We start from the raw sequence: 72,089 nt of genomic DNA, 5'->3' as shown, positions 1-72,089 counted from the left end.
GAGGGAGGTGTTGCCTACCCTCACCACCTGGGGTCACCTGGGGTCAGCCTGTCAGGAAGTCCAGGATCTAGTTGGAGAGGGAGGTGTTCAAACCAAGACTCATAAGCTTGTTGACAAGGGGACAATAGTGTTGAACACTGAGCTGTAGTCAATGAACAGCATTCTCACATAGGTATTCCTCTTATCTGGGTGGGTGAGGGCAGTGTGGAGTGCAATTGAGATTGCATCATCTATGGATCTGTTAGGGCGGTATACACATTGGAGTGGGCCTAGGGTGTCTGGGATGGTAGAGTTAATGTGTGCCAAAACAACCTCTCAAAGTAGGGATGCACCGATATGACATTTTTTGCCGATACCGATATCCGATATTTCCCTTGCCAAAAAACCTGATACTGGCCTCCCGAGTGGTGCAGTGGTCTCAGGCACTGCATCGCAGTGCTAGCTGTGCCACTAGAGAACCTGGTTTGAGTCCAGGCACAATTGGCCCAGCGTCGTCCTGGTTAAGGGAGGGTTTGGCCGGCAGTGATGTTCCTGTCCTATCGCGCACTAGCGACTCCTGTGGCGGGCAGGGCGCAATGCACGCTGACACGGTCGCCAAGGGTACGGTGCTTCCTCCGACACATTAGTGCGTCTGGCTTCCGGGTTAAGCGGCCGTTGTGTCAAGAAGCAATGCGGCTTGGCTGGGTTGTGTTTTGGAGGACGAAAGGCGAGTACCGAGTACGTACGGGAGTTGCAGCGATGGGACATGACTGTAACTACCAATTGGATACCACGGAAAAGGGGTAAAAATAATAATAATAAAAAATATAAAAACACATTTAAATACCTGATCCCGATAACCGATATTACACATTTTAGCGGGCCTTTTAAGCATTCTAGTACAGTTAAATAGTTGAAACACACACAAACACACACTGACCAAAAAGTTATTTTGTTGGCATTTATGTATGTCCCCATTACCAGTAAAACATCATCAAAACCTATTTCTTTCACTTACTTGCTGTTTCGTTCATTTGTTCAGTCGTTTCTTTCTCAGCCAGGATTTCATCATACATGAAACCAGCAAAGTTTCAGCTCTGTCTGTTCGTGGCCTCTCTTCCTCGGTGCGCAATGTCACTGTGTCCGTTTTAATCTTGTTTAGCTGTGTCTGTAACATTTCATGTAACCCCTGTTTCTTGTCTGCATAAAAGTAGTGTTTTCCTTGTACCTAGCATCGAGCATGGTGGCGACACAGTAAAGAGGCTCAGAGAGAATGCCTGTTAAAGAAGTAGCGTTTTCCTTGTACCTAGCATCGAGCATGGTGGCGACACAGTAAAGAGGCTCAGAGAGAATGCCTGTTAAAGAAGTAGCGTTTTCCTTGTACCTAGCATCGAGCATGGTGGCGACACAGTAAAGAGGCTCAAAGAGAATGCCTGTTAAAGAAGTAGCGTTTTCCTTGTACCTAGCATCGAGCATGGTGGCGACACAGTAAAGAGGCTCAGAGAAAATGCCACCGAATCGCTTGTTCACAGACTCTAGTAGAGTACTTTGTAAGTTTTAACCTCATGGTCTGTGTGGGCAGTTTTGTTGAGCAGGCGTTTCAATGCCATGACAGAGGGTATCACGTCTGCTGCAGACGCAGTTGATGAGTTTATTTCTTGAGTCAGTTGTTCGAATGGAGCTAGGAGTGTGTTCATGATTTCAATGAGAGTCCACTGGTTTGCACTGATTGTTGCAGGTAACTCATAGTCGGCTGCGTACACGCCAAGCACTTGTTTTTGTTCCAGCAGGCTCTCCATCATGTAAAAAGTACTGTTCCATCTGGTGGAAACATCTTGCTTAAGCCTTTTCCTTTTCCTTCCAAGCTGCTCCTGTATTGCTTGCAGGCTGTATGCGAGCTGTGAGCGTTTAAAATGACCCACTGTCTTCCTACCTGTTGCCACTGTGTCAGATATGCTGCGTTGGGCCAAAACACCTTCGTTCACAGCCAGTTGCAGCTTGCGTGCCATGCATGGCAAACTGGCAACTCCGCATTCTTCCAAAGCTTTTGTCATGTTACGTGCATTATCACATAGCACAATGTCTACTTTGTTCTTGGGGATTTTCCTAGTTTCAAACATATTCTCAAATGCCATTAAAATGGCAGCAGCGGTATGAGACCCAGCACATTCTTGAGCAATACGGCTTTCCTCAGTACAAAATCCTCATCGACCCGCAGTGCTGTCAGACTCAGCATGCTCATGGGGCTGACGTCGCTGGACCAAATGTCATTTGTGAAGTTAATAGCAGTGACACCCGTAGCAAGTAGCTCATGGATGTGTGTTTCAATAATACTGTGTAACTCCGGTAGGGCAACATCTTAAAAATAGTGACTACTTGGTAGTGTGTAACGGGGCTCGAGGTGCTCGACCAGTCAGCAAAAGCCAACATCATCCACGACAGGGAACGGTTGACTGTCACTGTTGACTGTCACTGTTGATTGTCAAGGGCAATGAATTCCATTATCTTGGCGTTAATAGATTTCGCCTTTGAGTCATCTGGCTGAAATGTTCTTACACTTTCAAATGACTGCTCGACTTGAACTTGTTCAGTTGTTGGAAGTGTAGCGCTTATTTTTTTCTGCTTTTGTTCTAAGTAGTCACTGAATGTCTAGGGCTGTTGCACTTTCAAATGAGCCAGTAGGTTTGTGGTACCGAAAGATTTCACTTTCTCCCCTCCTCTGGAAATAACAGCTGCACAAACGCTGCGTATGTTATCTTCCATTGAAACTTCAAAATTGATCCACACAGCAGACATTTTAGGAATGCTGTGTTGCACGTGTAGTGCTGTATTTTTCGTGGCGTCATTACATCACCCACCTACATTATACAGGTATGCACGTCACCTACCTACATTATACAGGTATGCACGTCACCTACCTACATTATACAGGTATGCACGTCACCTACCTACATTATACAGGTATACACGTCACCTACCTACATTATACAGGTATGCACGTCACCTACCTACATTATACAGGTATGCACGTCATCTACCTACATTATACAGGTATGCACGTCATCTACCTACATTATACAGGTATTCACGTCATCTACCTACATTATACAGGTATGCACGTCATCTACCTACATTATACAGGTATGCACGTCATCTACCTACATTATACAGGTATGCACGTCATCTACCTACATTATACAGGTATGCACGTCAGCTTTGACATCGGTTTTGCACATCGGCGTCAAACTATACATAGAGCCGATGCCGATGTTGGCATTTTCTGCGAATATGGGCGGATTCCGATATGCTTACCGATATATCGTGCATCCCTATCTCAAAGCACTTCATGATTACAGATGTGAGTGCTACAGGTTAGTAGTCAATGTGGCATGAATCCTTAGAGTTCTTGAGGACAGGAATGATGGTGGACATCTTTAAAACATGTGGAGAAACTGGGACAAGGAGAGGTTGAACATTACTGTGAATATGCCTGCAAGCTGTTCTGCGCATGCTCTGAGAACGCACCCTGGAATACCGTCGGGCCCCGCGGCCTTGCGGGTGTTGACCTGATTAATGACCTTGCTCACGTCAACCTCGGAGAGCGAGGTTCACCCAATTCTTCTGGATCGCTGATGTCACGATGTTGTTGTTGTTGTCAAAGCGTGCATAAAATGCATTGAGTTTGTCTGGTAGACAATTTCCTGGAGAATATGTTTCACTGTAATAGTGAAGGTGTAAACTTAGCAGTAGAAAACCTAAACAGTATATTTGACCTCTCAGCTTCACTATCAAATCTAGAAAATGTCAAGCAGACAACCTAAGAAAAGTAACAATAATGACAAATGGTTTGATGAAGAATGCAAATACCTAAGAAAGAAATTGAGAAACCTATCCAACCAAAAACATAGAGACCCAGAAAACCTGAGTCTACGCCTTCACAATGGTGAAACAATACAGAAATACACTACGGAAAAAGAAGGAACAGCACGTCAGAAATCAACTCAATGTAATTGAAGAATCCATAGACTCTAACCACTTCTGGAAAAATTGGAAAACACTAAACAAATAACAACATGAAGAGTTATGTGACGACCCTCCACTCTGTCTGCCATATTCTATCTCTTTGCTCTGGTTTCCTTATTAGGATGCCGGTGGGCGGAGCCGGGAGGGTCGTCAGCGACATGGGAATCACCTGGGCCCGGGTGTGTCCCAGGATAAATAGACCTCTTCCACATTCATTGGGAGACTCTCCATGCAGACATACAACTAAACAATAGTGTATAGGTTACCTTAGTTAATAAATATATTTTGTTATTCCTTATCTCCACGTTGTCTCCCTTTTTGTTACGGGCTTGGAGCCGGTTCGTGACAGTTATCTATCCAAAACGAAGATGTATGGATAAACCACTTCTCCAATCTTTTTGGCTCTATAACAAAGAACAAACAGCAAAAACATGATCAAATACACATTTTAGGACCAACTATTAAAAGACTGCAAGAACCCACTGGATTCTCCAATTACATTGAATGAACTACCAGACAAAATACAAACCCTCCAACCCAAAAAGGGCCTTCTATGCCATCAAAGGGAATATAAAATTTGACATTCCAATTACGATCTTGCTAAAAATACTTGAATCAGTTACAGAACCCATTGCCTGTGATGGTTATGAGGTCTGGGGTCCGCTCACCAACCAAGAATTCACAAATGGGACACACTGTCACGTTGGTAACAATGATTCGGGAGACAGGGGCAGGAATGCGTAATCGTTTTTTAAAATTGTACCCAATTTACGGCGTGCTGTGTAAAAGGCACGGGGATGAAGACCAAACAAACACTACACAAAAAACACAGGGTTGAAACCCAAACAAAAGAGTGAGGAGTACCTCGAATAATTAAAACACGCGCACAATGATTAACACACGGGAGGAGACCTGTAATCATATGTGTAATCCACAATGGCATGAAAGCCAAAACACACAGCACAGGTACTCACACGCACCAACTGATATTGTAACAATAATGGACAGCACCATGGTGAACAAAGGACACACTTATACAAGAACTAATCAGTGGGAATAGGGGACAGGTGTGCGTGATGAAAGTTCCAGAGGGATCCGTGACAACACCAAATTGAGACTCTGCATGCAGAATTCTGCAAAAATATCCTCTGTGTACAATGTAAAACACCAAATAATGCACGCAGAGCTGAATTAGGCAGATACCCGCTAATTATCAACATCAACAAGCTGTTAAATTCTACAACCACCTAAAAGGAAGTGATTCCCAAACCCTCCATAACAAAGCCATCACCTTCAGAGAAATGAACTTGGAGAAGAGTCCCCTAAGCAAGCTGGTCCTGGGGCTCAGGAAACAAACACAAATAGACCCCATAGAGCCAAAGGACAGCAACACAATTAGAAATAACCAAATCATGAGAAATCATTGCAGAATACCTGACCACTGTGACTGACCCAAACTTAAGGAAATCTTTGACTATGTACAGACTCAGTGAGCATAGCCTTGCCATTGATAAAGGTTGCCGAAGGCAGACATGGCTCTCAAGAGAAGACAGGCTATGTGCACACTGCCCACAAAATTAGGTGGAAACTGAGCTGCACTTCCTAACCTCCTGCCAAATGTATGACCATAGAGACACATATTTCCCTCAGATTACACAGAAAGCAAATCCAATTTTGATAAATTCCCATATCTATTGGCTGAAATACCACAGTGTGCAATCATAGCAGCAAGATTTGTGACCTGTTGCCACAAGAAATGGGCAACCAGTGAAGAACAAACACCATTGTAAATAGAACCTATATTTATGTTTATTTATTTTACCTTTTGTTTATTAACTATTTAAAATCACTTTTGTTTATCTATTTCACTTGTTTTGGCAATGTAAACATATGTTTCCCTTGCCCTTAACATTGAAATGGAATAGTTGGGCAGCTCATGGCTGGGTCTTTCTTTGTAATCCGTAATGGACTGGAGCCCCTGCCACATACGGCGGGCGATGGAGCCTGTGTTATATGATTCCACCTTATTCCTATGTTGCCCTTTTGCTCGTTTGATGACTGCTGAGGTCGTAGTGGGACTCCTTGTACTTATTCCTGTCCTCAGCCATAGCCTCAGGGTTGTCTACAATAGCTCTGTGTACGGTAAACCCTGTCCTTTAGTTCAGTGTCAACCTCAATGTTAATCCAGGGCTTTTGATTTGGGAAGCAGCAAACCCTCACCGAGGAGACAACGTGGCCGATACATTTTCTAATGAAGCCGGTGACGGAGGTGGCTAACTTGTCAATGTTATCGGCAGAGTCTAGAAACATATTCCAATCAGCGCTAGCAAAGCAGTCCTGTAACATAATCTCTGATTCTGGTGACCACTTCTCAACGGAGCGAGTGATAGGTACTTCCGGTTTATATATTCTTATTCCAGTCCTTCACTTAGATTTGTGTGTGTCAGGTAGTTGTTGCGGAATTGTTAGATTACTTGTTAAATAATGCTGCACTGTCAGAACTAGAAGCACAACCATTTTGCTACACTCGCAATAACATCTGCTAACCATGTGTATGTGACCAATAAAATTTGATTTGATTTGAGTTTCTGCTTGTAAACACTCTTACTGACACGGTTGGCTGCTTCGCATCATTTTGGTACCATGTTTGTGCTGCTACCATGTTGTGTTGCTACTTTGTTGATGTCATGTTGTGTTGCTAACATGCTGTGTTGTTGTCTTAGGTCTCTCCTTATGTAGTGTTTTGGTGTCTCTTTTGTCGTGATGTGTTTTGTCCTACTTTTTAAAATTTTATCCCAGCCCCCGCAGGAGGCCTTTGGTCTCTTGGCAGGCCTTCATGTCCTGTCCCTATGCAGCTAGAGCAGAGCAGGCCACACTACCTATAGCTGGCAACTCTCACCAGATGAATGAGCCACACGCTGTATTATTCAATAGCTGTAATAATGTACAATTCAAAAATCAGACCATTTTAATATATAACAAACATGGATACATGTTAATGAGACATATTATTTCAATAAACAAATGACAACAATTATATAATTACAAAATATTATTTACAGTAGGCTAGTTTTGACATAGGCAGAGTGAGGTGGCATAAGCTTAGTGAGATGACGTAGGCCTAGTGAGGTGGCCTTATGTCAAACCTACACATCACGTCAATATTTCAATTGTTTAAAGTAAAAGCAGGAACCTTGTATTACCATATATACTGAGTATACTAAACATTAAGAGCAGCGGTTCTTTCCATGACACAGACTGATGAATAGACTGACCAGGTGAATCCAGGTGAAAGCTATGATCCCTTATTAATGCCACTTCAATCAGTGTAGATAAAGGGGAGGAGACAGGTTAAAGAATGATTTTTAAGCATTGAAACAATTGAGACATGGATTGTGTATGTGTGCCATTCAGAGGGTGAATGGGCAAGACAAAATATTTAAGTGCCTTTGAACAGGGTATGGTAGTAGGTGCCAGACGCACCAGTTTGTGTCAAGAACTGCAACGCTGCTGGGTTTTTCACTCTCAAACGTTTCCTGTGTGTATTTTTATTATTTAGCCTTTATTTATCTAGGCAAGTCAGTTAAGGACAAATTCTTATTTACAATGACGGCCTACCCCGGCCAAACCCTAACCCGGACAATGCTGGGCCAATTTTGCGCCGCCCTATGGGACTCCAAATCACGGCCGATTGTGATACAGCCTGGAACCGAACCAAGGTCGGTAGTGACACCTCTAGCACTGAGTTGAAATGTCTTAGACCGCTGTGCCACTCGGGAATCCCTGGTCCACCACCACCCAAAGGAAATCCAGCCAACTTGACACAACTGTGGGAAGCATTGGAGTCAATATGGGCTAGCATACCTGTGGAACACTTTTGACACATTGTAGAGTCCATGTCCAGATGAATTGAGGCTGTTCAACTCAATATTAGGAATGTGTTTCTAATGTTTGGTATAGTCAGTGTATTGTTGCCTAATGAATTGACTCTTATGAAGTCTTACTTATTAACGTTGTTTTGGTTGTCATGGTCAGGTGACCTGTCCTTGACCGCCATGTTGGACTAAGGAAATGGCACATGCTTGTCTCTCGTCTTTTTTAACAGCATCCAGTGTTGCAATATCTTTTTTAACTTCTTGATGCACCCATCTAGTTAGCGGGATCATTTACGTCAACATCAGCTCAATTGCAGCACGCCAAATTCAAATTAAATTACTAAAAATATGTCAAAAAACATCTTATCTAAAAACACATCTTAGCTTGTTGTTAATCCCACCTGGCGTGTCAGATTTCAATAAAGCTTTTTGGCGAAAGCGTTTATGTAAGAACATCTCTCTCAGTAGACAAAATATTACAAACAGCTAGCCGCCAAGTATATTGGTCACGAAAGTCAGAAAAGCAATAAATTAAATCGCTTACCTTTGATGATCTTCGAATGTTTGCACTCACGAGACTCCCAGTTACACAATAAATGTTCCTTTTGTTCCATAAAGATTATTTTTATATCCAAAATACCTCCACATTTTTGGCGCGTTATGTTCAGAAATCCACAGGCTCGAGCGGTCACGACATCGCAGAGACGAAAATTCCAAATAGTACCCGTAATGTTCACAGAAACATGTCAAACGTTTTTTATAATCAATCCTCAGGTTGTGTTTTCAATATATAATCGATAATATATCAACCGGGACTTTAGCTTTGTCAATAGCAGAGAGAGACACAATGGCTGCTCCAAACTGTTGCGCAAGCAAAACTCTGGGGACACCCAGCTATACACTGACATGATGTGATCTTTCTCGCTCATTTTTCAAAATAAAAGCCTGAAACTATGTCTAAAGACTGTTCACAACATGGGGAAGCCATATGAAAAGGGATTTGGTTGATATCCCCTTAAATGGAGCGAAGGCAGGCAATGGAACATGGAGCTTTCAAAATAGAGGCCACTTCCTGGTTGATTTTTCCTCAGGTTTTCACCTGCAATATCAGTTCTGTTATACTCACAGACAATATTTTGACAGTTTTGGAAACTTTAGAGTGTTTTCTATCCTAATCTGACAATTATATGCATATTCTAGATTCTGGGCCTGAGAAATAGGCCGTTAAATTTGGGTACGTTTTTCATCCAAAAATCTAAATACTGCCCCCTACACTCAACAGGTTTTTAACAGCATCCAGTGTTGCAGGCAGTTTATTGCCACCATAGTAGAGTTGCTACTCTGTTCAGCTTTGGCTGAGGGAGAAAGGTTCTATGTCCTGTCTTGAAAGTTCATACACCTTACACAAGCTGCTGCAGATACATTAATTATGTTAGCACACGTTCCAGCAGGTATATCTCACTGATCATCCCCAAAGCCAACATCTCATTTGGCCGCCTTTCCTTCCAGTTCTCTGCTGCCAGTGACTGGAACGAATTGCAAAAATCGCTGAAGTTGGAGACTTTTATTTCCCTCACCAACTTTAAACATCAACTATCTGAGCAGCTAACCGATCGCTGCAGCTGTACACAGTCCATCTGTAAATAGCCCACCCAATCTACCTACCTCATTCCCATACTGTTTTTATTTTATTTACTTTCCTGCTCTTTTGCACACCAATATCTCTACTTGCACATCATCATCTGCTCATTTATCACTCCAGTGTTAATCTGCTAAATTGTAATTATTCGCTCCTATGGCCTATTTATTGCCTACCTCCTCATGCCTTTTGCACACACTGTATATAGACTTTCTTTTTTCTACTGTGTCATTGACTTGTTTATTGTGTTATTGGCTTGTTTATTGTTTACTCCATGTGTAACTCTGCGTTGTCTGTGTCACACTGCTTTGCTTTATCTGGACCAGGTCGCAGTTGTAAATTAGAACTTGTTCTCAACTAGCCTACCTGGTTAAATAAAGGTGAAATAAAAAATAAAAAATGTAAACATAGGCCTAGAAATGAAACCTAGCCAATTCCACAGCGGAACTCCCGATTTCAATCTGACTATGGCTGTTTCGCCTAGAAAAAGAAACGGCAGAGAGCAGGGTGTTATGCTCTGTTCGTCCCAGTCAACCTCCAGCCTCTTCTCTATAAATACAAGTACGATGGTTCCCGAACTGACCTAACCTGCTTCTGGTTTCCCAGTACCCACAGAAAAGAGCGTACACATGCTATAACATTACATGACAGGTCCGTAGCCTACCTTCGGTGTGACAGCTGGAGGAGAGGATAGTGCTCGAGGGTCTGAAGAGGTAAGGTAGGTACCGGGAGAAGCATTTCATATTTTTGGTTGTTGTTGGCTGCGCATCACTATCAAGTTCACATCGTAGGCTACTCTACACAGACTGCATTGACAAGGCGGAAAGAAACTAATCGCTGGAGAGAGGTCATGGTCTTCGGCATGACTTTTTATCGCCTTATATAAACGGGAATCCTTCCTTCAGTGCTAACCTAGCAGGAAGAGAGGATAGGTCTCCGCGCGCTATGCTACTCTCATAAACCATGCTTCTTCCCCCTAGTCGCCAGCAGGACACGAGAATGTTATTTTTGCTGGAGTCGGCTGCTATGGAAGTAGGGGCAGACTGGGACGAGAATTCGGCCCAGGCATTTTATCCACACCAGCCCACTTCACCGTACCAGTGAAAGGCAATACATCGTACTCATCCTCTTTTTTAACCAGCTCATGTTTAAAACAAATGCAATATGTAAAAACACAAAACCAACACTGTTTAGGGCAACAGGTAGCTTAGTGGTTAAAAGTGTTGGGCCAGTAACCAAAAGTTTTCTGGTTTGTATCCCCGAGCTGACTAGAATCTGTCGGTATGCCCTTGAGCAAGGCACTTAAACCTTTCAAATGACTAAAATGGAAACTCTCCTCTATAACCGTGTCTCTGCTCTAGCCATTTGGTTTGCCTCCCTGTGGCGCTGTCTGTCTCAGCATCTTCTCTACTATCACTCTGTGCTTCTTCTTGTTCTCTGTCTGTCTGTCTATCTGTCTGTCTGTCTGTCTGTCTGTCTGTCTGTCTGTCTGTCTGTCTGTCTGTCTGCTTAATTCTTATACATTATAAACGACAAGCTAACGACTTCAGATATATGTTGCAAATTAGTAACTGTCATGTGTGTTCCCCTAAATCAACACCTATCCTAAGTGTTCATTACTTTTACAGGGCTCCAGACTAACATGTTCCCCTGAATCATCACCTACCCCCCCCCCCCCCCCCAATTACAACAATACTAAATGAACACTTATTTTGACTTAATATAATACATCAATAAAAATCTATTTAGCCTCAAATAAATAATGAAACATGTTCAATTTGGTTTAAATAATGCAAAAACAAAGTGTTGGAGAAGTAAAAGTGCAATATGTGCCATGTAAAAAAGCTAACGTTTGAGTTCCTTGCTCAGAACATGAGAACATATGAAAGTTGGTGGTTCCTTTTAACATGAGACTTCAATATTCCAAGGTAAGAGGTTTTAGGTTGTAGTTAATATAGTATTTATAGGACTATTTCTCTCTATACCATTTGTATTTCATATACCTTTGACTAGTGGATGTTCTTATAGGCACTATAGTATTTCCAGTGTAACAGTATAGCTTCCGTCCCTCTCTTCGCCCCTACCTGGGCTCGAACCAGGAACACATCGACAACAGGCACACTCAAAGCAGCGTTACTCATCGCTCAGCAAAAGCCGTGGCCCTTGCAGAGCAAGGGGAACAACCACTCCAAGTCTCAGAGCGAGTGGTGTTTGAAACGCTATTAGCGCGCACCCCGCTAACTAGCTAGCCATTTCACATCGGTTACACCAGCCATTAGGCTGATAGGCTTGAAGTCATAAACAGCGCTGTGCTTGCGAAGAGCTGCTGGCAGAACGCACGAAAGTGCTGTTTGAATGAATGCTTACGAGCCTGCTGCTGCCTACCATCGCTCAGTCAGACTGCTCTATCAAATCATAGACTTAATTATAACATAATAACACACAGAAATACGAGCCTTTGGTCATTAATATGGAATCCAGAAACTATCATTTTGAAAACAAAACGTTTATTATTTCAGTGAAATACGGAACCGTTCCGTTTTTTATCTAACGGGTGGCATCCATAAGTCTAAATATTATTGTTACATTGCACAACCTTCAATGTTGTCATAATTACATAAAATTTTGGCAAATTAGTTCGCAATGAGCCAGGCTGCCCAAAATGTTGCATATACCCTGACTCTGCGTGCAATGAACGCAAGAGAAGTGACACAATTTCATCTGGTTAACATTGCCTGCTAACCTGGATTTCTTTTAGATAAATATGCAGGTTTAAAAATATATACTTCTGTGTATTGATTTTAAGAAAGGCATTGGTGTTTATGGTTAGGTACAGTTGTCCAACGATTGTGCTTTTTTAGCAAATGCGCTTTTGTTAAATCATCCCCCAGCGTTGCATCGATTATATGCAACGCAGGACACACTAGATAAACTAGTAATATCATCAACCATGTGTAGTTATAACTAGTGATTATGATTGATAGATTTTTTTATAAGATAAGTTTAATGCTAGCTAGCAACTTACCTTGGCTTCTACTGCATTCGCGTAACAGGCAGTCTCCTTGTGGAGTGCAACGAGAGGCAGGTGGTTATAGCGTTGGACTAGTTAACTGTAAGGTTGCAAGATTAGATCCCCGAGCTGACTAGGCGAAAATCTGTCGTTCTGCCCCTGAATAAAGCAGTTAACCCACCGATCCTAGGCCGTCTTTGAAAATAAGAATGTGTTCTTAACTGACTTGCCTAGTTAAATAAAGGTATAAAAAATATATTATAATAAATAAATGAAAATAAATAAATAAAGAAGTCGGCGCCCAAAAATACAGATTTCCGATTGTTATGAAAACTTGAAATTAATCAGCCATTCCGATTAATCGGTCGACCTCTACTCCAGACTAACATGTTCCCCTGAATCATCACCTACCCGAAGTGTAAATTACGGGTTTGTGGCTGTCTACCTACCATGACAAAGACCAAAGCCGGCGGGAGTACCATTGAGGACATTGGTGTATCTCTATCACACGTGAAGGATCTTTAAAACAAACAAAAAGAGACCTACAAGCAGTTGTTACAACAACAAGAAAATAGCTTTTGTCCAAATACTTGTGGATTCTACTAATAAAAGCATGGTTGACCTGACCAGAGAGGTCCAGGACCTGTAGAACAGTTTGTAGTTCTCCCAGGGTCAGCATGATGAGTTGAAACAGGAGAACGGCAAGATGACAGGAGCCTGTAAGTCATTGAGAGAGGACATCAGTTCTGTGTGTGAATCCATGATAACAATGAGGGACAATCAAGGCGGAACAACATGGTTGTGGACGGAATTGCAGAATCTCCACATGAGAACTAGACGGAGTCTGAAGACAAAGTGAGGAAATTGAAGATGGACCACAGGAAGATTGAGGTGGAGCACGCCCACAGGTCTGGAAAACCCACCACTGGCCCAGGTGATAGGCCCAGGCCGATAGTGGTCAAGTTCCTGAGGTTCAAGCCCGCCCGCTTGACCACTCTGCCTGTCCCTGACCCTGCCTGCTGTCCTGTATCTTTGCCCCTGTTGCTGTAATAAACATTGTTTCTTCGACACGGTCTGCATCTGGGTCTTACCTTTATCCTGATAGTATAAACTGGCCATGACTGACCCAGTAGACCCAGGCCAGCTGCGCGACGCCATATCCTCCCAAGGAGCCACCATCGGGAGCCAGGAGGAACTGCTTCGTGGCTTTATGGAGGGGGTCCAAACGTTGGCTGAACGCCATGACCGGGCATTGAACAGTTTGCTGGAGCAATTCGCGGGTTTTCTGGGAGGTAGCCTACCAGGGTGGTGAAACCAGAGCCCCTCAGTAACCCAGCTGCTAACAGCTCCATCTCATCAGCCACTCCACCTTCTCGGGAACCCCGTAACGCTTCAATGGAGAGTCGAGCACCTGTCGGGCGTTTATAGCTCAGTGTGCCCTCATTTTCAAGCTTCAGCCCTTCTCCTTCCCCTCGGATCGCTCCAAGATAGCCTATCTCATCACACTGATGTCCGGGAGGGCTCTCACCTGGGCTACTTCTGTATGGGAACAGCAGCCGGCCATATTCGTTAGTCTGGAGGGGTTCGTGGGAGAGGTGAAGAAGGTTTTTTACGCCCTGTCCTCCAGGAAAGAAGCTGCCCGGGAGCTAATCCAGCTTCGGCAGGACTCCTGCAGTGTAGCAGACTATGCGGTGGATTTATGCACGTTGGCAGCGGAGAGTGCTTGTAACCAGCAAGCACTGTTCGATATGTTCCTGCACGGAGTCTCGGAGGAGGTCAAGGACGAGCTTCCTGCTTGGGAGTTACCTACGGATCTCGATTGCCTCATCGCTTTGACCATCCGAATCGATGGGCGACTTCGGGAACGACCGAGGGAGAGGAAATTTGACTTCGCTCGCCTGTCCATGGATTCAACCTTGCCTCCGAGTCATCCCGGAAATCCCCAACGATCCCATTGCCGAGAGAACCCGAGGCCTCCCGACCTTCCCCGAGAGTCGCCGGAGACGGCTGAGTCTATGCCTATGAAACAAGGTCAAGCTGGGCTATCGACAGCGGAACAGCAATACAGGATCAACACAAAAAGTTGTCTGTATTGCGGGACTCTTGGTAATTTTGTGTCCTCTTGTCCTTTAAAACCTCTCTGGGATAGGGGGCAGTATTTTCATATCCGGATGAAAAGCATGCCCAAAGTAAACTGCCTGCTACTCAGGCCCAGAAGTTAGGATATGCATATCATTAGTAGATTTGGATAGAAAACACTCTCAGGTTTCTAAAAATGTTTGAATAATGTCTGTGAGTATAACATAACTAATTTGGCAGACGAAACCCCTTAGCACAATCCATCCAGGGATAATTTTTTTTGAGGTCAATCTGTTTTCTATTAGTTTAGGCAAGCCCGTTTTAATATAAATATGCTTGCAGTTCCTATGGATTCCACTAGAAGTCTTTGGAAATTGGTTGATGTTTTTCCTTTGAGTAATGAAGAAGCAGCCCTTTCCTTTCTGGGAGTCAAGCCAAGTGGACTCCTGTGGCGCGCGACCTGGCGCTCGCTCCGCTTTCATTTTATTTATTGAACACAGTTTACCCCGTCTTAAATTTGATCGATTATTTACGTTTTAAAATACCTAAAGTTGGATTAGGAAAGTTGTTTGAAATGTTTGGACCAAGATTATAGGTAATTTATTAGATAATTTGTAGTCATGTTGGGCGAGTTGGAACCAGTGTTTTTCTGAATCAAACGTGCCAAATAAATTGACTTTTTGGGGATATAACAATGGAATTAATCGAACAAAAGAACCATTTGTGATGTTTATGGGACATATTGGAGTGCCAACAAAAGAAGATCTTCAAAGGTAAGGCATCAATTATTTCGTTATTTCTGAGTTTTGTGTCGCGCCTGGCGGGTTGAAATATGATTGTCATGTGTTTGTTTGATGGGGTGCTATCCTCAGATAATAGCATGGTTTGCTTTCGCCGTAAAGCCTTTTTGAAATTTGACACGGTGGCTGAATTAACAAGAAGTTAAGCTTTATTTTAGTGTATTGCACTTGTGGTTGTATGAAAGTTAAATATTTCGAATAATTTAATTTGAATTTGGCGCTCTGCCATTTCACCGGATGTTGTCAAATCGATCCCGTTAACGGGATTTGATCCCACTCACCCATTGTAAACAATGTTCTCGATGAGTATGATATTTTTTTTATAAGCTCTCAGCAAGCCTTTTTAATAATGTACATATAAAATTGTATTTTTAAGTGTATCTGAATGCTTTGGAATGTAGACTGCCTATATATGAGTGGGACATATGGAGAATTTTCCTTCTTCTTTCTCGCACCCCTGTTCATGCCATTCTGCTGTGGGGAAGCCCGTCTAAATCTATCCGGGTCTTCATTGACTCTGGGGCCAATGAGAGTTTTTTTGGACGCTACCCTGGCTTCCGAGCTGAACATCCACGCTCAGCCCCTCTCCACTCCCATGGATGTTAGAGCGCTGGATGGGCACTCTATAGGCTGGGTCACTCATATTACCACACCCATCAACCTACGGGTGTCAGGGAATCCCAGCGAGACTATTCAATTCCTGCTCATCAAGTCTCCTCAGATTCCTGTGGTATTTGGATTATCCTGGCTCCAGCGACACAAAATCCCCTCATCAACTGGTCTACTGGTGCCATCATGGGCTGGAGACCGTTCTGCCACATCCAGTGTCTGAAATCAGCGCAACCTGCCCTGGGACGTTTTCCTGAGGGCCTGGAGGGTGCACCGCACCTCTCCACCATTCCCACGGAGTACCCGGACCTTCAGAAGGTGTTCAACAAGGCCTGGGCCACTTCGCTTCCGCTGCACCCGACCATATGACTAGGAGAGGGGGACGAGTGGAAGACCGCCTTCAACACGGCCAGCGGCCACTACGAGTATCGGTCATACCATTTGGCCTCACCAACGTCCCTGCTGTGTTCCAGGCTCTGGCAAATGATGTTCTCTGCGACATGTTGAACCGGTTCATCTTTTTCTACATTGATGCCATCCTTGTCTTCTCCCGCTCCCCCCAAGAACATGTGCTCCACATCCGACAGGTTCTTCAACGCTTCCTGGAGAACCAGCTAAAAGTCAAGGCAGAGAAGTGCGAGTTCCATCGCTCCACCATCCCCTTTCTGGAGTACATCATCTCCGCTGGGAGTATCCAGATGGATCCCGGGAAGGTGAGAGTGGTGGTGGATTGGCCCCAGCCTTCGTCCAGGGTGCAGCTGCAACGTGTCCTGGGGTTCGCCAACTTCTATCGCCGCTTCACCTGGGGTTACAGCACCCTGGCTTCCCCCGTCAGCACTCACTTTTCCCAAGGTTCCATTCACATGGTCCCCTGCTGCTGACCGGGAGTTCCGGAACCTCAAACACCTCCTGGTTCATCCTGATCCTTCCTGTCAGTTCGTGGTGGAGGCCGATACGTCGGATGTAGGAGTGGGGGCGGTTCTGTTCCAACGTTCTGCCCTGGACCTGAAGCTACATCCCTGCGCCTTCTTCTCCCATCACCTCAACGCTACAGAGAAAAACTATGATGTGGGAAATTGTGAACTTCTCGCAGTGAAGATGGAGTTGGAGGAATGGAGGCACTGGCTGGAAGGGACGGAACATCAGATCATCGTATGGACTGACCACAAAAATCTGAAGCATCTCCGCACCACCAAATGCCTCAACTAGAGGCAAGCTAGATGGGCCCTGCTGTTCACACGGCTCAACTTCTCCCTCTCAAATCAGCCGGGAACCAAGAATGTCAATCCGGATGTACTGTCTCAGCATTATAGCCCCACTGCTATTACCCCGGAGCCCGAGACCATCCTTCCCACCTCATGCCAGGCAATGGCACTCAGCTGGGATATAGGGAAACAGGCTGAACGGGGGGCCCCGATAAATGAATGTTTGTGCCTGACGCAGTCCGCTCCGCGGTCCTGGAGTGGGCCCACTCCTCCTCACTGGCCTGCCACCCGGGTACCTGCCGGACCATGGCATTTGTGCGACAACGCTTTTGGTGGCCCACCATGGTCCCTGACCTCTCCGCATTTGTCGCCACTTGCACAGTGTGTGCTCAGAAAAAGACTCCTCGGCAAGCTCCAGCTGACCTTCTGCAACCTCTGCCTGTCCCTCACCATCCCTGATCCCACATATCCCTGGATTTCGTCACGGGTCTTCCCCCATCTGAGGGCAACACTGCCATCCTGACTGTGATCGATCGGTTTTCCAAGGCCGCCCACTTCATTCCTCTCCCCAAACCACCCTCGGCCAAGGAGTCGGCCCAGCTCATGGTGCAGCATGTCTTCCGGATCCATGGACTGCCCCTTGACGTGGGGTCCCCAGTTCTGGAAGGCGTTCTGCACCCTCATTGGGTCGTCGGCCAGCCTGTCCTCTGGGTTCTACCCCCAGTCCAATGGCCAGTCGGAACAAGCCAACCAGGACCTTGAGACAACTCTGCCTGGTCTCCGCCAACCCCACCACCTGTAGCCAGCAGCTTGTGTGGGTTGCCTGCTCTGCCACGGGCCTATTGCCCTTTGAATGTTCCCTGGGGTACCAGCCCCTGCTCTTCCCCGAGTAGGAGGAAGAGGTTGGCGTATCTTCTGCCCAGATGGTTGTCCGCCACTATCGTCGTACCTGGAGGAGAGCCCGATCGGCCCTCCCATATTAATATATGTAGCCTTAGAAATAAGATTCATGAAATCAATAACTTGCTAACATCAGATAACATTCATATATTAGCCATTTCTGAGACTCACTTAGATAATTAATTTGATGATACATCAGTAGCAATACAAGGATATAACATCTATAGAAGAGACAGAAATGCTTATGGGGGAGGTGTTGCTGTATATATTCAGAGCCTGTAATGCTTAGAGAAGTGTTATTGAAGTGTTGTGGTTGCAGGTTCACTTGGCACATCTAAAGCCTTTCTTTTGGGGTGTTGCTATAGGCCACCAAGTGCTAGCAGTCAGTATCTAACTAATATTTGTGAAATGCTTGATAGTGTACAGTGGGGCAAAAAAGTATTTAGTCAGCCACCAATTGTGCAAGTTCTCCCACTTAAAAAGATGAGAGAGGCCTGTAATTTTCATCATAGGTACACTTCAACTATGACAGACAAAATTCAGGGGAAAAAATCCAGAAAATCACATTGTAGGATTTTTAATGAATTTATTTGCAAATTATGGTGGAAAATAAGTATTTGGTCAATAACAAACGTTTATCTCAATACTTTGTTATACACCCTTTGTTGGCAATGACAGAGGTCAAACGTTTTCTGTAAGTCTTCACAAGGTTTTCACACACTGTTGCTGGTATTTTGGCCCATTCCTCCATGCAGATCTCCTCTAGAGCAGTGATGTTTTGGGGCTGTTGCTGGACAACACAGACTTTCAACTCCCTCCAAAGATTTTCTATGGGGTTGAGATCTGGAGACTGGCTGGGCCACTCCAGGACCTTGAAATGCTTCTTACGAAGCCACTCCTTCGTTGCCCGGGCGGTGTGTTTGTCATGCTGAAAGACCCAGCCATGTTTCATCTTCAATGCCCTTGCTGATGGAAGGAGGTTTTCACTCAAAATCTCACGATACATGGCCCCATTCATTCTTTCCTTTACACGGATCAGTCGTCCTGGTCCCTTTGTAGAAAAAAATTATGTTTCCACCCCCATGCTTCACAGTAGGAAATGGTGTTCTTTGGGTGCAACTCAGCATTCTTTGTCCTCCAAACACGACGAGTTGAGTTTTTACCAAAAAGTTATATTTTGGTTTCATCTGACCATATGACATTCTCCCAATCTTCTTCTGGATCATCCAAATGCTCTCTAGCAAACTTCAGACGGGCCTGGACATATACTGGCTTAAGCAGGATTTGAGTCCCTGGCGGCGTAGTGTGTTACTGATGGTAGGCTTTGTTACTTTGGTCCCAGCTCTATGCAGGTCATTCACTAGGTCCCCCCATATGGTTCTGGGATTTTTGCTCACCGTTCTTGTGATCATTTTGACCCCCACGGGGTGAGATCTTGCGTGGAGCCCCAGATCGAGGGAGATTATCAGTGGTCTTGTATGTCTTCCATTTCCTAATAATTGCTCCCACAGTTGATTTCTTCAAACCAAGCTGCTTACCTATGTGTCCTGGTGTCCTTTGACAGCTCTTTGGTCTTGGCCATAGTGGAGTTTGGAGTGTGACTGTTTGAGGTTGTGGACAGGTGTCTTTTATACTGATAACAAGTTCAAACAGGTGCCATTAATACAGGTAACGAGTGGAGGACAGAGGAGCCTCTTAAAGAAGAAGTTACAGGTCTGTGAGAGCCCAAAATCTTGCTTGTTTGTAGGTGACCAAATACCTATTTTCCACCATCATTTGCAAATAAATTCATTAAAAATCCTACAATGTGATTTTCTGGATTTTTTTCTTCTAATTTTGTCTGTCATAGTTGAAGTGTACCTTTGATGAAAATTACAGGCCTCTCTCATATTTTTAAGTGGGAGAACTTGCACAATTGGTGGCTGACTAAATGCTTTTTTGCCCCACTGTATGTGATGTAAACAGAGAGGTCTACTTTCTTGAGGACCTGAATATTGACTGGTTTTCATCAAGCTGTCCGCTCAAGAGGAAGCTTCTTACTGTAACCAAATCAAATGTATTTATATAGCCCTTCGTACATCAGTTGATATCTCAAAGTGCTGTAAAGAAACCCAGCCTAAAACCCCAAACAGCAAGCAATGCAGGTGTAGAAGCACGGTGGCTAGGAAAAACTCCCTAGAAAGGCCAAAACCTAGGAAGAAACCTAGAGAGGAACCAGGCTATGTGGGGTGGCCAGTCCTCTTCTGGCTGTGCCGGGTGGAGATTATAACAGAACATGGCCAAGATGTTCAAATGTTCATAGATGACCAGCATGGTCCAATAATAATAAGGCAGGACAGTTGAAACTGGAGCAGCAGCACGGCCAGGTGGACTGGGTACAGCAAGGAGTCATCATGTCAGGTAGTCCTGAGGCATGGTCCTAGGGCGCAGGTCCTCCGAGAGAGAGAAAGAAAGAGAGAATTAGAGAGAGCATATTTAAATTCACACAGGACACCGGATAGGACAGGAGAAGTACTCCAGAAAAAACAAACTGACCCTATCCCCCCGACACATAAACTACTGCAGCATAAATACTGGAGGCTGAGACAGGAGGGGTCAGGAGACACTGTGGCCCCATCCGAAGACACCCCCAGACGGGGCCAAACAGGAAGGATATAACCCCACCCACTTTGCCAAAGCACAGCCCCCACACCACTAGAGGGATATCTTCAACCACCAAATTACCATCCTGCGACAAGGCAGAGTATAGCCCACAAAGATCTCCGCCACGGCACAACCCAAGAGGGGGCGCCAACCCAGACAGGAAGATCACATCAGTGACTCAACCCACTCAAGTGACGCACCCCTCCTAGGGACGGTATGAAAGAGCCCCAGTAAGCCAGTGACTCAGCCCCTGTAATAGGGTTAGAGGCAGAGAATCCCAGTGGAAAGAGGGGAAAGTACCTGTAATCTGGTTCACAATATTAATCAACCTACCAAGGTGTTTACAAACACTACAGGAACAAGATCATCCACATGTATTGATCACATTTTTACTAATGCTCTAGAACTTTGTTCTAAAGTTGTATCCATACCCATTGGATGCAGTGATCACAATATAGTTTCCAGGAATGCCAAAGTTCCAACAGTTGGGCCTAAAATAGTGTATAAGAGATCTGGCATGTCTTTACTATGGATTCAATTATATATGACATGCTATTTTATCAAATAAATTCTCTGTAATTAATATTACCTTATTAAACTAATCATGTAAATGTAATTAATTAGGAAGTTGGGGCACCACTTCCTAGTTATGCTTATAGAGCTGTCGTCTTCTGAATAAACTCTTAAAGACTTGGTAATCTATCAACGTAAGCATATTGTCCATGTGAAAGTCATGGAGTGCCTGGGTCTGTGCTCTTGGTAATCCCTGGATAACTCTTGTGAAATCTCCAGTCTGCAGTAGCACAATGACCAGTGTCACAAGGCATCAGAACTGCCGAGACCATATTATAGTCCTTCAGTTTACTTAACTCGTGTAGGCTAACGAGTGTGTAGGTAGGCCTCATTTGTTTAAAAAACAAACATTTAAAAGCTTTGGAGCACCTTAAATGACATTTTGTGGGGAAAAGCCAACTCGGCCCCAATTTCATTGAATCAGATGGCTCATGTATCACAAAACCCACTGATATTGCCAACTACTTTAATTACTTTTTCATTGGCAAGATAAACAAACTTAGGGATGACATGCCAGCAACAAAACGCTAAACACTACACATCCAAGTACATTTGGCCAAATTATGAACTTTCACATGGACAATATGCTTAGCAAGATGGCACCGATAGAGATGGCAGCTTCGCTTCTAGTCCTTAGGAAACTGTGCAGTATTTTTTTATGTATTATATCTTACATTGTTAGTTCAGAAAACCTTATGTGTTATTACATACAACCGGGAAGAACTATTGGATATCAGAGAGACGTCAACTTACCAGCACAACCAGCACTACGACCAGGAATAAGACTTTCCCAAAGCAGATCCTTTGTCTGCACCTCCCAGGGCATTTGAACTGATTCCAGAGGCCCAAAACAACGCCGTCGGAGGAGAGAATGCAGGAACGGTCTTCTAGTGAGGCTTCGGATGCGCACACATCACCCACCGCTTCCTGAGTATATTACTCACTAATGTCCAGTCCCTAGTTAACAAAGTCGACAAAATCAGGGCAAGAGTTGCTTTCCAAAGAGATATCCGGGATTGTAACATACTCCGTTTCACGGAAACATGGCTAGCTGGGGACATATACATACACGTGCACATGGATTTTGTGTTGTAGATATGTGGTAGTGAAATATGGGCCTGAAGACACACACTTAGTGTGTTGTGAATTCTGTAATGAATGTATTGTAATGTTTTTCAAATTAAGGATCAACCCTTTTTTTCAATTTTCGTCTAAAAAGACATACCCAAATCTAACTTTCTGTAGCTCAGGCCCTGAAGCAAGGATATGCATTTTCTTGGTACCATTTGAAAGGAAACACTTTGAATTTTGTGGAAATGTGAAATGAATGTAGGAGAATATAACACAATAGATCTGGTAAAAGATAATACGAAGAATAAAAACAACGATATTTTGTATTTTTTTGTACCATCATCTTTGAAATGCAAGAGAAAGGCCATAATGTATTATTCCAGCCCAGGTGCAAATTAGATTTCAGCCACTACATGGCAGCAGTGTATATGCAAAGTTTTAGGCTGATCTAATGAACCATTGTATTTCTGTTCAAAATGTTGTATCAAGACTGCCCAAATGTGCCTAATTTGTTTATTAATAACTTTTCATGTTCAACATTGTGAACTCTTCTCAAACAATAGCATGGTATTCTTTCACTGTAATAGCTACTGTAATTTGGACAATGAAGTTAAATTAACAAGAATTTAAGCTTTCTGCCAATATCAGATATGACTATCTCCTGGGAAGATTTCTTGTAACTTAAAACCTCATGCTAATTGCATTAGCCTACGTTAGCTCAACAGTCCAGTGGAAGGGACACCGATCCCGAAGAAGTTTTAATTTTGCCAGACCCCAGGAAGAGTAGCTGCTGCCTTGGCAGGAACTACTGGGGATCCATAATAAATTCAATACAAATACAAAACACACTTGCTGTAACAATTAAAAAGGTACAATGGCAAACTAAGGTTTTAAGACTTGACATGATGTGTTAATTTAGTCTCTATTCAATCTATCCAACCGTACACCTGTGTAAATGGGACAGATTACTTTGGCAGTTACACAGATATATCTTTATCAATGATTTGGTTGATAAAGGTGTCCGTTTGATTACAACACCATAGGAGCAAAATTGACAAAAATGTTGTGATTTTTTTTCTTCTTCTGTGGATGTAATTTATTTAGTTCAAACAGTTGTGTGTTTGAACTCCTCTAAAAACACAGCATATGGGCAACTACTGATGACGTTAACCAAGCAAGCCGTCTACTCGATCCATTAGTGTGGCAGGTCGCTTCTCTCCTAAGTCATTCAAGGTATCAGGCACACATCTATAAGAATGTATGACACAGTATTGTTTAATGACAATATAAAAACAATGACCATACAAAAAGCGCTTTACATGTATCCTTGTTTTTCTCTGAAAGGCTTCTTTGTCGTTTTACGAAACACTATAACTGTAGTCGGCACACAGTGAACAGAATACACCGATTCTTGTCGGATCACAGAAAATGAAGGAACGTTTCCAACGCAGCACATAATAAGGTGTCTAATAGCCATCATTAGCAGCCTTACCTCCCCACACACCCCCTGGTGGGGATCCATCTACTGGGCTCTTACAACAGAGTTTTCCCTACTTATTAACAGGTGGATCCAGTCCCCTTTACTACTAACATAACTGTTTGGGGTTTTTTCTATTACAAAAGTAGTAACAGTTTCCAGGGTGTGGAAAACAGGAGCCATCTGTCTGTTTCCAAAGTGTAGCATCGTCATACAAAAGGGGTAAACTAACTTCATGCCCTCCAGTCCCTCTCCCCCCCTCTGCCTCTGTCAATGACATAACATAATCAAATCAAATTGTATTTGTCACATACACATGGTTAGCAGATGTTAATGCGATTGTAGCGAAATGCTTGTGCTTCTAGTTCTGACAATGCAGTAATAACCAACGAGTAATCTAGCTAACAATTCCAAAACTACTACCTTATACACACACATGTGTAAAGGAATAAAGAATATGTACATAAAGATATATGAATGAGTGATGGTACGGAACGGCATAGGCAAGATGCAGTAGATGGTATCGAGTACAGTATATACATATGAGATGAGTAATGTAGGGTATGTAAACATTATATTAAGTAGCATTGTTTAAAGTGGCTAGTGATCAATTTTACATCAATTCCCATTATTAAAGTGGCTGGAGTTGAGTCAGTGTGTTGGCAGTAGCCACTCAATGTTAGTGGTGGCTGTTTAACAGTCTGATGGCCTTGAGATAGAAGCTGTTTTTCAGTCTCTCGGTCCCTGCTTTGATGCACCTGTACTGACCTCGCCTTCTGGATGATAGCGGGGTGAACAGGCAGTGGCTCGGGTAGTTGTTGTCCTTGATGATCTTTACGGCCTTCCTGTGACATCGGGTGGTGTAGGTGTCCTAATGAACTGGACACATTGTTCTTTTTTGTGAAACTTCTTAAAAGACAGCTGTTTATTTGTGCTCGGTGAGTTAGTGATTAATGAATGGATACTTTGACTTGTTTTTATAAAGGATGGTGAGAAAGTTCCACAGTGAGTTGATCTTGTTTTGATCCGTGTCCTCTTCAGATGTGGAACATAAACAAAATATTTAATAATAATATTACGACATTTTCATTGTTCATTTGTACATTCTCAAATTAGCTCACCATGGAAAAAGTCTGACACTGAGGAGAATCGGCAGCAACCGTCTTGAGCTCTGAGTAAACCAAAGATACAATATTTGGGGCTAAAATTACAGCCTGGTCTATTTAAGTTTAATCTACAATATCTTCTATCAGGCCTACGGACAAGAAGGAGCCATAGAGCCCATTTAGAGAATAGTCCAGCAACATTCAAACTGACACTTAGCCATCAGTTAGAGACTATCACAGCATAAGAAAATGCAGGTGATATATCTGCAACATAAGTACACTTTAAAATCAAGAAAATATCACAAATGTTGGGGTTTAAAAACAAATGTGTACAGCATCAAATCCAGGGTTTGATTGAAATCTTTTTGAGTAATAATACTATGCAATGGAGGTATTTACTTTGGGTTATTTCTTTCCGTTTAAGGTTGCTCTGGTCACATATCTGTCTGTGCAAGATTAGGGAGCGTCCAGGCTTAAGAACTGAGCTCCATGGGCTGACTTCAGAAATACAACCCTTGGAATTCAGTTCTCAAAGCTAAGAACTCAAGGTGTGTTCAGTGCATTCATTTACAGATGAATGAACAGTTCATCCTTCCTGTAAAGTGATGCGATCACACAAACAAAAACAAAAACAGCCATACCGTTTATTTAGTACATGAGTTCAATTAAAAGATAGCTCACTTTAAAAAGTTACATCAGTATGAAGAAAAATCTCAAATATGTATAGACTATTCCCAAATTTGAAAAGTATTTGGTGATTGATTCTGTCATTGTAATACCTTTATGTACAAAGGACATGATACTGTGACTGAGAAAACAGACTATCCCTTGAAAAAGAAATATGTCAGACTTGATTGGATTTTTTATTGTAGGCTACCTCCAAGGATCACTTGTATATTTGCAGTATTGGTGCATTACATTCCCATGATGCTGCACTAAAGTTAAACACTGTCATGTCCCTATTTTATGTAGGCAGATGACCGATACCAGGTTTTCCAGTGTAAAATGTTAACTTTTAAAGAACTTTATATTTGTAGGTTTCTATTCTTCAACGCAGGGCACGTGACTGAAACACAATAGTGCCAATTGCCAAACATCCAGCCTAAAAACAGGAACTCACTAAGAAAATATTAAATTAAAGGTCTGTTTAAAGATTTGAACAATTAAATTAAATCTGGACATTGCTCTTTAATTTGACTATTTTCAAAGCAGATATTTGCCCATAAATTCAAATAATTAATTAATATGCAATAAAACAAATATATAAAAAAATACTAGGCTAATAAAATAACAAGAATAGGTGCATTTATCTGAATATTAATTTTGTTTCTGTTATTATTGTTGCAACAATACTAATTGATTATTTAGAGCTGAAGTAGATCTTTCTTCAAAGCAAATGACTTTACATTAAAGGTTAGGTTTCACTATCTAACAACACAGTGTCTCGGTATTTCATCATGTATCACATGAATTCTCATAAACTGTTTTAAATCAAAAAGGATACCTTAGTTGTGGCATAAAATGTAATAGCAGTTTGTTGGTTGATATGTTAGTAATTTAACAATTTAATCAGAAGTTATTCAGAAGTTATTTGTAGTCGCTAAATTGTTCAATTGTCTTAGGAAAATTGTACTAGTTGCAAACATATTTAGAAAATATTTCAATAAGTTACAATTACTAGGGTTATAATTGTGTATCGAATATAAAATGTTTAACAATCTCTTGCCATGCGTTTTTTAAATTTTAATTAGGCTATAGTCTCCATTTTAGCAATACTTTTTGATGATTCAACAACATTATCAGACATGGGTCTATTTCAAGTGGATTAATGACGCTATACATGTGATTATCCTGTAATTACATTATTGTAGCCTATGCATATTATAGAGTACTATAAAGCATTGTAGGGAGATGGCTAGCCTAATGTTAGAATAGTCTAAACCCTTAAATGCAGTAACCTCACCTCTGAATGCATTCTGCACAAATTAATCCGTTTATTTAAATAGAGGCCATTAGACAGTACAGGCCTAGTCCTCTTAATAAAATAACCATGAATTTGAATACAAATTAGACAGCTTAGACCATTCTCATTTACCCCTATAGCCTAGGGTTCTTTCATTAGGTAGTTAGTCACTTTCTTTTTGTACTTACCATGAGGTTCTCTCCCTTTTTCTTTCTTTGGCTTCATCATCAGGATGAGTCATTTTGGCAACAGTGCTGTCAGCATCACGGCCGTGCCACTGCTGAATCATCCTGCCGTGCTGTCTGGGTAAAGAGGTGCTCTGGGAGATCATTAGCCGCCTTCTACACACTCACCGCGTTCATGATGGGCCTCACATAGTAGTTGGTATATAAGGGAAGCGACGACTGCTCATTTGCATAGGCGTATATTCCAATATAGTCATGGAAAGTCCCTTTTATTATCCCACTGCACATAGAGAGATTGCACAACTTTATGACAATGCTCATGACGCGTACAAGCGCATATCCAAACAGACATCATTTTCAATCATTCTCAATAAATTGCAACATCGGACAAATAACAATTTCGTTTTTTCCATTTTCATGTTAATGTAAACATACAGGATGGTGGGTTTGTTGAGAATGATGTCTGTTGAGAAAACGCCAGAAGCCGGAACAGGAGGAAATGTTGGTGAAGTATTCAATACAGCGTTTCCGCTCTGTAAACTCCGTGGGTTGCGACGGGGAAATCCTGTGACCTGGTACCAACCACCACCATAAGACATCTATTTAGATCGAATCTTCACTGATGACTATGCAACTATGCTGCCTTTCTTTTGTTTTCATCAGTGGTGATCAAGGTTAGACTTGATCAACAAAATAAACCAAATAAATACAGTTAGCATGACAACAATAATTATTGCTTTCCTATGTGTGGGTGTGAGTGTGTGAGCGAGGGGGCAGGGGGGAGAGCAACCTCTGGCCTCCAAAATGATAGAGAAAATGTAGCTGGACATCCATCTTTATGAACAGTTTGTTCCAGCTCTACAGGAAAACAACAACATATGGAGCACAATGGCCTTGCACAATACCTGGGAATGTCCCTCAGTGAAACCATTGAGGTTGAGTCTTGTTTATCTTGTGATATCAAGTTGTGTGTGTGTGTGTGTGTGTGTGTGTGTGTGTGTGTGTGTGTGTGTGTGTGTGTGTGTGTGTGTGTGTGTGACAGAGAAAGAATCATGACATCTCTGCATGCACTTGTGCATGTCTTGCGGTGTGAGCCACAACAGGAGGTCACACAAACAGAAGAGGCACACAAAATATCTGAAGATGCGGCTGGCCTAAGGCATAGAAAGACATTTAAGTGAAGAGGACGCATGATGAATGCACTTGTACTAGGCACATCAAACATAATTGGTACTTCTTGTCCATTTAACCTCATGTGAAAAGATTTTGGAAATCTTATTAAACCGTTGGTTGTTCATTTATAACTTGAAAATGCTTCACGAGGTTAGTACCTTCAAGAGGTTAGTACCAGCTCTTTCTAAACTGAAAAAAATATATACAAATGCAACATGCAACAATTTCAAACATTCACTGAGTTACAGTTCATATAAGGAAATCGTTCAATTGAAATAAATTCATTTAGACCTTAGACCTTAATAGACCTTAATCTATGGATTTCACATGACAGGGCAGTGGCGCAGCCAGGGGTGGGCCTGGGAAGGCATAGGACCATCCACTTGGGAGCCAAGCCGTCACACTTGGGAGCCAGGCCCAGCCAATCACAAAAGGGCTTTATTACAGAGAAATACTCCTCAGCCAACTACTAGTAAATAACCTTTATCATTTAATTAAACTTTTATACAAATCAACAAACACTTTTATTTACAATATATACTTTACAATGTCATGGTCACAAAATGGTTGCTCTCACAGAAATGACTAGCAAATCAGTAACACCGCACACAGCCTATAAACAAAGGACCATGTGAAAGCTCTCACCTGAAAGCTATATCGCATTAGTGTATACTCACACTGCTCTCAGGGCAGGTCTGCTGGTTTTGACTAGCAGAAGAAGTGACTTTTTGTAGCAGCTTAGGAGAATTAGCGTGGCAGGTTAGAATAATTCATGTGGCAGGTTAGGAAAATTAGGTTTGGGTTAGCTAAAATTGTCCCAGATGCAACATATCTAGCTACAGCCAGGCCTGCACTGAGAACAATCTATGCTTCCACTAATACGATGCTGCCACTTGAAACAAACTAGGGTCAGAGATTGGATATTATGACGAAAAGCTTATTGTTGTCCACAGTGTGGAACAGCGGGCTGTCAGTCTCCCACCTATTCCTTTCTTTGGATTGGTGGATACATCTCGTTTATTTTAATACTTTTTTGAATATTCACTGAGGGGTTGAGGTCAACTGCCTGTATTTAATGGAGAGTGAGATGGATTCAGGGTTCCAGCGAAGGGAAATCTTAACGCTACAGTATACAATGACATTCTAGAATCTAGACGATCCTGTGCTCCCAACTTTGTGGCAACAGTTTGGGGAAGGCCCTTTCCTGTTACAGCATGACAATGCCCCCGTGCACAAAGCGAGGTCCATGGAGAAATGGTTGGTCGAGATCGGTGTGGAAGAACTTGACTGGCCTGCACAAAGCCTTGACCTCAACCCCATCGAACACCTCTGGGATGAATTGGAACGCCAACTACGAGCCAGGCCTAATCGCACAACATCAGTGCCCGACCTCATTAATGATCTTGTGGCTAAATGGAAGCAAGTCCCCGTAGCAATGTTCCAACATCTAGTGGAAAGTCTTCCCAGAAGAGTGGAGGCTGTTATAGCAGCAAGGGGGGGACCAACTCCATATTAGGGCCTATGATTTTGAAATTAGATGTTTGATGAGCAGGTGTCCACATACTTTTGGCCATGTAGTGTATATATAGAGTACCAGTCAAACGTTTAGACACACCTACTCATTCAAGGGTTTTTCTTTATTTTCACTATTTTCTACATAGTATAATAATAGTGAAGACATCAAAACTATGAAATAACATATGGAATCATGTAGTGACCAAAAAAGTGTTCAACTATTTCAAATACACTACCATTCAAAAGTTTATGGGTCACATTTTTGTCCATTAAAATAACATCAACATCAAAAAATACAGTGTAGACATTGTTAATGTTGTAAATGACAATTGTAGCTTAAAACTGCATATTTTTTTATGTAATATCTATTGCCACCCAGATGAGCTCTGCCAAGAACATTGTTCTGCTGGCTTACCACCGCTGGAGCAGGCAGCTGGAGATGGTTGACCAGAAAGATCTGATGGACTAGATCAAGACTGAGCTGTGACACCCCCACCCCCACAGGCTCAGACTCCGGGTAGCTGCAGGGGTTGTTTCTACGGAGTGGCTGCGATCGGACTTTTCTGGACCGCTCTTCCCAGGGGCTAAAGGTCCCGAAGCTTCTGCACATGTGCCGGATTCTCTACATACGCACAGTCTCAGCTCTACTAGTAGAGAGTAGGCTACTCTGGCGAATGGTGCTCTTTTAATAAAGTCTTATGTAGCTAAATTTGAACAATGGGAAAGTAATTCTGCTTTGAAAGTTGATAAACTTGTAACCACACTTTTGAGAAAATGGCCTTTGAATATTTCCGTACCTACTGGAGAGCTCTTCTTTGTCTACACCAATTCAGCATCATTCACACCTTCTTAAGCTTTATCACCACCCATCTCCTTAACATCTCTAGGCTAGAGGGCGGTATTTTCACATCCGTATGAAAAGCGTGCCCAAAGTAAACTGCCTGCTACTCAGGCCCAGAAGCTAGGATATGCATATTAGTATTAGTAGATTTGGATAGAAAACACTCTGAAGTTTCTAAAACTGTTTGAATGATGTCTGTGAGTATAACAGAAGTTATATGGCAGGCGAAACCCAGAGGACAAACAAACCAGGATTTTTCTTTTGAGATCACTCTCTTTTCAATGAGTCTTCAATGGGAATCTAGAATTCTAAGGCAGTTGCTTGCACTTCCTATCGCTTCCACTGGATGTCAACAGTCTTTAGAAATTGGTTGATGTTTTTCCTTTGAGAAATGAAGAAGTAGCCCTGTTCAGAATGAGGGTCAAGTGAAGTGTACTGTTGTGGTTGAGGCACGTGACCTGAAAGCTCGCTCCACTTTGTTTTTATCCGCTATTGAACGCAGTTTATCCCGTCTTCAATTTTATTGATTATTTACGTTAAAAAATACCTCAAGTTGTATTAGGAAAGTTGTTTGGACAAAGATTACAGGTAACTTCTTAGATATTTTGTAGTCATGTTGCGCGAGTTGGAACCAGTGTTTTTCTGGATCAAACGCGCCAAATGAATGGACATTTTGGAGATATAACAACGGAATTAATTGCACAAAAGGACCATTTGTGTTTTAAAATTGTGTATAATACTTGTCTGTTTTAATTATGAGATGTTTTAATTATGAGATTTCTGTTGTTTGAATTTGGCGCCCTGCAAATTCACTGGCTGTTGTCGAGCCCAGAGAGGTTGATCTGAGCGTTCTGTCCTAACAACAGTCAAGCACCCAATCTAACTGGCTAACATTGGCTAGCTTGTTAGCTACTTCCAGACACAAACGAGAGAACAGCTCACTGACCAATTTACTTGCCCTAGCAGAGCTGGTTAGGCTGTTTTTATGCTATGCAGGGCGTTGGTGACAGCAACTGTGCTGCTGGCAACAATTGATGCTTTTTTGCCAACATTTACTGACATCAGCCATAAATGTATCAGTTATTTTGCGCTCAGAGTAGATAGCCAGAACGAATTTACCTGCTACGTCTATCAACAGTTGTCACAGTGACATTCTATTGAAATAATTACTTGCATTGTGGAGTCTTTTGTTAAGACATGTAGCTAGCTAGCTAGCTAGGTAAACAATGAACCATAATCCCAACTCGTGACATTACTACCCTGCATGAATCTGCAGGTAGCTAACCAACAAGGTTCAATGTTAGCTAGCTAACATTAGGCTATAATTAGCAAAGCAAATGGTTCTGAGTTACAAATAATAAGATCATACACTTAACGTTGGCTAGCAAGCCAGCCAGCTAACGTTAGCTAGCAAGCTATCAGTACATTAACTTGAAATGAAAACAACCTTCTGTCAAAATTAGAAACGTGTAATATCTGAAAATGTAGCTAGCTAGACTGTCTTACTCATGCTCTGAAATTGGAGTAGATAGCCAGAGCAAATTTACCAGCTACGTCTATCAACAGTTGTCGCAGTGACATTCTATTAAAATAGTTACTTGCCTTATGGAGTCTTTTTTAAGACATGTAGCTAGCTAGCTAGGTAAACAATGAACCATAATCCCAACTCATGACGTTACTACCCTGCATGAATCTGCAAATAACTTACCAACCAGGTTCAATATTAGCTAGATAACATTAGGCTATAACTAGCAAAGCAAATGGCTCTGATATACGAATAATAAGATCATACACGTAATGTTAGCTAGCGAGCCAGCCAACTAACGTTAGCTAGCTAGCTAACAGTACATTAACTTGAAATGAAAATGACTTTCTGTCAAAATTAAAAACGTGTAACAACTGAAAATGTAGTTAGTTAGACTATCTTACCCTTATACAGTGGTGGCTGACTAAATACTTTTTTGCCCCACTGTACATTGTGGATGGACGCTTCTCCCTGTCATGGTTGCCATGGTTGCCCTTAGTTTGAAGATGTAATCCGGAGACAGGTGTTTTCTCCATCTCCTTAGGTATCATACTCTAATTACCCTGTTTTCAAAACTCGGACCTCCAGAAAGTGGAGAGCCACACTTTTGCATTTCTACTACGTGATAAACATTTTTTAAACAGGTGTTAAACTTGGATTAGCTATACATACTGACCAGCTCAGGCAGAAGTGGGCTATATGGCAGACCAATCCGAACTCATCTCTCGGCATGTCCAGCCCACTCGTTATCTCAGCCAATCATGACTAGTGGGAAGGTTGCTCACTTTTTCTGTGGCTAAACCAACTAGGCTCATAATTTAACAATTTTATTAATATTTACTGATGGCATACAAGAGCTGGAATTTTACTCTCATGCGGCCTCAACTCAACAGTGCTTGCCACTAGGCAAAATATGTGCTTTGAAACAAAACACAGGTAGGCTACAGTTTGTTAACACGATCTGCCCTGAAATTCGCTCACTGTACATAATTCGAAACAACACTGTACATAACAAAGAAGATCTAAATGCATATTCCCATGAAACTAATTGAGATCAAATGGTTTGCATGCAGATGCTGCATGGATGTTTCACCTTGTAAAACTTTAAGAATTATCTTTCACGATTGACAGTGAGAAATGTGTGAGGGGGTGACCACAAAAAAAATGTGTGCGTAAAGTTAAAGTAAAAATAAACACATGTGCAGAACATGATACAGATCTTTACTGGAGCAGGACGGGGGCAGAACGCTGCGGTTACCTACGGATATGCAGCCTCGGCCTTGTTTCTATGGAACCTTGCTGAAAGGTTGCCTTTAATGGGCAAGCTACGTAAACAGAAATGGTACCGTATATATGTCTTTAAACGATGGGCACCTTCGATAGATCACTAGCAGAAATAGTTTGGTGCTTCTGTTTTTCATCACTGGTTATTTGGACAAATCACGACTTCGCAGCTGTTCGCGTCATTCAAATTTCGGAAGCGGAGGGGACATTCGGTCCATGGACTTGCCCGTAACTTTGAAACGGAGAGAGTGGAGCTCAAACTTAAAACTTGTTACTGCATTAATTTTGTTACGCACTTCTACAATGTATCAACAATAGGCTACATTATGCATCGCGATTCTTGACGTAGGCGCTTCTTCATGTGACCTGTTTTACCGATAGTTCTCATGGACTTCTCGTGAATTTAGTCTAATGTAGTAGGCAGTAAACGGGTTTTAAATCAACATTCTTAAATCAACAAACAAATCATAAGACGCAACATGGCTTTTTCCATTCCTATGGTTATAGTTACACTGTTTTGGGGATTTGTTGGAGGGGTGGTACCATGGTTTATTCCGAAGGGACCAAACAGAGGGTGAGTATTGCGGAACATAATTCATTTTTTACTGTGCAGGAAATGTGAAAGAGATGAGAATGAAAAATAATCCTGGCTGTTGGATTTTGTTTATCGATATTATATCACAAAAAGTTCACGAAATGTATAAGCAAATTACGTTTTTGTTATGGCCCACTCTTTGATGATGTGGCTTTAAACTTTAGAAAAATAACATGTTTATTCCATTGCATTACTGTATGAATGACCATATCTGCTTCTCACAGGGTCGTCATTACCATGCTAGTATTGACTGCAGTTTGCTGCTACTTGTTGTAAGTATCACGATTTTTTTTTTATCCCTCGTGAAATGTATAGATGTTTTGCTATACAGCACAGGCTTCGTTCAACTTGTTTGTTCTTTTTTTTTTTATCGACAGAGCAGTGTAGTCACGTGGGTCGCGCGTCAGCCAGGCTAGTGACCTCTGAGCTAGCTAGTGACAGGCAAACACACTTAACAACATTTAAGGAAGTTTATTTTTAAATTATTCATAAATATTATCCTGCCAACCACTATATGTAGAAGTAAAAAAAAATGTTTTTTAAAACATGCATTCAAATTGTACTTTTTGTAATGACCATCCAGAAACAGTGTTGCATCTTTTTTGGCATTGTATTCATTTTTTTTTAAACCTTTATTTAACTAGGCAAGTCAGTTAAGAACAAATTCTTATTTTCAATGACGGCCTAGGAACAGTGGGTTAACTGCCTGTTCAGAACGACAGATTTGTACCTTGTCAGCTCGGGGGTTTGAACTTGCAACCTTCCGGTTACTAGTCCAACACTCTAACCACTAGGCTACGCTGTGACAATACATCAGTAGATCTATAATTGTACACATTTATGAAGATTTTACACTATTATGGAGAGATGTACTGCTTGTATTCTTTACTTATGATAGAAATAAGTTGAAACAATTTTATGTAATTCATTTCATTATTCTTTTGGCCAAATTTCATATTCACAAATGTCATTTACAAACAAAACACCACATTTTCTTACCTTGCAAAAATAAATTGAACTATATTTTAAGACAATTAAATACTATGCCAACAAAAAAGCTGTTGTGATGAAGGAATGTGATATTGTACCCCCTAACCCCGCCCCTAGCCCAAATGTCCTTTGTATATTTTTTATATATACTTGTGTTCCTCATGTACTTTTTGTATTGATTTGTTGTTAATAAAAATATATATTTAAAAGATTAAAAACATTGTGACATCCATGCATACGTGCTATATTGTTTCACCGGTAGGGGGCAGTAAATACAAGGCATCGTGTGCATTTATTGGTTCCTTAGCTCTGCCAAGAATGTGAAAGAAACAGAATACCCTTTTGTATTTAAGTGTGTGAGAAACCAGTGTGATTCACACGAGGATCAAATTGGTGAACTTTGACCTGAAAAACTGGGAGAAGTTGCAAGGAGCTCAATAAGCCACGTCTTTGTTACAAATCCACTGTCTTTAATTGGGGCTCTGTTCAAGTATTTATGAATCTTCTGTTCACTTTGTCTATTTAGCCTGTATTCACATTTTACAGATAGCACCACTTAAAGGGACAATCTGCAGTTCAAACTATTTACAAAGCGGTCAGTCCACCACTGTTTCTGTAAACAGCTGAGGGACGGGGCTAGAGAAATGTAACCATGCTCAAATTAATAGACAGCTATGGATACAAGATATAAAAAGTATTGTTTTAATCATGTTTTGAGGCTATATATTGTTTGTTTACAATTACATTGTTTTCAAACAACAGAGGAAAACAAGCTTATTTTGGGTTCTGGGTTAGAAAGTTAAACAAAGCTCGTGAGGCAATTCTAAGTTATATTCTTCAAGAATCAATGGCTATATATCATCAATTTAAAAGTGGGAAAAAAGGATTGCAGATTCTCCCTTCAAACTATGTTGCCTAATGAAACCACTCTTGCCAGTTATCAGTGTTTAATGGATAAGGTATAGGTCTCTGTGCTTCAGAACAAATACCAGAGAGTGGGCTATTAGTTGCTGCCAAATATGACAGCTGGCCTGATTATAGCACAGTCAGATCCATCCAGGCGGACCCAGGAAACAGTCAAAACAAACAGCAAACAGTTACTTGGATTGTCTGCTGCATCTATTTACATAGCAACTCTTTTTGATAAATATTGAGCTTGTGGAGCAGCCTATGCCTGTGTGTTACTGAGCCGTTGTGTTAATGAACCAGCTGACGACAGTAGTTGGCCACAACATTGAAAGCAAATGTACAAAACAAGCACAGTGCATTGTCTCCTCAGTAAAATGTTGGGAATTCATGATGGAGAGAGGTTTGCTGAACAACTCCTTCTTTGTTCTCATTAAACTGTATTTCATTGATCACTCCACAGTACATACTGTTATTGTACGTTGCATATTATTTTTTTTATTTTTTTTACATCATTGGATCTATATAAAAAAAAAACAATCCACATTCTGGCTTTGTTCAAATTAAAGATGAATTCAACACAAAGATGATAAGAGTGCTTGAAGCAGATGAGGAGCGTGCACAGTGAATATGCTAATTGAAAGGCTATCATAATGTTGTTTTTTTCTCGTCCCTGTTCTTTCACAGCTGGTTGATAGCCATTCTCTCCCAGCTGAATCCACTGTTTGGACCTGCTTTGAGTAATGACACTATTTGGTATCTGCAATTCCACTGGCGCTGACTCTGCCCTCAATGACTGAGAAAGGCCCAGGAGGACCAAGGACAAAGGCATCATAAACCTATCCATTTAGCTTTTTTTTAACTTTATATCTGACTCTTGGTTTACCTAAGATAATGGTAATAAATATACTGAAATAGCTTGCAAGATAGAATTCATGATAGCCTGTAAAATGGTCACCAACATCTAGGGAAGCTATATCTATGTAGGAATTTGAAAATGAGGGGGCAAGTGGTTGAGATACACAAAGCACATCGAGTTAAAGTGATTGTTTTATTTCTTACTGCTGAGTAATAGCCTCTTCTATTGATAGGGGGGGGGGGGGGGCTGGCAGGCATGTGGCCGGGGAGCGCAGGCAGATCTAAGTCCTCCAGACTTTCCCACAAGGCCCTGAGCTCAGACCCTCCCACCAATGGAATCCTTGGCTTTGTTTATAGGTTAAATGTGAATGTATGACATAGGATCTTCAGCGATGATTGGATTCGCATTACCTTGCTCATCCTATCAGCTTTAAGTGTTTCTCAAAACTCATGTTGTGTTGTTTATTTATCTCATCCAACTTGTCTGTTACAATTAATATTTGAAGGTGCCTCAAAATCCACTTTGTGATTTTGTACTGTAGGTACATTTTTGGGGACACAATGTGCCCAAGCATTTCCTGTACAGGCAGTAATGTTGACTAAATGAGTTAACCTAGTCTGTATGTTCCATGTTTATCTTGCCCTGGACAATTTTTTCCAACATAGTAACAATGTCAAATCACAGTACATAACAAATAGCATTATGGCAGATCTAATCAAAGATGGTATTTGTAAACCCTAATGACTTGAGTTTCATGCTTGCACCAAGCAAGTGTAACCTAGAGCCTTCGGAAATACAGTGGGGCAAAAAAGTATTTAGTCAGCCACCAATTGTGCAAGTTCTCCCACTTAAAAAGATGAGAGAGGCCTGTAATTTTCATCATAGGTACACTTCAACTATGACAGACAAAATGAGAAAAAAAAATCCAGAAAATCACATTGTAGGTTTTTAATGAATTTATTTGCAAATTATGGTGGAAAATAAGTATTTGGTCAATAACAAAAGTTAATCTCAATACTTTGTTATATACCCTTTGTTGGCAATGACAAGAGGTCAAACGTTTTCTGTAAGTCTTCACAAGGTTTTCACACACTGTTGCTGGTATTTTGGCACCATTCATTCTTTCCTTTACACGGATTAGTCATCCTGGTCCCTTTGCAGAAAAACAGCCCCAAAGCATGACGTTTCCACCCCCATGCTTCACAGTAGGTATGGTGTTCTTTGGATGCAACTCAGCATTCTTTGTCCTCCAAACACGACGAGTTGAGTTTTTACCAAAAAGTTATATTTTGGTTTCATCTGACCATATGACATTCTCCCAATCATCTTCTGGATCATCCAAATGCTCTCTAGCAAACTTCAGACGGGCCTGGACATGTACTGGCTTAAGCAGGGGGACACATCTGGCACTGCAGGATTTGAGTCCCTGGCGGTGTAGTGTGTTACTGATCGTAGGCTTTGTTACTTTGGTCCCAGCCCTCTGCAGGTCATTCACTAGGTCCCCCCGTGTGGTTCTGGGATTTTTGCTCACCATTCTTGTGATCATTTTGACCCCACGGGGTGAGATCTTGCATGGAGCCCCAGATCGAGGGAGATTATCAGTGGTCTTGTATGTCTTCCATTTCCTAATAATTGCTCCCACAGTTGATTTCTTCAAACCAAGCTGCTTACCTATTGCAGATTCAGTCTTCCCAGCCTGGTGCCGGTCTACAATTTTGTTTCTGGTGTCCTTTGACAGCTCTTTGGTCTTGGCCATAGTGGAGTTTGGAGTGTGACTGTTTGAGGTTGTGGACAGGTGTCTTTTATACTGATAACAAGTTCAAACAGGTGTCATTAATACAGGTAACGAGTGGAGGACAGAGGAGCCCCTTAAAGAATAAGTTACAGGTCTGTGAAAGCCAGACATCTTGCTTGTTTGTAGGTGACCAAATACTTATTTTCCACCATAATTTGCAAATAAATTCATAAAAAATCCTACAATGTGATTTTCTGGATTTCTTCTTCTCATTTTGTCTGTCATAGTTGAAGTGTACCTATGATGAAAATTACAGGCCACTCTCATCTTTTTAAGTGGGAGAACTTGCACAATTGGTGGCTGACTAAATACTTTTTTGCCCCACTGTATATAGGTGTCATTATTGAAGTATGTATATTACTTCCCTATTTATAAAAATGTCTGGATAACGGTATTACAGCATCTGAAGTGTGTGCAGTAGTATACTGTAATTTAGGTGCAATGTTTTGGTCAAGCTTAAAGCTTCAGTGCGATTGGTCAGTGAAGGACCAGGTGACTCGGTAGTCACGCGCTTTCCAACGAACCCGTCAGGAAGAAGAAAAACAAAACAAACGCAAGAGAAAGGCAGCGTGGACTCCATTGAAATTGCTTTGTTATTGCTCAGATAGGAATAAACACGAAGCGAAACACGACACAAAACGTTCATATGGGGTTTCTAAAGGTGAGCTGAACGTTTTTAAAACCATTTGCCAAACTTTGTGGATAATGTTTCTTCGTTGTATGCTTGTTACCTCTTGTCTTGGTTAGCTGGTTATATCGTGCTGCTGTGAGAGGGGCGGGACGGAGGCCATACTGGAGCTAGTTGGTAGGGAACAAGATTGAGCTATTTTCGTGTTAAATCCTGCTGAACTAAAACGTTTTACTTATTTGACAAACCATTTTTTTGTTGTATCACGACAACTGTATATATGTGCATGCACAATGTAGCTCCTTTCAATAGCTTGCATTTTTGTTTACGAAATTATTTTTAAGATTGACATTTAGATTTATTTTTTTTGGGGGGGGGGGGTCATGCGGGTGTTGAAACAAGGTGCTGTGAATCAGGCATTCCCCATTAATGCTTTTTGGGTCAAGTAAAATCAACATCCTCTTAGGGTACACGCCCCCCACCCCCACCATGCTGCTACAGAGCTCGAGAAAAAGATCTAGAACATTCTAGGTAAATTGAGCAAAGAATAAAGACAGCATTTGACCGAGTTTGTTGACAAATTGGCATTTCGGGGATTGAAGGGCGTCAGCTAGTCGGGACGGTTGTCAATGCTTACTTTTGTTCAGTGTCACCGATATATCCACGTCGTGTGTTTATAATATTGACTAACTAGATATGCGTGTTCCCTCAGTAATTTATAAGATGATTACATAGACCTCAGAAAAATGATCTCCTATGCGAATTCTGCCTGTCAAGGGGGTCATTTTGCATGTATTTAGTCAGCTATTTAGGCCACAAAAACAATCCTTTTAAATTGCTTGTTGTTTTCAGTCTCAACCTACAATGAAATCTCCTGCTATTGACAGCAAAGCCGACCATTCGTGCATATCTGGAGGCGGGCTATAACTGCGCTTTGACCAATAGGGCTGTTGGATTACGTGGGTGTTGGCCCAGGATAGTAGTAAGTTAGTTTGACGTTGTACTTGTTTGTGTTGGGATCCATGTTGAGTCAGCCTCAAACTATTAATTATGTTGATTAGTGATTATATTAGTTTTTTTGCTCACTGCAATCCTGTATTGCAGAGGTATTATGTATTATGCTGTGTAGTTAACGTTAGATCGTCCATCCTCATCGCGTGTAACGCTAGACATCTAGTCCTATATCTATACTGAACAAAAATATACATGCAACATTCAACAATTTCAAATATTTTATATAAGGAAATCAGTCAATTGAAATAAATAAATGAGGCACTATCCTATGGATTTCACATGACTGGGCAGGGGTGCAGCCATGGGTGGGCCTTGGAGGGCTTAGGCCCACCCACTCAGGAGGTTTTTTTTCTCCCACAAAGGGGCTTTATTTCCTACAGAAATACTGCTCAGCCGGATGTGGAGGTCCTGGGCTGTTGTGGTTTGCGGTTGTGAGGCCGGTTGGACGTACTGCCAAATTCTCTAAAATGACAATGGAGGCAGTTTATGGTAGAGAAATGAACATTCAATTCTCCTGAAACAGCTCTGGTGGACATTCCTCGGCCAGCATGGCAATTGCAGGCTCCCTCAAAACTTGAGACAGCTGTGGCATTGTGTTCTGTGACAAAACTGCACATTTTAGAGACCTATTATTGTCCCCAGCACAAGGTGCCCCTGTGTAATGATCATGCTGTTTAATTTGCTTCTTTATATGCCACACCTGTCAGATGGATGGATTATCTTGGAAAAGGAGAAATGCTTAAATTTGTACACAGCATTTCAGGGAAATAAGATTTTTGTGTGTGTGGAACATTTCTGGGATCTTATTTTAACTCATGAAACATGGGACCAACAATTTATGTTGCGTTTTATATTTTTGTTCAGCGTAGTTTATACGTGGTAGATCTGAAGACTTAGCCCATTTCTGCTGTAAATTCTTTCCTTCATGATCGATTTGCCCCTGTAAACTTAGGGGTGACCAGTGTTGCAAATTTGATGTGGAGTGCTCTGCATGCTGAGAATACCACACACATTCTTGTCTTGACTCTGCTCAACATGTCCTCAAAGCAAGGTTGTCATTACCAGCTGTGGTGGTTAGACCAGAAGTATATCCTTCAGAGTACATGAAAGAAAGATGTCTGCCTCAGTGTATTGGATAACTTTGTGATAATAATAACATGGTAATAACTGAGATAATAAAACGGACCTAAACTTCGTTGTTACAGAAATTCAACAATAATCCTGAAGCAGTCCATTTTGTATATTGGTAGTACAGTATCTCAAATGTTGCCAGCCTTGCAGACAAAGTCAATGCAATTTAAAACATATAGGCTATCTAGATGTACACTGAACATTTAATGGTAAACAAACAACCCCTTGAAGTTAGGACATTTCTCTGTATTGTCTCTCAGGCGTAGTAGTCAGTTAATTATTATGAGGTTGCTGGTACTGCATTTGCTTCCTGGTTTGTTTTGGTATTGGCCCTAGACCTATAAATATGCTTGCATGATATTGATAGAATTTGCCCGATAGTATAAGTTTGCGTGACTCATCTTGCCATGTTTATAGCCTACTTTTCTAATGTAGTTGTAGAAACATAGCTATTTCTCTGTGTAATTAATTAGCGAATGGAGATGACGACAAATAATTACTGCTACCACTACCAAATCGGCCTATCACACTTGAGATTATTATCTCCCTGTTATTATATTATAAAGCCAACACACGTGGCAAGGATTCAGTTCAGCACGGAAGCGGAGCTTTTTCTGTAGGACGCTACCTTCAATATTAGCAGAATGATATGAAACTTGGATATGCTAGTGATATATTTTTTGGGTGTGCTGCAAAAGGTGCACAGGAGACGTCCCTGTGTTTCTAAAATATACCTGTGCTGTTTTTTTTGTGAAGCATATCAGTTGGTGACGGGGTAGCAATTGATAAAGTAGATTATCACAATATTATCTTTGACGATATTTATATACAATATCAGCCAAAAGTTTGGGCACTACTCATTCCAGGGTTTTTCTTTATTTTTTAAACTATTTTCTACATTGTAGAATAATAGTGAAGACATCAAACCTAATGAAATAACACACATGGAATCATGCAGTAACCAATAAAGTGTTAAACAAATCAAAATATGTTTTAGATTCCTCAAAGTAACCACCCTTTGCCTTGATGACAGCTTTGCACAGGCTTGGCATTTTCTCAACCAGCTTCACCTGGAATGCTTTTCTAACAGTCTTGAAGGAGTTCCCACATATGCTGAGCATTTGTTTGCTGCTTTTCCTTCACTCTGCGGTCTAACTCATCACAAACATCTCAATTGGATTGAGGTCGGGGTGATTGTGGAGGCCAGGTCATCTGATACAGCACTCCATCACTACTCCTTGGTGAAATAGCCCTTACACAGTCTGGATATGTGTTGGGTCATTGTCCTGTTGAAAAACAAATGATAGTCCCACTTAGCGTAAACTAGATGGAATGGGGTATCACTGTAGAATGCTGTGGTAGCCATGCTGGTTAAGTATGCCTTGAATCTGACAGTGTCACCAGCAAAGCACCTCCTCCGTGCTTCATGGTGGGAACCACATATGCGGAGATCATCCGTTCACCTACTATGCGTCTCACAAAGCCATGGTGGTTGGAACCAAAAATCTCAAATTTGGACTCATCAGACAGACTAATATCCACTGCTCGTGTTTCTTGGCACAAGCAAAGTCTTCTTATTATTGGTGTCCTTTTGGTTGAGGTTTCTTTGCAGCAATTTGACCAAGAAGGCCTGATTTCTATTATTGTGTGCATGTAGCTCATTGTTGTCAGGGATCAGAGAAGTTGGGTTAAATGCGGAAGACACATTTCAGTTGAATGTGTTCAGTTGTACAACTGACTAGGTATCCCCCTTTCCATGGTTGTAAAGAGTATGTTATTAAAAATATGTAGGTCCATTATATTTTCTACATACTTTATATGTGGTTTAAGTTTACAAAGAACCCCCCACCCCTTTTAAATGGTCAATTTGCTGGTAGGCTGGTTTAGCCTTAATGTTTTTTGTGTGCTTATGAGTGAGACCCTCCCACCCTGAAGTTGGTACAGGAGTATGACTGTCCTTTGTATCTGTCATTCCCCACACAATCAGATTGTGAAGTGGGCTCATGTTTCCTAAGGCCTGTGGCTTAATGCCTATGGCTTAATGCCTTTCCAATTGTGTTGAGACCTTTGAAGCCAGCTAATGCATAGTGAAGTTTAATGTCCGTCAGGAGCAGCTTGTGACATCCATTGTGACCAATGATATATACAAAAAATAGATTGCTGATGCTATGTATTGGCCAATGAGAGGCTTTGAAGCCACCGGTCGGCCATATTGGTAATCCTCAGCAGCAGTCCTCCATAGGAATGAATGGAATTACACAGTATTTCAATTAAATATTTCAAGGACAAATTAACATGTATTTGTTTTTTTTTAGGTTTTAGTGGGGACAGTAACATTAATATTTAAAATTTTTTTAACTAAGTAAAATGGCTTGCTATATTTTTGATTTGCATGTGCAGCTCACATAACACAATTTTAAAAAGGATGCTTTAAGGTGTCTGTGATAGAATAAACATGGCAAAAACCAATGTAGACTTTAGTAAATGCATTTCTCTAGCTTCCAAAAGTTATTTTACAACGGTGGGGGAGTAGTAAAATGGATCAGCCGTGGGGGAGGAGTAGTAAAATGGATCAGCCGTGGGGGAGTAGTAGTAAAATGGATCAGTCGTGGGGGGAGTAGTAAAATGGATCAGCCGTGGGGGAGGAGTAGTAAAATGGATCAGCCGTGGGGGAGGAGTAGTAAAATAGATCAGCCGTGGGGAGTAGTAGTAAAATGGATCAGCGGTGGGGGAGTAGTAGTAAAATGGATCAGCCGTGGGGGAGGGATCAGCCGTAGTAAAATGGATCAGCCGTGGGGGAGGAGTGGAGTAAAATGGATCAGCGGTGGGGAGTAGTAGTAAAATGGATCAGCCGTGGATCAGGGGGGGAGGAGTAGTAAAATGGATCAGCGGTGGGGGGGAGGGTAGTAGTAGTGAAATGGATCAGCGGTGGGGGAGGAAAATGGATAGTAAAATGGATCAGCGGTGGGGGAGGAGTAGTAAAATGGATCAGCGGTGGGGGAGGAGTAGTAAAATGGATCAGCGGTGGGGGAGGAGTAGTAAAATGGATCAGCGGTGGGGGAGGAGTAGTAAAATGGATCAGCGGTGGGGGAGGAGTAGTAAAATGGATCAGCCGTGGGGGAGGAGTAGTAAAATGGATCAGCCGTGGGGGGAGGAGTAGTAAAATGGATCAGCCGTGGGGGAGGAGTAGTAAAATGGATCAGCCGTGGGGGAGGAGTAGTAAAATGGATCAGCCGTGGGGGGAGGAGTAGTAAAATGGATCAGCCGTGGGGGAGGAGTAGTAAAATGGATCAGCCGTGGGGGAGGAGTAGTAAAATGGATCAGCCGTGGGGAGGAGTAGTAAAATGGATCAAAATGGATCCGTGGGGGAGGAGTAGTAAAATGGATCAGCCGTGGGGGAGGAGTAGTAAAATGGATCAGCCGTGGGGGGAGGAGTAGTAAAATGGATCAGCCGTGGGGGAGGAGTAGTAAAATGGATCAGCCGGGGAGGAGTGGGGGAGGGAGTAGTAAAATGGATCAGCCGTGGGGATCAGCCGGAGGAGTAGTAAAATGGATCAGCCGTGGGGGAGGAAATGGATCAGCCGTAAAAATGGATCAGCCGTGGGGGAGGAGTAGTAAAATGGATCAGCCGTGGGGGGAGGAGTAGTAAAATGGATCAGCCGTGGGGGAGGAGTAGTAAAATGGATCAGCCGTGGGGGGAGTAGTAAAATGGATCAGCGGTGGGGGAGGAGTAGTAAAATGGATCAGCGGTGGGGGGAGGAGTAGTGAAATGGATCAGCGGTGGGGGAGGAGTAGTGAAATGGATCAGCGGTGGGGGAGGAGTAGTGAAATGATCAGCGGTGGGGGAGGAGTAGTAAAATGGATCAGTAAAATGGATCAGCGGTGGGGGAGGAGTAGTAAAATGGATCAGCGGTGGGGGGAGGAGTAGTAAAATGGATCAGCGGTGGGGGAGGAGTAGTAAAATGGATCAGCGGTGGGGGAGGAGTAGTAAAATGGATCAGCCGTGGGGGAGGAGTAGTAAAATGGATCAGCCGTGGGGGAGGAGTAGTAAAATGGATCAGCCGTGGGGGAGGAGTAGTAAAATGGATCAGCCGTGGGGGAGGATCAGCCGTGGGGAGTAAAATGGATCAGCCGTGGGGGGGAGGAAATGGATCAGTAAAATGGATCAGCCGTGGGGGGAGGAGTGGAGTAAAAAATGGATCAGCCGTGGGGGGAGGAGTAGTAAATGGATCAGCCGTGGGGGAGGAGTAGTAAAATGGATCAGCGGTGGGGGGGGAGGAGTAGTAAAATGGATCAGCCGTGGGGAGGAGTAGTAAATGGATCAGCCGGGGGGGAGGGGGGGGGAGTAGTAAAATGGATCAGCCGTGGGGGAGGAGTAGTAAAATGGATCAGCGGTGGGGGAGGAGTAGTAAAATGGATCAGCCGTGGGGGGAGGATAGTAAAATGGATCAGCCGTGGGGGGAGGAGTAGTAAATGGATCAGCCGTGGGGGAGGAGTAGTAAATGGATCAGCCGTGGGGGGAGGAGTAGTAAAATGGATCAGCCGTGGGGAGGAGGATAGTACAATGGATCAGCCGTGGGGGTAGTGAGGATCAGTAGTACAATGGATCAGCCGTGGGGGAGGAGTAGTAAATGGATCAGCCGTGGGGGAGGATCAGCCGGGGGAGTAGTACAAATGGATCAGCCGTGGGGGAGGAGTAGTAAATGGATCAGCCGTGGGGAGGTAGTAAATGGAGTAAATGGATGAAATGGATCAGCGGTGGGGGAGGAGTAGTGAAATGGATCAGCGGTGGGGGAGGAGTAGTGAAATGGATCAGCGGTGGGGGGAGGAGTAGTAAAATGGATCAGCGGTGGGGGAGGAGTAGTAAAATGGATCAGCGGTGGGGGGGGAGTAGTAAAATGGATCAGCGGTGGGGGAGGAGTAGTAAAATGGATCAGCCGTGGGGGAGGAGTAGTAAAATGGATGGATCAGCCGTGGGGGAGGAGTAGTAAAATGGATCAGCCGTGGGGGAGGAGTAGTAAAATGGATCAGCCGTGGGGGAGGAGTAGTAAAATGGATCAGCCGTGGGGGAGGAGGAGTAGTAAAATGGATCAGCCGTGGGGGGAGGAGTAGTAAAATGGATCAGCCGTGGGGGAGGAGTAGTAAATGGATCAGCGGTGGGGGGAGGAGGAAATGGATAGTAAAATGGATCAGCCGTGGGGGGAGGAAATGTAGTAAAATGGATCAGCGGTGGGGGGAGGAAATGGATAGTAAAATGGATCAGCCGTGGGGGGAGGAGTAGTAAAATGGATCAGCGGGGGGGGAGGTAAATGGATAGTAAAAATGGATCAGCCGTGGGGGGGAGGAGTAGTAAAATGGATCAGCCGTGGGGGAGGAGTAGTAAATGGATGGATCAGCCGTGGGGGAGGAGTAGTAAAATGGATCAGCCGTGGGGGAGGAAAATGTAGTAAAATGGATCAGCCGTGGGGGAGGAGTAGTACAATGGATCAGCCGTGGGGGAGGAGTAGTACAATGGATCAGCCGTGGGGGAGGAAATGGATCAGCGTGGGGGGAGTACAATGGATCAGCCGTGGGGGAGGAGTAGTAAATGGATCAGCCGTGGGGGAGGAGTAGTAAATGGATAGTGAAATGGATCAACGGGATGGGGGGGAGGAGTAGTGAAATGGATCAGCCGTGGTGGGAGGAGTAGTGAAATGGATCAGCCGTGGGGGGAGTAGTAGTAAAATGGATCAGCCGGATCAGGGGGGGGAGTAGTGAAATGGATCAGCCGTGGGGGAGTAGTAGTGAAATGGATCAACGGGGGAGGGGGTAGGATCAGTAGTGAAATGGATCAGCCGTGGTGGGAGGAGTAGTGAAATGGATCAGCCGTGGGGGAGTGGAGTAGTAAAATGGATCAGCCGTGGGGAGTAGTAGTGAAATGGATCAGCGGTGGGGGAGTAGTAGTAAAATGGATCAGCGGTGGGGGAGGAGTAGTGAAATGGATCAGCGGTGGGGGAGGAGTAGTGAAATGGATCAGCGGTGGGGGAGGAGTAGTGAAATGGATCAGCGGTGGGGGAGGAGTAGTGAAATGGATCAGCGGTGGGGGAGGAGTAGTGAAATGGATCAGCGGTGGGGGGAGGAGTAGTGAAATGGATCAGCGGTGGATCAGCAGGGGGGAGGAGTAGTGAAATGGATCAGCGGTGGGGGGAGGGGGGAGGAGTAGTGAAATGGATCAGCGGGGGGGAGGAAATGGATCAGTAAAATGATCAGCGGTGGGGGAGGAGTAGTAAAATGATCAGCGGTGGGGGGAGGAGTAGTAAAATGGATCAGCCGTGGGGGGAGGAGTAGTAAAATGGATCAGCGGTGGGGGAGGAGTAGTAAAATGGATCAGCCGTGGGGGAGGAGTAGTAAATGTAAAATGGATCAGCCGTGGGGGAGGAGTAGTAAAATGGATCAGCCGTGGGGGGAGGAGTAGTAAAATGGATCAGCCGTGGGGGGAGGAGTAGTAAAATGGATCAGCCGTGGGGGAGGAGTAGTAAAATGGATCAGCCGTGGGGGAGGAGTAGTAAAATGGATCAGCCGTGGGGGGAGGAGTAGTAAAATGGATCAGCCGTGGGGGGAGGAGTAGTAAAAATGGATCAGCCGTGGGGGAGGAGTAGTAAAATGGATCAGCCGTGGGGGAGGAGTAGTAAATGGATCAGCCGTGGGGGAGGAGTAGTAAAATGGATCAGCCGTGGGGGAGGAGTAGTAAAATGGATCAGCGGTGGGGGAGGAGTAGTAAAATGGATCAGCCGTGGGGGAGGAGTAGTAAAATGGATCAGCCGTGGGGGGAGGAGTAGTAAAATGGATCAGCCGTGGTGGGAGGAGTAGTAAAAATGGATCAGCGGTGGGGGGAGGAGTAGTAAAATGGATCAGCGGTGGGGGGAGGAGTAGTAAAATGGATCAGCGGTGGGGGGAGGAGTAGTAAAATGGATCAGCCGTGGGGGGAGGAGTAGTAAAATGGATCAGCCGTGGGGGGAGTAGTAGTGAAATGGATCAGCGGTGGCTTCAGAACAGTGCTCCCTGTCTGTCATCTAGTGTATATATAAATAATTGATTGTGACCCATATGTCAGTGCCCATGGTAAGCTAACTTAACCTGTCTGCATAGCATACTGAAGAGCCCATTTATGCTTTAGTCGTGATCTCCTATTTCAAAATCTTGCGCCAACAAGTTTAAAACATGGAGCCTGCCATAATCTAGTTTGACTACAGTGCTGTCAATATCAGGTGTGGGGCGCACCGTTGTTTATGTCTGAAATCTGCAATTATTTCGGCCTTCCTTTCATCTCTACATTCAGCCGTCAACAGAATCCTATCATCAGAGAAATCTGACAAGGAAGTGAGTGGTCAATCGTAAGCGTAAGAGAGAGGCCTACTCTGTAGCGTGCATTTTAGAAACTGTTGCAGTAAGGCATCACGCAGTGTGTTTTTAATGTCCAGGGGGATGTTTCTGTGTAGAGAGGACAAGGATATTAAAATGGCAGAGTGCAGTAGCCAGGCTGGCAGGCAGTTTCGCATGGCATCAGCACATTGCAGCAAGGGCTTCCCCACAGTGCCTCCCAAAACACAATCGCCCTCATCTGAGTGGCTCTAACAGGTGTGTGTATTTTCAGGACCAGGACTGCATTCGCAGCACATTACTTTTCCTTTGCATGGCATTTTAAGACTCATTAACACATCTCACTTTTAAGGTGAGCTATGTGTAACCAGTAACATACTAACTAGGTATGCATAACGAGTAACATACTGACTAGGTATGCGTAACCAGTAACATACTGACTAGGTATGCGTAACCAGTTTCAGCCAGTGCTACTGCTCTACTTTGCAGGCTATGCTGCCGTGTCTGTGTGTCTCTGTGTGATGCTGTGGCAGGCAGAGAGAAGAGGAGGTGGTGTTTTTCTGTTGGTGTTTTTCCTCTGCGGGCAAAAGCTGCTGTGTGAAAAGCAGACAGGGGTGATAAGAAGCTCATTTGACTGAGTTGGCAAACCAGGTGGAAAATGTCATCCACCACTAGAGGAGCTGGGTTGTTTTGCTCTGTGTCACAGCTGGCCAGCACAGTGGCCTCCTTCCCCAGCATATTTCTCATGATTTGTTATGCAAACGGGGTCCAGTGACTCTGCTCCCTCTCTTTGTGACTCTTCGTTGGCAGCGGGGAATGGTAGCTAGCTAGAGTCGTTTTAAAAATAGCCTAGACACAGTGTTTATTCAATGCTCATTCTGTCTCGCATCAAACTAATCTTCTGTCTGCAGGGAGGGCTCTCAGTGTATTTTCTGGATCTGAAATGCTGCAATCGGACAATGTCTGCAACTTTGCTCGGCTTCGACTGTCTCTTTTACAAACATGGAAGCCCCCCCCCCCCAGTCTTGCACTGAGTGTAACCAACACAGTCATGAGTTAAGATATATCACACTAGAGTTGATAGAAGTAGGCTATGTGTTGTGATTTAAATGAACAGCCGGTCTTGACAGTCGCTCTCAGAAGCCGTGTTTGACGATCTGCACAGAATCTCAGCTTGCAGGCTAAGTGACAGTATTATGTGTTTTTGGCGTATAAGATTGTAGGCGGGGAAGTGGGAAAATGTGCAAACATATGTAATATCTTACTAATTGAACCCTTCCATTCCCCCTGTGTTCTCATCTCTCTCCAGACACCAGGCATCAGACGAGAACTAGACTTCCATGAGTTCACAGAGTTTTCCACAATAAAGAAGACTCTTTTTGTTACTTAACTCATAGATTTTTCTACTGTCGGTTGACATCATCCGAAGACGACTGGGACACGAGGTGGAGGAAACATTCACAATAAGGAACAGAGATCGGTGCTCGGCGATGCCTCAGGTAATGGAAGGGAGGGTTCTTTAGACGTGGTCCAGCTTTAGCCAGTTGTCTCTCTATAGTCTTGCAATTGACCAACTTCTGAAGCGAAAACAACTAGGTTGCTGGACAGTTAATGGACAGTCTGTAGCTTAAAACTGACAGACCTCAGTCTAGTTGCCCTGCAATTACAATGTGGATGATATAGCCACAGATGGAACAATGAGCCGGTTAGTTAGAAAAGTCTTTGATACAGCTGTCAGTGAACAGACAGCCTATGGCGATTTCCCACGTCCATGGGAACATTCCCCTTTTTATCCAGGCTGTCCCAACCCCACAAATGTTGTTTGTTCACTGTTACTCTCCATGCTTAACATTTAGTTAAAGGGGCAATCTGCAGTTGGTGCATCCATTAATTACAATTTTAAATAATTAATTAATTAAAATGTACTTTTAAGTTCATTTTATATATATGCCCATTGATTCTTACAGAATGTAATTTATATTGTAATTGCCTCATGACCTTAGTTTAAAACAGGTAGCTTCTTTAAACTACAACTATACTGAACAAAAATATAAATGCAACATGGAACAATTTCAAAGATTTAACTGAGTTAACATTCATTTTAGGAAATCAGTCAATTGAAATAAATGAGGCCCTAATCTATGGATTTCACATGACAGGGTTGCAGCCATGGGAGGGCATATGCCCACCCACTTGGCAGCCAGGCCCAGCCAATCAGAATTAGTTTGCCCCCACAAAAGGGCTTTATTACAGACAGGAATACTCCTCAGCAACCCCCCCCCCCCCTCCCCCCTCAGACGATCCCTCAGGTGAAGAAGCCAAATGTATAGGTCCTGCCTATTGTGGTAAACATTCAATTAACATTCAATTCCCTGGCAACAGTCTGCGGTTGTGATGCCGGTTTGACATACTGCCAAATTCTCTAAAATGACGTTGGAGGCGGCTTTATGGTAGGGAAATGTAACATTCAATTCCCTGGCAACAGCTCTGGTGGACATTCCTGCAGTTAGCATGCCAATGGCACTAACCACTAGACTCTCCTCAACTTGATACATCTGTGGCATTGTGTTGTGTGACAAAGCTGCACGTTTTAGCGTGGCCTTTTATTGTCCCCAGCACATGGTTGATATACCACACTTGTCAGGTGGATGGATTAACTTGGCAAATGAGAAATGCTCACTAACAGGGATGTAAAACCAATTTGTGCACAAAATATGAGAGAAATACGCTTTTTGTACATATGGAGCATTTTTTGGATATTTTATTTCAGCTCATGAAACATGGGACCAACACTTTTACATGTTGCATTTTTGTTCAGTATAATTATCTCTGTTCACTCTGAAATGAAAAAGCGGTATTTAAATATGTTCTTCAGAGTATTATAACAGGACAACAGGAATTGCAACAGGTTGAATAGTTTGGAATGTTTATTTCCCCTTAGCCCGGCATCAGTGGAATGGATCTTCCCTTTGGGGATTTCTTTCAAAATTATACTTTTGCTGATCAGGCGCTGACCAGCACGGACCTGTTGGCGAGTAACACAGACCCAGACTTCATGTACGAACTGGTAAGTGTTCTCCGTGCAGAGGAGCCTCCGGGCAGGATCACAGCTTACAGATGATAGAAAGAATGATAGTAAAAAGCTTTGGCGCACCTTAAATTACATTTTGGGCAAAAAGGCAAACTCCAACTACTTTTTCATTGGCAAGTTTAGCAAATTTAGTCATGACATGCCAGCAACGTAGGCCGAACCTACACATCCAAGTATAAATGACCAAATTATTAGAGACGAGCGTTGTCATTTTGAGCTCCGTAAAGTGAGTGTGGAAGAGGTGAAAAAATGATTGTTGTCTATCAATGACAAGCCACCAGGGTCTGACAACTTGGATTGAAAATTACTGAGGATAATAGGGGACGATATTGCCACTCCTATTTGCCATATTTTCAATCTAAGCCTACTAGTAAGTGTGTACCCTCGTGCCTGGAGGGAAGCAAAAGTCATTCCACTACCCAATAATTCCACTGTCCCCTTTACTGGCTCAAATAGCCGACCAATCAGTCTGTTACCAAATCTTAGTAAACTTTTGGAAAAAATGGTGTTTGACCAGATACAATGCTATTATACAGTAAACAAATTGACAACAGACTTTTAGCACCCTTATAGGGGAGGACACAGCACTTACAGAAATTACTGCTATATTGTGGATAAAGAGTTACCTAACAGAACACAGAGGGATGTTCTTTAATGGAAGCCTCAAACATAATCCAGGTTGAAGTAGGAATTCCCCAGGGCAGCTGTCAAGGCCCCTTACTATTTTCAATCTTTACTAACGACATGCCTCTGGCTTTGAGTAAAGCCAGTGTGTCTGTATGCGGATTATTCAACACTACACACGTCAGCTACTACAGCGACTGAAATTACTGCAACACCTAACAAAGAGATGTAGTTATTTTCAGAATGGGTGGCAAGAAATGTTAGTCCTAAATATTTAATTTAAAAGCATTGTATTTGGGACAAATCATTCACTGAACCCTAAACCCCAACAAAATCGTGTAATAATGTGGAAATTGAGCTAGTTGAGGTGACTCAACTGCTAGGAGTAACCCTGGATTGTAAATGGTCATGGTCAAAACTCATTGATACAACAGTAGCTAAAATAGAGAGAAGTCTGTCCATAATAAAGCGTTACTCTGCCTTCTTTACAACACTATCAACAAGGCAGGTCCTACAGGCCTGAGTTTTGTCTCACCTAGACTACTGTTCAGTCGTGTGGTCAGGTGCCACAAAGAGGGACTTAGGAAAATTACAATTGGCTCAGAACATGGCTGCAAGGCTGGCCCTTAATGTACACCGGGAGCTAACATTAATAATATGCATGTCAATCTCTAATGGCTCAAAGTGGAGTAGAGATTGACTTCATCACTACTTGTTTTTTTCGTAAGAAATGTTGACAAGCTGAATGCACCGAGCTGTCTGTTTAAACTGCTAGCACAAGACATACCACCAGAGTTCTCTTCACAATCCCCCAAGTCCAGAACATACTATGGGAGGCGCACAATACTACATAGAAATCAAATTTGATTTGTTGCATACACATATTAAGCTGAAGTTATTGCAGGTGTAGTGAAATGCTTTTAAAATACTTGACTACATGGAATTCCACATCAGGTAACTGAAGCAAGCAGTAGAATCATATAAAAATACACCTTATGGAACAGCGGGACTGTGAAGAGACAGACACACACACAAGGGTACAGACACCCACATACTTACACACACACATGTACACGTACATTGTTGTATGGTGGTATTATACATTTTGTATTAGTGGTGTAGTAATGTTATCTGATGTACTGTTTATCTTTTGTTTTATGTGTTATGTAAGTGTCTTAATGTGTTTGGACCCCAGGAAGAGTAGCTGCTGCCTTGGCAACAGCTAATGGGTATCCATAATAAATACACACAGAGAGACAGGACAGGTGGTGTAGTAGAGAACACAACACGCTATGACAATACAATAAAAAAAAAAAAAAAATAATAATTTACACAGAATATTGTTGATTGAAGATGGTTGCATAATTATCACAGGAAATAATGTAAATTCTATGCACTATTTTCATCTCTGTACTTTCTTTTCGTCCCCAGGACAGAGAAATGACTGCTTGCCTAAGTCCTAGAGTTGATCACTTCACGGTGGGGGACTGCAAGGAGATGGAGTGTGGGGAGCACCTCATGGAGCTGGTGGACAGCGACCCGGCCTACAGCTCGAACTTTGAGCAGTGGGATACGTACTGGGAGGACCTGACCAAGTACACCCGTTTCACCAGCTGTGACATCTGGGGCACCAAGGAGGCAGGCCTGGATGACTTCTCCAGCCCTTACCAAGACGAGGAGGTGATTGCCCGGACCCCCACCTTGGCTCAGCTCAACAGCGAGGACTCGCAGCCCCCTGTGTGTGACACACTCTACCACCCTGATCTGCTGATAGGGGGCCAGAAGCAGCACACCTCCCTCCACCCACTCTCCCTGAGCAAGAAGACAGCCGCCCGCCCGGGCCCCTCCTCTTCCTGCTCCAACCTGGTCAAGAACCCCCTGGGTGACTTTGCCAAGGGTTCCCAGAAGGCCACCTGGCCTGTCCCCTCCAGCACAGAGACAATGTCCAAGGCCCAGGGAACCAGCAAGATGGCCACCCTGGGCTACCACTGCAATGACTACGTGCGCAAGGCAAAGGTTCGCATCAGCATGCCCCACCGGCCCCTAGTCGACATGCCCATGGCCTCCCATCAGGTTGAGGCTGAAAACCACTTCACATACAGCAGCAAGCCCCCAGAGCTGGCCACCACATCTGGCTGTGCTGCCCCCGTGGCTGCTCCTGCTACTGCAGCCTCAGCCTCTGCCTCCGCCAGCACCCTGGCCTATGAGAAGACGGTAGAGCTGCCTCGCCGGGAGATGCCACCCGCCTCAGTGGGCACGTCTGGCGCTGTGCCCCCTATGCTCCACTACCCTGTAGCTGGGGCTGGGGCCAGCGAGACCCTGGTGACTGCCAGTGGTACTGACCCAGTCTCTGACAAGAAGAAGGAGGAGGAGCACAACTACTCCCTGTTCCTAACCCGAGCCAGGCTTGCCGGGAAAGCCCTCACTGAGGAGGAGGAAGAGGTTGAAGAGGAGGAGGAGGAAGATGAGGAGGTGGGGGAGGACGAAGAGGATGCTGAGGGGGTGGAGCTGGATGAAGATCTTGATGAAGATCATGATGAGGGTTTTGGCAGCGAGCATGAGCTCTCTGAGAATGATGATGAGGAAGATGAGGAGGACGATGATTATGAGGGGGATAAAGATGATGACATGAGCGATGCCTTCTCCGAGCCAGGTAGCCATATATCAGGTAGACATTCACCTTTTTTGAGACTCACATTGGCCCCGAGCCCAAGCATGTACCTTTATAGCAACCATTTTGTTTTTCCATGTGAAGTGAGGTTGGAGTTGCTGCAGGTGCTCTCTTCAGACCGGCAGTTAATTACAAATGTCAGCTTCCTGTAATAGTAATGATCCCTTAGAGTTCTGGATGGGAATATCTTTGTAGCTGCAGAGTCCCACGGAAAGGAAATATGTGATTGGTGAACTTATTCCCTGTTGGGAGTCCCTGGCCTGGCCCATTGTGGTCCAGTGAGTCAGGATTATAAATGGATCTTGAGAATGGGGTCATGTTTCTGCTTTGGGTGGGTGTTAGTGTGACCCTGGCCGTGCTCTGAGATGGAACAGTATAATCAAGGGTTTATTTAAGCTGTTTTATACGTGGAAGGCTCTCTGATCGACTCACCCTCTGCCATTTTCTCATCCTTGCTCTCTCCATCTTCATCTCTCTTCATCTCTCTCCATCTTCATCTCTCTTCATCTCTCTCCATCTTCATCTCTCTACCCTCACCCTTATCTCCCTTGCTAATATTTTCTCTCTGGTCCTTCTTTCTCTCAATTGTGTCTCGCTCTCCCCCTCCCTCCCTGTTGTGATCAGGATGTGACAATGACGCGGTGGAGGACGTGAAGGGGCTGACGGCAGGGATCTCCAGGAAGAGGGGCAAACGCCGCTACTTCTGGGAGTACAGCGAGCAGCTCACCCCCTCCAAGCAGGAATGCTTGCTCAAGCCCTCTGAGTGGGACAGGGAGACCCTGCCCAGCAACATGTACCAGAGGAATGGCCCACACCACGGTGAGACACACTTTATCATAAACACACACATCTGGTAAGTGGTGACATGTACAAGCACACACCACAAAATATCTATTGCACTACAATCATGTGAAGAAGTATGAATTCCCGCATATACACATGCACTCGATGGAAGCCACACACTTCATAGTTCATCGATTACAGTAGATCACATCATACAGTACATTCTACCCTGATAATGTATGTAGGTTACAAATGTAACATTGTTATTCCATTATTTATAGTGTACATTTTGGGGTTTTTAATGAATCCATTTGAGATACAAATGTGTCTGACTGTCCCTGCTGACTAAGGGACATGTCTCAGTGGTTAACTGGCTCGGTGATTGGCTGTGTGAACAGGGAAGTACACTCTGAAGAAGTCTCGGCGGACAGATGTGGAGGACTTGACCCCTAACCCTCGCAAGCTGCTGCAGATCGGGAACGAGCTGCGTAAGCTCAACAAAGTGATCAGTGATCTGACCCCGGTCAGCGAGCTGCCCCTCACAGCCCGCCCACGCTCCCGCAAGGAGAAGAACAAACTGGCATCCAGGTAGTGGATACTCACCTTGAAACCCTGTTCAACTCTTGTTCTCCAGAACCTTCTCTTTCTGCTTTGTTACAGTTAACTTTGATACATGCTGCTGCTGCTGCTGCTACTACTACTACTATCACTACTACTACTAGCACTACTACTACTAGCACTACTACTACTAGCACTGCTATCACTACTAGCATTGCTATCACTACTACTACTAGCACTGCTATCACTACTACTACTAGCACTGCTATCACTACTACTACTAGCACTGCTATCACTACTACTACTAGCACTGCTATCACTACTACTACTAGCACTGCTATCACTACTACTACTAGCACTGCTATCACTACTAGTATTACTAGTACTGCTATCACTACTAGTATTAGTACTGCTATCACTACTAGTATTACTAGTACTGCTATCACTACTAGTATTAGTACTGCTATCACTACTAGTACTACTAGTATTGCTATCACTACTACTATTGCTATCACTACTACTATTCGTACTACTATTGCTGCTGCGACTAGTGCTATCGCTGCTAGTACTATCACTGCTAATGCTAACAGTGCTAGTACTATAACTGCTAATGCTAACACTGCTAGTACTATCACTACTACTAATACTGCTACTATTACTACTAATGTCACTGCTACTATTACTACTAATGTCACTACTGCTATTACTACTAATGTCACTGCTACTATTACTACTAATGTCACTACTACTATTACTACTAATGTCACTACTACTATTACTACTAATGTCACTACTACTATTACTACTAATGTAACTACTACTGCTACTATTACTACTAATGTCACTGCTACTATTACTACTAATGTCACTACTACTGCTACTATTACTACTAATGTCACTGCTACTATTACTACTAATGTCACTACTACTATTACTACTAATGTCACTACTACTGCTACTATTACTACTAATGTCACTACTACTATTACTACTAATGTCACTGCTACTATTACTACTAATGTCACTGCTACTATTACTACTAATGTCACTGCTACTATTACTACTAATGTCACTGCTACTATTACTACTAATATCACTGCTACTATTACTACTAATGTCACTACTACTATTACTACTAATGTCACTGCTACTATTACTACTAATGTCACTGCTACTATTACTACTAATGTCACTGCTACTATTACTACTAATGTCACTGCTACTATTACTACTAATGTCACTACTACTGCTACTATTACTACTAATGTCACTGCTACTATTACTACTAATGTCACTACTACTATTACTACTAATGTCACTACTACTGCTACTATTACTACTAATGTCACTACTACTATTACTACTAATGTCACTGCTACTATTACTACTAATGTCACTGCTACTATTACTACTAATGTCACTGCTACTATTACTACTAATATCACTGCTACTATTACTACTAATGTCACTACTACTATTACTACTAATGTCACTACTACTATTACTACTAATGTCACTGCTACTATTACTACTAATGTCACTACTACTGCTACTATTACTACTAATGTCACTACTACTATTACTACTAATGTCACTGCTACTATTACTACTAATATCACTGCTACTATTACTACTAATGTCACTACTACTATTACTACTGTCACTGCTACTATTACTACTAATGTCACTGCTACTGCTACTATTACTACTAATATCACTGCTACTATTACTACTAATGTCACTACTACTATTACTACTAATGTCACTGCTACTATTACTACTAATGTCACTACTACTACTAATGTCACTACTACTATTACTACTAATGTCACTGCTACTATTACTACTAATGTCACTACTACTGCTACTATTACTACTAATGTCACTGCTACTATTACTACTAATGTCACTGCTACTATTACTACTAATGTCACTGCTACTATTACTACTAATATCACTACTACTATTACTACTAATGTCACTACTACTATTACTACTAATGTCACTGCTACTATTACTACTAATGTCACTGCTACTGCTACTATTACTACTAATGTCACTGCTACTATTACTACTAATGTCACTACTACTATTACTACTAATGTCACTGCTACTGCTACTATTACTACTAATGTCACTACTACTATTACTACTAATGTCACTGCTACTATTACTACTAATGTCACTACTACTACTAATGTCACTACTACTATTACTACTGTCACTACTACTGCTACTATTACTACTAATGTCACTACTACTATTACTACTAATGTCACTACTACTATTACTACTAATGTCACTACTACTATTACTACTAATGTCACTACTACTGCTACTATTACTACTAATGTCACTACTACTATTACTACTAATGTCACTACTACTATTACTACTAATGTCACTGCTACTATTACTACTAATGTCACTGCTACTATTACTACTAATGTCACTGCTACTATTACTACTAATATCACTGCTACTATTACTACTAATGTCACTACTACTATTACTACTAATGTCACTACTACTATTACTACTAATGTCACTGCTACTATTACTACTAATGTCACTACTACTGCTACTATTACTACTAATGTCACTACTACTATTACTACTAATGTCACTGCTACTATTACTACTAATATCACTGCTACTATTACTACTAATGTCACTACTACTATTACTACTGTCACTGCTACTATTACTACTAATGTCACTGCTACTGCTACTATTACTACTAATATCACTGCTACTATTACTACTAATGTCACTACTACTATTACTACTAATGTCACTGCTACTATTACTACTAATGTCACTACTACTACTAATGTCACTACTACTATTACTACTAATGTCACTGCTACTATTACTACTAATGTCACTACTACTGCTACTATTACTACTAATGTCACTGCTACTATTACTACTAATGTCACTGCTACTATTACTACTAATGTCACTGCTACTATTACTACTAATATCACTACTACTATTACTACTAATGTCACTACTACTATTACTACTAATGTCACTGCTACTATTACTACTAATGTCACTGCTACTGCTACTATTACTACTAATGTCACTGCTACTATTACTACTAATGTCACTACTACTATTACTACTAATGTCACTGCTACTGCTGCTGTTTACTACTAATGTCACTACTACTATTACTACTAATGTCACTGCTACTATTACTACTAATGTCACTACTACTACTAATGTCACTACTACTATTACTACTGTCACTACTACTGCTACTATTACTACTAATGTCACTACTACTATTACTACTAATGTCACTACTACTATTACTACTAATGTCACTACTACTATTACTACTGTCACTACTACTGATACTATTACTACTAATGTCACTGCTACTATTACTACTAATGTCACTGCTACTATTACTACTAATGTCACTACTACTATTACTACTAATGTCACTACTACTATTACTACTGTCACTACTACTGCTACTATTACTACTAATGTCACTGTATCTATTACTACTAATGTCACTGCTACTATTACTACTAATGTCACTGCTACTATTACTACTAATGTCACTACTACTATTACTACTAATGTCACTGCTACTATTACTACTAATGTCACTGCTACTATTACTACTAATGTCACTGCTACTATTACTACTAATGTCACTACTACTATTACTACTGTCACTACTACTATTACTACTGTCACTACTAATGTCACTACTACTATTACTACTGTCACTACTACTGCTACTATTACTACTAATGTCACTACTACTATTACTACTAATGTCACTACTACTACTAATGTCACTACTACTATTACTACTAATGTCACTGCTACTATTACTACTAATGTCACTACTACTATTACTACTAATGTCACTACTACTACTAATGTCACTACTACTATTACTACTAATTTCACTGCTACTATTACTACTAATGTCACTGCTACTATTACTACTAATGTCACTGCTACTATTACTACTAATGTCACTGCTACTATTACTACTAATGTCACTGCTACTATTACTACTAATGTCACTGCTACTATTACTACTAATGTCACTGCTACTATTACTACTAATGTCACTGCTACTATTACTACTAATGTCACTGCTACTATTACTACTAATGTCACTACTACTATTACTACTAATTTCACTGCTACTATTACTACTAATGTCACTGCTACTATTACTACTGTCACTACTACTATTACTACTAATGTCACTACTACTACTAATGTCACTACTACTATTACTACTAATGTTACTGCTACTATTACTACTAATGTCACTACTACTATTACTACTAATGTCACTACTACTATTACTACTAATGTCACTACTACTATTACTACTAATTTCACTGCTACTATTACTACTAATGTCACTGCTACTATTACTACTAATGTCACTGCTACTATTACTACTAATGTCACTGCTACTACTACTACTAATGTCACTACTACTACTAATGTCACTACTACTACTAATGACACTACTACTACTAATGACACTACATAAGGGGTGGTCTTGTTATATGTATACCTTTACACAAGCTGTTTGTCTCTCTGTTCAGGGCCTGTCGACTGAAGAAGAAAGCTCAGTATGAGGCCAACAAAGTCAAGCTGTGGGGTCTGGGCACAGAATACGGTATGTTGATCAGTTATGTTGAATAATACACTTTTCCCATAGTCAATTTCCCTCTTGATTTCCATTTACTACATTGTGAAATTGGTAGACTGTCAATTGTCCTTCTGTATAATGTGTGGTTTAGGGAAGGAAGTTTATTATGTTTTGTGTTTGGCAATAACGCTATTTACAATCTCTTTCTCTCTAAAAAAAAATAACAATTACATTGCCCTTGTTTTATTGTTTGTTCCAGATCGGCTTCTGTTTGTCATCAACACCATAAAGGAAGAAATAGTGAACAGAGTGCAGGATATCTGCGACGACAAGGGAACTAGCATGGCTGAAACTCTGGACAAACTCATCCAAGAGACCCTTGGTAAGATGACGATGTATTTTTCGTAAGTAGCAACAGAAATATCGTTTTGAGCCCAAACACAGTTTAAACAATGGCTGTTGTTTAAAAAAAACGTGTCCCTTTTTTTTTTTTTTTTTTTTTTTCTACAGTGAATTCACCAGTTGCCGGGCAGACGTCTGACTTTGTTAACCAGATCCTAGAGAACACTGGCAAGGGGGATCCCACTGGAGGACTGGTCGGGCTGCGTGTACCCACGTCTAGAGTGTAGATGGACCATGTAGAGGTCTGGTGATGGCATACTCAAAGCCATCCGCGCCATTCTTGTCCCACACTGTAACGGCTCACCCTCTGCATGACCATTCCATCCAGGAATCGCATCACCATGCCCTGTGGGAAGACATACATACCACTCTCCAAATGTATGTATGTCTTCACACTGTGAGCATGCGCTGAAATGAAACTTAGTATCTATCTCTGCACTAGTAGTCTGTTACTCGCCATTTGTACACATGGCTAGTGCACGTGGCTAGTGTCTTTAGGGCTGCAGTGTTTGCGAATTCAAAGCCAATATATGAAAAATACCTCCCGAAATGTTTATATTGGAAGAAAAAAAGATTATCAGTTCTAGCTGTAGCCATTTCCTGTAGCGTTCAAACGACCCGTTTCATTCCTGCGTACCTGGGTGGGAAAGGCAACACAGGATGCCGTTATAATTAGAGCGAGACGACGGGATGGCACGAGATATTTGCTATTGAAACGTAAATAGTAACTTGTCAATCCCATGTCCTTGTCACCTTTACTGAACTGCGCTTCTCAGATGAAAAAACCCCAACTTAAAACAGCCACTGGGTATTCCATAGTGTCTACTGTTGTGGAGGTATAGGGAACGCTTCACACCCGTTGTCTGCTTTCCCATTCTAGCACCGTGGCATTCACATAGGGGGAGATGATGTTACCCAATACTCTCAACCTGCCAACCACATTATAAGGCAACAAAAACACACAAGCACCTGAATTACTACTAACATTAAGAAAGTCTACTTTGACAGAATGCGCTAAAAATTAGTAGAAGTTGGGGGGGGGGGGTACACAGGAATGCAGTGAAATGTTGTTTTGCGATTTGGCCTGATTTTTCAATTACATTATCCTGTGTTTTTGCAGTTGAGAAGATATTTCAAATAGACTTGAGCAGAAGGCCACTATATACCCATCCGTTGCATGGGAAAATTCTTAGTCATCTGACTATAAGCTAGATGACGTGATTATAACAACCATTTCCTCGATCTATATACCCTTTGGTTGAAGCGTCTTCAAATGAAAGCGCCATTGGCTTCTTGCAAAGTAGGGATGAGAGGGCTAATAGTTTGAAGTTCCTTAGTTTGGTGTGTTCATATTTGTATTTAATAACAGTACTGTTCATTGTGCCTTGTATTTAAAGTGAGATGATTACACAAGTGGTTGAAGGATAGTGGACCATTTTACACTGAGGGAGAGCAGAACATGGTGCAGGAAAGGTAAAGAGGTTTGTTATGTATTTCTGCTCTTTCAAGCTATTCTGAATGTACATATGAACATGGACCATGTAGATATATGCCACAGAGTCTGTGCATTGTATTATAAGATGGCTCTGACAAAAATGTACTTTGGTTATCGGTACTTGGACTTTGGGGCAGGGGATGGGAATGGGAGGGTTAAAAAAGGATATTCGTATAGAATTTAAAAAATATTTGCACACTATATTTTGATTGCTTTTTGTACCAAAGACACATGCAACGAAAACGGCGACTAGCCAGATAAAGTAAGGTTTTGCACAGCTTACCTGACACCGTATTGAATGTAGGAAATGTGGTAGGGTCAGGTATTTTCATTGAACTGTGAAATTGGCTTGGGTCCAATTACGTACTGAAAGAAGCATTCATTAACTTTTTCTAAACGGCTCCTGTCAGTTGGCTTCTCAAGTAGATTAGTTGCTTTAAAAACATTTGATAGATTCCAGAAGTTACATATAATACTTCCACTTCTATTGTGCTTTGGGCACGAAGTAGAAAAGAGAGGGAGAACATACAATTTTTATTTTGACTGTTTGTCAAAACGTCACAAATAACCAAAAGGTATATCACTTCTATAATTTATGTAGGTGAGACGAATACACATATGTCATATTAAGTGTTGCGTATTTATAGTAATGTCCATTCATGCATACACATATGTCTATCTATTGTGAATTGCCACTTTTTCAAATTGATACGTTAGTAAGCATGACACATTTCTAAGGCCTATCCTCACATTCAGAGAAACTTTGGAAGAAAAAAAAATGGAATGAAAAAACAAAAACATTTTTGTACTATTTGCCTTTTTCTGTTGGTGCGCATGTATGTCATTTTAGAGATGTTCAGAGAAATACATTTCTGGATGGTGACTCTGCATGAGATAGGGTGGGGTTTCTGGATGGAGACTCTGCATGAGATAGGGTGGGGTTTCTGGATGGAGACTCTGCATGAGATAGGGTGGGGTTTCTGGATGGAGACTCTGCATGAGATAGGGTGGGGTTTCTGGATGGAGACTCTGCATGAGATAGGGTGGGGTTTCTGGATGGAGACTGCATGAGATAGGGTGGGGTTTCTGGATGGAGACTCTGCATGAGATAGGGTGGGGTTTCTGGATGGAGACTCTGCATGAGATAGGGTGGGGTTTCTGGATGGAGACTCTGCATGAGATAGGGTGGGGTTTCTGGATGGAGACTCTGCATGAGATAGGGTGGGGTTTCTGGATGGAGACTCTGCATGAGATAGGGTGGGGTTTCTGGATGGAGACTGCGTGAGATAGGGTGGGTGTTCTGGATGGAGACTGCATGAGATAGGTTAGGGTTTCTGGATGGTGACTCTGGGAGGGGTTCCTCCTGTTTTTTGTGATCTTTGTGAAGAGGCTCTAGTTTTTTAGGGGTTGTTCTGAAAGTAAGGGATTGAATATCATGGATATCATTCTGGTTTCTTTGTGCCCTCCGCCTCAGTTCTTGACACACAGCTCCTCTGTTGCGCTGAGTCACGGGGAAGATTGATAGAAAACGAATGGATGATAAGTCTCAATTGTATACTTGCAATTGTAGTCTTAACCTGTATTACAATCTCAGCCCAGACGAAATGAGGTGAGCAGCTTTTAGAGGTCTAGCGTCTGTCTTTGCTGCTGTAACTGGTCAATGTTGTCCATTTGAAAGACTAGGTTTGCTAATTTCAAGAGAACAAGGAGACTTAAGGCTGAATTCAATCAAACCGGCACAGCTGAAAACCCTCTCTGCGGGAACGTAACACTGTCCTTATTCTGAGAAAGGGCATGTTTTAATTGAAAATGTAGTGAACATTTTCTTATTTCAGTACTGAAGATATCTGAACATGCCTTTTGTTTGCTGTAGAGAAACAATGTTATTGTTCTGCAAAGCAGGTTTCCGCACTGCATGCCATACTCCAACTATTTTTGATTGAATTAAAAAAGGAAAAGATACACTCTCTGAAACTAGAATGATATGTTTGATAAGAGATCTTATTCTACTTACTTTGTTAGTGTGGTAAATATTCTCTATATACCGTCCATGGTTTGTTTTTGTAGTGTTTCATTTTGTAAATGGATTTATCTTCTAAATATTATATTTGTATAGTATATTCTATATTACATGTATGAAAAAGAAAGCACTTTGTTCAACAAAAAACAACAACAAAAAACAAGTATGAAGAAAAGCATTTTTCCTTCCATTTGCTGCTAAACCGACCTTGTTTGAATGCTGCAGCGAGTACTTGACTTCTGTAACCTGACCAGGACAGTGTGTTGGGGAGGTCTTAAGAGGGCAATCAACCTTTGATTACAATGCCCCTATGTTCTGAATGACTCTAACGTCATGAATTCATTTGCCTTCAGTAGAGATTTCCTATGGAAAAACAAATTCTGCTTTGGGTTTTTCTTCAGGTTGATGTACAGTGTAGACACACTTCTTCTGGGCATTTGCCAGAGAGTTATATTGTTATCATTTTAAAAGTAATTTGTACTTGTAACTTGTACTTAATGGGGAGGGGGAGACTGAGGTACTCACAACAGCCCACATCCTTTTGTGAGTACCTCAGAAGGAAAACTATATCACTGTACTGTATGGCAAGTAATTTGCAGTGGAGATTTAATCCGGGATACTTTTTGCCTTCTCAAACACCCATCCATTCACTTAATTAAGATGGCCAATAGTGGGTTCAATTGCAAAGTGGTTTGCTGTGGCAACCGATCTTGGCCAATATTGTACTGTCTACAATCAAGACCTTCAACCTGGTGATATGCTCAAATCAACGATGGCCTCTCCATTGGGATCACTGATGGCAAGTGAGGTTGAGCTAGGGGAATTAATGTTGTGTAAGAAGCTAGTGGAACATAGTGTTGTGAGGCTGATTCCAGCATCGGGTGTGTGTCCACGCAGGTTTTCACATTTAACATGATGGGCGCAAGCTGTGCAACTTTACATTCTAACCAGGAGACTCTGTGGCATTTTAACAGTCAAAGAAGTGGTTGACATTCAAAGCCAGTAACTATTCCTTCTGCTCTATTGACATCAAACATATAAACAGATAATAGATTGTGTAATTATGTGCTAGTCTCGTCTGATAATTGAATCCATTATGGTCTCTTCTGCAGCGAATCAGGGTAACTACCATTCTTCTAATAGAAATATATGTAATAGAATAGTAAATCAAAGGAAAATATATTTATGTATTCCAATTAACGTTGCGATTTTTATTTCTGCAGTTCAATAACTATGTGTGCGTTTAATGGAGATTCAATGTAAAACAAAATGGTGCGATGCTCTCTACAGGATAAGAATAGACAAAGGCCAATGGATTTGTAAGTATAAATATTTTACCTAGATTAGTTTTTCTTTATACTCTAAGAAATTTAAACGTACAAACTTTTTTTTTTTTTTTTTGTATTATTCAAAAAGGGAAATAAATTATATTTCTAGTTTTGATCCAACTTCTGTTTTACTGTGCTGCTGCTCATGTATGGGTTGGTTATTAATGGATTATATTGTATTAAAAAGATGATAGTTCATTATACATTACATATGCCTATGCTTAACAGACCTTTTTATACTTTTTAACAAATGATTAACGCTTTGATCACATTTGAGTTAACCTTATGCTATAGTCTTAGACCTTGTGGATAGATGTCTAATGGTAGCATTAACAAACCGCTGGATCACAATGAGAAAGAGACTGATCTCAATTTATTCCAATTCTCCCAAATGGCTACAGTAGAGACTAGAGAGGAGGCAGCAAGTGTGTTTGTCCTCTTTTCTTTCAATTCCTGATATGATTTTGGCTTGCTTTGTATGTAGTTGTTTGTAGTGTATGTGATGACAATGTTCTTAAATTGTGCACTATGCATGTCTTACTTGTTTTTGAGTAAGACAGCGTGTTGCTTTAGTTTTCAGCTGTCTCGTGTCTGAGCAGAGCATTTTCATTGTATAAAGTCATTATCCTGTCTCCATAACCCTATGGAGGTGTTCCTAGTGGTGATAGGCAGGTGGGGAATGAGTGGAGCTATTTCCTCTGACAATGGAGGAGCCACACGTGTGTGTGTGTGTGTGTGTGTGTGTGTAACAGAGAAAGACCTGTCTAATAACTGCTAGATGAGTATGTTCCTTTCCATCTTATCTAACCAGTTGAATGCTTTGTTTTTTGCTTTAAACTGTCATTCAAAGGACCTGCATTCTGCCATTTTATTTATTTATTTATATATATATATATATATATATATATACACCTTTTCCCATACACCCATAGTATCTATAGAAATTGAGAACTTAAAGTATGAACACTTGTATAGTTGATATTTCATGGGCTGTATATTGCATATATAATTGCTTCAATGCTTAAAGGGGCGAGCACTCAGCAGTTGCTACCTTTATAAATTAATGATACATATCCATTGTTTCTTAAGGAATATAGCTTGCAAAAATGCCTCGTGAAGTAAGTTCAACTGTCGTAACCCATCGGAAGCCAAAATATAAGCTTTTTTTTTACTCCAATTTTTGTAAACAAAATAAATGTAAACAAACACTGTATAGCCTAAAAACATTTTTATATAATGCATGGTCAGTCCTTGCATCCATAGCTCTTTGAATTTGAGAGTGCCTACTGGTGCTTAGCGATTAACCTACGTTTTTGTATTTTTTTTGTTATTAAACAACTAATTGACCGACATCAGTTCAATTACTTGAATTCCATGTAGTTTGTTTTATTTGGGGGGTGGCCCAACTCGTTGTTTTTCTTGAGATAAATCATTCATGAGAGAAATCATGTCAGGAACTATGTGGGACACTTGGCTGAAGGGAGTTGTAGTTTTCATTAAGCAAACTTTCAACCTAGTTCAGCACAAGAACGTGGTAATTAACTACAATGACCATAATCCATTACGCCTGTTTTTTCCATCTTGGACCGAGAGATGAAATCAAACATTTCAGATGTGCATATGACATTATTTTTCATTGTTTAAAGTCCTATTCTCTGCTCAGGCAGTAGCAGCCAGACAACGTTCCCTGTGCTTCCCATACTGTACTGTCTAGTATGACATCAAAAGAAAATGACTAATGTGGACAAGATGGAGACAATGGAATATTTTAATTTTTTTTAGCAATTGAATGTTCACAATTTTTGGCTTTGGAATTTCCATTAAAAAGCTTTAAATTTAAAAAAAAAAAAACGTTATTTGTTAATAATCAAACTGAACTGACCTCAAAAAATCACTAATCGCGTAGCTCTAGTGTTACCATTATTACATCCCCATCCCCCAGTTTTTTTCCCGAACCAGTGGTGGGGGACGATTTGCTATTGTTTCAACTGCTGATTGCCGGTTTTAAGCATTGCAGAAGCATTTCAAATGCATTCTTTTCGTATTATAACTTGCTCAACACCCTATATTGCTTGTGGAACTGCTCATACTCAAAGGTTATATGCTCAGTGCAATATAACCGTTTATGTATTATATTGTTGGATAATTAAATGCAGAGAATATGCGTAGGGAATGACCATTGTGCATGAAAATCTCACTCATCTGATAGGTTTGTTACTGGGTCAAAATGTACTGAGTAATGGGTCCATCTTCACCCTGAGTTCAAGGATTTTGTAGGTGTCAAGGACTATGTCCATGTGGCATTTGAACTTAACAAGCATAGAGAGATTTGGTTTTGGATGTTGAACATATTCAGATCAAACTATTTTCCATTGCTTACCCACTGTTTTTACGAAAACAAAATCGTACAAACAAAAGCATACCCACAACTCACTTGGTTTTACAAAATGTCAAACATTAATTTTAATACAATGCCTGATAAACCAGGTGCCTTAAAAAAAAAAAATTGAATCCAAACGTGATCTACTCCCTTCAAAGTCTTGCTGTTTTGTATGGATACAAGATTTACTATCTTTCTGCCCACTATGCCAAGAATTCTGACATTTTACTCTGTCTGGTGTTTTAACAGGGATCTCATGTACAGATGAAAATTGATGCTGCTTTGCCTCAGACAGTTTTCTCATCAGTGGAATGTAGTCTTCCTTCAAAGGATTCAATTCAATATAAGGATATGTTCATACTCCAGATGTCCAGTGTAACATTGGGTGAGAGAGACTATCCAAATTGTGCTGCAATCATGATTCAGAGGAATTTGAACTTGTTTGTATGGTTGTCCTTATTTCTGTAAACCTTTTTTTATTTATTTTGTATTTGTGCTCAAAATCAGTCAATTGTTGCACACGTTTGAATTTTTTAAATATTTTTTTGCCTTTTCTACTTAGACCTTACCTACTTGCCATACCATTTATTTTATATTTCATTTGAAATATTTCCTCTAGTTTACCTATAGAAATTATTTTAGATATTCATGATACCGCAGCGAGCTACATGTTCTTGCTGAATTACATTTATCAGCCCAGAGCATTCACCAATGGTGATTGATTTAGTTGAGTTTTCTATAGAACCGGTAGATCTGCTTTGCAAAAACTGTCAATTTACCAACCTATTGTGTCCCCTCAAAAATGATCAAGATAATTGTGCCTCTTTGGTCCTCATTTTCTACTGTTCCACAAACGTCTGGGTTTCACTTTACCCGGAGCAGTGTCACATGTACAAGCAGATGGCCTTTAGCAGCCTTTCTTCAATGAACAAACAAGGTTTGAAACAGTAACTCTTAATGACACATGTTGAGGTTTGCATTGTTCAACATAGATCTGTTTAACCATGGAGTTCCAGGAAACAAATCTCGGATGTCTCTAGTAATTACGCAGGGGCAGGCGGTGTTTTAAACGTGGCAAAGCCTGTATAACGCTTAAAACAATGGTGATTGGTGAAGTGGTGGGCATCTGCACAAATCCAGGTTCCTTGATTTCACCAGTTTGCTCCAAAGTGCCACCACACAGTTCTTCATAACTTAAGATTGAAAGGGGCACTAATTGGAGAGTGAGTTTAAAACAAAACAATGCAAACAGCTGATCGGAGGCACCGTTCACCAGCCATGGTGCTGAATCTCAAAGACGTACTTGAACTTCCCCAAGAGCTGCAACTCGGGCCCTGTTGCTGTGTTGGAACGCTGCCTGAGGGGTGTTGCAACTCTTGACCAGTTCCCAGTGAACTTTGGACAGTGACTGACTTCTTTTTAAGACCTGCTGTAGCCACTGCAGTGTCTGTGTCAGTAAGGCCTTGTCCTCAGTAATGGTGGTTGACGACCGTGTTTTTAAAAATGTAATTGAAGTGGATTGGCTGGTAGCTTTAATAAGATTATTATTATTTTTTGCCTCAGGAAAAGGCATAGATATCGGTAAGGGTCACTAGGGCTGCTGGGCAGAGATCTCTCATCCCTTCACTGAAGTGTTGGAACATGTGTTCCTGCATAGTACACATGCAGACCAATTCAATGATTACCAATGACATTGAGAAAACAGATATAACCCTCTTTTTCAAAGCACCATAAACACATCATATTCACACTGCAATGATTTACATTTTCCTTCCAAACTTGCCAAATTATTTTTTGGGAAATCCATACAACTCCCAATGAGGACAATTTTTTTTTAAAGATATCTCACCCATTCTTAAAACTACACAATTCATGCCCTTGATGTAATGCTTCTGATGTTGTATGGTATTTCAATAGATAATGTAGCATGGGAACTTTAAGTAGTTAGTACTGTGTGTGTACTCCCCAAGTGAAAAATATTTGTCACAGTAGGAAGGCTGTATTTCATTGCTAAGTGCTCTGTAATAAATCTCTTAGGTGATACTCATAAACAAATCTGTATCCTGCTGAAACTAACAGTGACTTGATCCTATTAGAAATGTTTATATTTGTAGTTCACATGTATGCCTGTTCAAATTCAATAATATCTTGACAGTTCTATTTATGTTGTTTAAATGTTGTGCTGGGTTTATACTTTTGTCGTTCGATCTCTTTCTCTTATTTTTGTTTCCATTTTTTTTGGAGGCACAATTAGTTGGAGAACAGATAATGATCCTTGTAAATGTACAGATGTGATGTAGGTTGGGTTCAGTTATGATTGATTGGAAAAATGTGTCTGCTTGTGTAATTGTGCCTCTCCTTCATTTAGTTTAGTTTTTTTTTTTATCATACTTTTTCTCACAGAATTGTATCAGCCAGGAGTTGGTACCACACTTGTGGCTAGGTGGAGTACAGCTATGGACTGAAGTGACTTTACGTAGCAGGTTAGGAGAATAATGTAGCAGGTTAAGGTTAGGAAAAGGGTAAGGGTTAGCAAAAATGCTACAGCTGACCCCGATGCGACTCGAACATGCAACTTTTGGTCCGTAGCTGTACTCCAATCTAGCCACAACCCAATTTTGCTTGTAACCATGATTCTATTGTCCAATTCTATTGTTGATTTTAATATCAAAATAAAAACCTTTGAAAACCACTATTTGCCGCCTTTTACAATTTGTATGTTTTATTTGGGCTATCAGTTTATTTGTATGATTTAACACTGAAGCACATTCATGACCAATGACTTCCATACTACAAAGCATAGTTAAAATCCAGTCCAGACATATGACATAATATTGAATTGCATAAGCATTGATGTTAGAGGCTGAATCATAGAACAGGGCTCCGGGCAGCCGAGCGGAAATGGAGGGAAACTCGCCTCCCTGCGGACCTGGCATCCTTTCACTCCCTCCTCTCTACATTTTCCTCTTCTGTCGCTGCTGCTAAAGCCACTTTCTACCACTCTAAATTCCAAGCATCTGCCTCTAACCCTAGGAAGCTCTTTGCCACCTTCTCCTCCCTCCTGAATCCCCCCCCCCTCCTCCCTCTCTGCAGATGACATCGTTAACCATTTTGAAAAGAAGGTCGACGACATCCGATCCTCGTTTGCTAAGTCAAACGACACCGCTGTTTCTGCTCACACTGTCCTACCCTGTGCTCTGACCTCTTTCTCCCCTCTCTCTCCAGATGAAATCTCGCGTCTTGCCCAACAACCTGCCCCCTCCTCTCTTCTCCAGACCATTTCCGGAGACCTTCTCCCTTACCTCACCTCGCTCATCAACTCATCCCTGACCGCTGGCTA

At 41.9% G+C, this 72,089-nt stretch overlaps 3 protein-coding genes across 6 annotated transcripts in view; 2 read left to right on the top strand and 1 right to left on the bottom strand.

The window, feature by feature from the left end:
* Nucleotides 1-11,133, bottom strand: part of LOC115136218 (serine/threonine-protein phosphatase 2A 55 kDa regulatory subunit B beta isoform) — a 172,052-nt gene extending 160,919 nt beyond the window's left edge. Inside the window, exon 1 of the mRNA XM_065023912.1 lies at nt 10,181-11,133. Coding sequence (XP_064879984.1) covers nt 10,181-10,259 — 79 coding nt within the window. The 5' untranslated portion in view covers nt 10,260-11,133. The remainder of the gene's footprint in view (nt 1-10,180) is intronic.
* Nucleotides 11,134-33,404: 22,271 nt separating this feature from the next.
* Nucleotides 33,405-37,027, top strand: LOC115120073 (V-type proton ATPase subunit e 1-like). Its single transcript, XM_029648963.2, has 3 exons — nt 33,405-34,049; nt 34,295-34,342; nt 36,654-37,027. The coding sequence occupies exons 1-3, from the start codon at nt 33,955-33,957 to the stop codon at nt 36,745-36,747; spliced, it is 237 nt and encodes a 78-aa protein (XP_029504823.1). The 5' UTR covers nt 33,405-33,954; the 3' UTR covers nt 36,748-37,027.
* A 35-nt stretch (nt 37,028-37,062) lies between these two features.
* LOC115120076 (CREB3 regulatory factor-like) lies at nt 37,063-71,441 on the top strand. 4 transcript variants are annotated; one of them, XM_065023908.1, is made up of 9 exons: nt 37,063-39,281; nt 50,150-50,251; nt 51,760-51,819; nt 53,899-55,135; nt 55,763-55,957; nt 56,320-56,509; nt 61,078-61,151; nt 61,384-61,506; nt 61,635-71,441. In XM_065023908.1, the coding sequence occupies exons 1-9, from the start codon at nt 39,267-39,269 to the stop codon at nt 61,751-61,753; spliced, it is 2,115 nt and encodes a 704-aa protein (XP_064879980.1). In that variant the 5' UTR covers nt 37,063-39,266; the 3' UTR covers nt 61,754-71,441. The 4 variants fall into 4 exon arrangements, with proteins under 4 accessions (XP_064879980.1, XP_064879979.1, XP_029504825.2 ...); XM_065023907.1 differs by having other exon boundaries at nt 51,694-51,819; nt 53,899-55,120; XM_029648965.2 differs by having other exon boundaries at nt 51,694-51,819.
* Nucleotides 71,442-72,089: the final 648 nt, after the last annotated feature.

The sequence above is a fragment of the Oncorhynchus nerka genome, linkage group LG10 (assembly GCF_034236695.1).
Source record: "Oncorhynchus nerka isolate Pitt River linkage group LG10, Oner_Uvic_2.0, whole genome shotgun sequence".
NCBI classification, from domain to species: domain Eukaryota; kingdom Metazoa; phylum Chordata; class Actinopteri; order Salmoniformes; family Salmonidae; genus Oncorhynchus; species Oncorhynchus nerka.
Note: the sequence above shows the minus strand (reverse complement) of the source record. Positions and strands in the feature narration are given on the sequence as shown.

Bases quoted from the DNA above. Each gene is read 5' to 3' on its own strand.
- LOC115120073 (XM_029648963.2), top strand. From the start codon at position 33,955: ATGGCTTTTTCCATTCCTATGGTTATAGTTACACTGTTTTGGGGATTT. The intron at 34,050-34,294 runs GTGAGTATTGCG...TGCTTCTCACAG, and splicing joins CCGAAGGGACCAAACAGAGG to GGTCGTCATTACCATGCTAG. The intron at 34,343-36,653 runs GTAAGTATCACG...GTTCTTTCACAG, and splicing joins GCAGTTTGCTGCTACTTGTT to CTGGTTGATAGCCATTCTCT.
- LOC115120076 (XM_029648965.2), top strand. The intron at 51,820-53,898 runs GTAAGTGTTCTC...TTTCGTCCCCAG, and splicing joins CAGACTTCATGTACGAACTG to GACAGAGAAATGACTGCTTG. The intron at 56,510-61,077 runs GTAGTGGATACT...CTCTCTGTTCAG, and splicing joins AAGAACAAACTGGCATCCAG to GGCCTGTCGACTGAAGAAGA.